The sequence below is a fragment of the Capsella rubella genome, unplaced genomic scaffold (assembly GCF_000375325.1).
Source record: "Capsella rubella cultivar Monte Gargano unplaced genomic scaffold, Caprub1_0 scaffold_14, whole genome shotgun sequence".
NCBI lineage: Eukaryota > Viridiplantae > Streptophyta > Magnoliopsida > Brassicales > Brassicaceae > Capsella > Capsella rubella.
In genome coordinates, this window is record NW_006238910.1 from 59312 (window position 1) to 131148 (window position 71837).

Below are 71837 nucleotides of genomic sequence, written 5' to 3' on the forward strand. Positions count from 1 at the left end.
AGGTTTGCAAAAATCTAAGTGTAAACTGACTTGACACTCACTATTTTGGTTGGAACCACTGCACTTGGAAAACGGCTAACTATTGTAGATTACGACTCCACGGGAGAAAGCGTACGATAAAACCATTATTAATTTTTATGATTTTGTCCGAGATTTCTGAGTTTGATGAGTTATATAATCGCTGCTTCAACACTATTGGGAAAATTCCATAAAAATTCACCATCTAATTTAATTTTGGAAGTTTAATACCCAATGTTATTTGATTAGAAATAAAATGCATGGTTTATTAAATTTTGGTCTATTAATACATTAAGTATATAAAAATTGTCGAATCGAATAAACCGCTTAATCGGATTGACGGAATCACTAAACCGAGGTTGGCGAAATCACTAATCCCTAACACACGGGTAATTTGAGGTTATCCAAAGACTACATTGTCCTTTGCTATTACCCCAAATCGAATTGGGATCGATAAACCCTAAGTTTAGTGTAATTCTATTAACTCCGGCTTAGTGATTCCGTCAATCCGATTATCGTTTGTTAAGCGGTTTTTTCGATTCGACAATTTTTATATACTTGATGTATTAATAGACAACAAATTAATAAACCATGCATTTTGTTTCCAACCAAATAACATTGGGTATTAAACTTCCAAATTAAAATTAAATGGGGAATTATTATGGAATTTTCCCCAACACTATTTGTAGGAGAAGGGATATAATTAAGGCGATGTCTAACACATTTATTGGTTGACTTGGTTAAGAATGTCAAATCTTATTATATAAAGTTGGGTTTTCAAAGTTAGTCATTAACACGATCGTGACACGTGTTAATTGAATTGATAAGATGTTGACACGTGTCAGATAATTAGTGATAAGAAATTATATGAATTAGTTTTTAAAAAGGAATATTTCAAAATAGAAAGAAAAAAAATAAAAATTCAGATAATTTAACAATTACTTAGTAGTAATCCTAAATAAAAAAAGATAATCATTATAAAATAAATTTATTAATAAACAATTAGGTCTAAGGAATAAAAAAATAAAAAATAAAGAAAAAATAAAATAAGTTAGTCAACTATAAGTTAATCTTAGAAAATATTTTCATTATCGTGAATATTATGTAATATTTAATTTTTTTTATTTAGTAAGTTAATCTAAATAAGTTAGTTGTGACATGTGTCAATCGTATCGCTAAGATATTCACATATGTAAATTTAAGATATATGAAATATTTAAAAATTAAATTTATAAACCTTTCTTAAAAAAAGTTCTACATAAGTAATACATATAGAAGTATACCTAATTATAATTGATTTTTTAATTTTTAATTCAAAAATTATTATTATTTAAAACTTGGGTTTGAGAGTTACGAACTCATGTGATTGTGATATATGTTAAGTAAAACATTAGATGCCGGAATGTGACACATCTAATTTTGTAAAAAAAGAAGATAAATATAGAAAATTACAAAATATATATATATAGATATTCAGAATTTTTTACTTATAGTTAAATTATTAACCTAATTTTTGGTTATGTTGGTTTGGGTTTATCAAAGAGATTAGGGTTTAATATTTACTATTAAACGAGATTATATGTCAATTTTATTTATATAAATCAAGAGTACATTTTAGATTACACAATTTATACAAGGTTATTTATCTGTTTCAATTTATAAAAGAGAATTAAGATTTAGATGGTACAATTAAACGAGATTATGGGTTTAACAAAATAAATGTGTTTATTAATTTTTTCTAATATATTATAATTGTAATTTTTAATTTATATTTAAATGTAATATGTTTTTTTGGTCAATGTAATATGTAATGTAAATATAATTTTATATTTATATTAATTATAAATGTAATATGTAATATGTTATAGTGCAATCTCATTGGCTAAAATAGAAGGGGTGAATAAAATGGAACTAAAAAAGAGACATTATTAAGTCTAAAATAAGGATAGCAAAAGTCACTATAATTCGTAGTATAATAATTTCTAAATTTTTTTTTTCTTCTAATATGTAATTTTTTATACTTTCATATTTAAAAACAAATCTTAATTCTTATCTCAACGAGACTATAACTTATTTTCTTTGATTGATGTTAATTTGTAAGAAATTTGCCATCAAATTTTATAATAATTAATTAAGTTTAAGAAATACAATAAATTGCAAAATAAAAACATACGCGAGAATATTTTTTTAAACACTGGAAGTTAGGAAATAACATTTTTTAGGATAATGATATAATCATGTTTAGAATATTATCTCTAAATTAAGTTTTTTGAAAAATTTGGTAATAATAATATTATGAAGATGGTGAATAGCTCACAATTTTTTTGGTGATCGATAATTCAACAGTACTAGATTTTTATAATGAATGTTTAATAACAATGGTTAAATATGTATGATATATTAAGAATTTTTTTTTTTAAAAAAAAATTTACTAACTTAAAAAATTATCTCTTTTTTTTAATACTTTGGATATAACATTTAACCGGTCTATTAAACGGGTCGTAATCTTTATTAGAAAGTATGATATTCAATTAATATTGAATTTTTTTTAATGTTATGATTTTCCAAATTTTAACACATGTAATATTTTTAATTCTTAAGTGAAAACATAAATTAAAACCCGCGTTTTTACGTGGGCCCTTATCTAGTTTTTTATAATTAACAGTTAACACAGATTTAGAAAATACTTATTAAGCAATATAAATTTTTTATACTTAATTGTCCAATACCGCATCATTTGAGAGCCATTTATCCGACCAAAAACTTATCTCTCGCCCATTCCCGAGTACCCACCTTTGACCTCGCATGACTACATCATCAATTCCTGTCTTGATACTCCGCCATGTTGATGACTCTGGCCGTTTAACGAACAACCAACCCCGGTCCTGCAACCCACCAACTTTATACTTGCTCTGGAGAATCCGTGCCCATAGACTTGTGTTATCATGCATTAACCTCCATCCTAGCTTTGAGACAACAGCCTTGTTCATCTCCATGGAAGCTCGAATACCAACTCCCCCCTCTCTTCGTGGTAAACAAACTTTATCCCAAGCAACTAAATGTTGTTTACGCTGCTCGGGTGAACTTCCCCAAAGGAACGACCGACGCTTTATCCAAACCATCCAAAACTGATTTTGGTAACACAATGGAGCTCATCGTGTGGATTGGGATAGACACCAACACTGATTTCGAGAGTTAACCTCCCGGCTAGACTCAAAAAAAGACCTCTCCATCCCGTGAGGCGAGCAGATACGCGTTCCAGAACCTCACCAAACGTATCCTTGTTAATCCTCTTCTGAAGAATAGGCATCCCAAGATACTTCCCCAAATTCACTGTTTCCGGAATTCCACTAGCCTCACTGATTACTCTGCCCATATCTCGAGACACGTTCCGCGAGAAATAAATTTTTGATTTCTCTAAACTGACTTTTTGGCCCGACGCTTCGCAAAACCTTTCCAAAACCCGTCTTATAAGATGGACTTGTGAGACAGATGCTTCAGGAAAACATATCAAGTCATCGGCAAAACATACATGGGAGAGTTTTGGTCCACCTTGTGAGAGCCGTATAGGCCTCCATTCTTTATCGAACATATGGCACAAGCATTTAAGACAGAGAACAAAAAGATACAGTGAGAGGGGGTCATCCTGACGAAGTCCTCGAGCAGCCTTGAAAGACGTAGTTCTCTCCCCATTCCAAAGTATTGACATTGAGGGCCCCTCCACACATTGTAAAATCCACTTTACCCATAGATTATCCAAACCGGCTGCAATTAGTGTATTTTCCAAGAAATCCCATCGTATTCGATCATAAGTTTCTCTAAATCCAGTTTAAGGAGCATCCATCCTTTCCGCCCTTTCTTCCTCCGCATAGAGTGGACCGCTTCTTGAACCACCACTATGTTGTCCGTACTCAACCTTCCCAGAATGAAACTAGTTTGTGCTAGGCCAATGAGCTTACCAATTACCCTCTTTAGTCTCATAACCATCATCATCGTAATAATTTTAAAGAGGACGTTAAACAAGCTTATAGGCCTGAACTGCGTAATCCTCTCAGGTTTAGCAACCTTCGCTATAAGGACAATAAGAGCAGCATTCGCATCTACCGGGAGACACCCTGACTCAAAGAAGTCCAACGTAAACCGCTTCACAGAATCCCCGAATACGTCCCAACAGTCTTGATAACAGGTTGGTATCCGTCTGGTCCAGGTGCCTTAAACCTCCCCATACTCCGTACTTCCTCCTCCACTTCTCCCGCTAGAAATGGTCTTTTCAACTTTAGTTGTTCATCCCGCGTCAGACCCTCAAAACCCCACCGTGGTAGCTTCTCCACCACCTCCAGAACATCCACCAGCGAATATAACCGTTTGTAATATTTAACCGCTAGTAATTCCAACTCATTTGAACTAGTAATCCAAACATTATTCTCATTTCGTAACATTTCAATACGGTTGTGCCGACGCCGTATAATTGTGGAGGTATGAAAGTATTTCGTATTCCGTTCTTCAAGAGCCACCCACTTCTCCCTCGATTTCTGGAACCACAACACTTCCTCTTGTTCCAAGACTACATCAAACTGCCTCAACAATAACTCCTCTCTCCTCAACATGTCGTCCGTTTGAGTAACATCTAACATATCTTGTACTACCTTTATCTCCCCCATAAGTACATCCTTTCGTTTCTGAATATCTCCAAACACATCCCTATTCCACCTTTTAAGCTTAGCTTGGAGTAATTGCAAGGCTTCTGACGTTTGCACGACGCCACAAGTAACTCTTTAAAGCTAGGATGCTTCAACCAAGCTACTTCAAATCTGAAGGGTCTGCGTCTTGGATCACACCCCACCGTTGGAATCAACATGACAAACAAGGGAGCATGGTCCAATGCCAAGAACGGCAAATGCATCACACAAGCCTCCTGCCATTTTAAACGGGCATGCGGACAACACAAAACCCGGTCTAACCGTTTAGCGACATACTTCACTTTGGTTCGACCTCTCTTCCAGGTGAACTTATTTACACGAAAGCCCATGTCAATTAGAGATAGATTGTTCATCTAGTTTCCAAACTCCAAAGAGTCCGCTGATAATCTCCCATTGCCTCCGGAGCGTTCATCAACTCGAACAATTGTATTAAAATCTCCTCCAATAATCAACGGTTCTACTAGCTGTTGAATAATGACACTCAACTTCTCCCATAGGCCACTCCTCCTACTCACTCTTGGAGCAACATATACCACAATTAGATTTACTACATCCGTTCCATTGTCCAACCTCGCAAAAATAAACTGGTCCGAAGCTTCCACAACGACCATATCCCCAATGTCTAACCTCCATAAAAGCCAAATACCTCCACTGTTGCCAACAACATCAACTCGAAACGATTTATCAAACCCGAAACCTTGACAAATCCGAACTGCTCTATCTCCAGCAGCATGAATCTCATAAATAGCAAGAACATTCGTCTTATGCTTCTTTAACATATACAGAATAGCTGATCTAAAGTCAGGTTTCTTCGCCCCCCCCCCCCCGACAGTTCCATAATAGACAATTCATTGGATGATATATATAAATATTCCAAACTACCGGGGAAGGACATCATGCCATCCCTAACTCTGACCTAATCACATCGGCATCTTCCTGGACGACAATCTCAGTCCCAGCCGTTACTCGCCTGAAATCACGAGGATTATGAGCTACTTTCACCACACTTAAGCCATCACCTAACAGACATGACTCCTTCTCATGAGTAAGTGCTCTGCCTGGTCTCCTCATCCCCACCAGGTCGAAGCCGTTTACCGTTAGCTGATAATCCATCATTCCCTTTAAGTGGGCTGAAAACCAATCCTTTTCTTTGGCGAGGCCCATTAGCCTCCAAGGCCTTTCCACCTCCTTGCTTCTTCAAATTCAGCCCATTCCAATTCCCTCCTTTCCCTCTCTCCATATTTGAATTAGGAAATAATCCCTTTACTTCCCCTACCAGCTCACCAGTATCCTCTCGGGGTTGCCGTAATTCATTTTCCTTATTCACTCTAGTCATTGGAGAAACTTCCCTATTCTCCTCCAAAGCTGTATCTTCACCTAAACCACCGAATCTGTTCCATATTTCCAAATTTGGACACCTCGGGATATCACGAAGATTTGCCCTTGATTCACTCTGGGACGAACTCGCCGTAAACACCATCTTGTTCACCGGTTGTCCGGTCCTCCTTCCCTGCCATTCCACAACCTTAAAACCATCCGCCTGCCTCACTACTGCCGCCGTCTCCTGCACGGGATTGGCCGCTACCATAACTCTCTCCATCTCCGACGTACGTCGTGGACAAGAATGAATTAGGTGACCATATAACCCACATTCCGAACAAATTTTGGCCAAGCCTTCATATGCCACGAGATATATTTTCCCATTCACGACTTTCGTACCCTTCAATGGCTTAGATAGGTTCACTTCAACACACACCCAAGCAAAACGAGCTCTCTCAAATTGCAAGGTCGTCATGTCCACCCGGAGTAGTTGCCCTAGACCACGAGCGATCTCCAACAATATGGACTCATGATAATAGAACACCGGAATATTATTCAAGCGCACCCACACATGCGCCGTAACAATATCATCCTTTAATGGATCAAATTTCGCCGACCAAGCTTGTACCACCAAAGAATGCCCAAAAACCCGCATGGACCCCCTGCTAGTGCTGCCATGTACTCCTCCTCTTTCTCAAATAGGACCAGAAAGAATTGTCGAGGGAGATCCATCACAGTCATAGCTCCCTCCGGCCTCCACAACTCTCGTAATTTCCGATTTTGCACTGCTATCAGAACATAGCTCCTTAGAACTTTTACGATCATACAATTCTTCCACAGTCCATACATAGCTTCAAGCACCTCCTCCCCAACTGTTATCACCGATTCTCCATCCTCACCATCAGGAAACCTCAACTTCACCCTTGCTTTGATAAACGCAGCATTCATCACACTCTCCAGTGTAGGGATTCCTCCAAACTCACTACCCTGGAGTTTTGCTGCATATGAGCCAGCCCCATATGGTGGATCCCTTGGCGGTCTCCCTCTCTCGCCGATCACCATCATAGTAACCTCTTGCCCTAACTCACTCGCCGCCGCACTTGTCATGATTGCGTATAATTAGAAGATTCAAATATTGTATATTTGATTTAAGGAATGTTAATAAATGTGTTCAATACAGTAACGTATGAGCTTATCTTAGTATTAATAGTTTATTTATGTTCTATATGTTGGCCTGTAAGCCGAGTAAGGCATGAGTCAATTTAGGTTGTAAGTAGGCTTGATTAGAAAGTTATAAAATTAAATGGAAAATCTTTCTTTTTGGAATTATATACAATTACGAATATTTTGTTACGGAAATTTTAAGTATATTGATTATTGTTTTTGATATGATTGAAACTTTGAGTGAAGCATTGAATAAATATTCCCATACACGGGTGCTGTTTTAAATATATGCCATTCCGCAATTTCCTAGACTATATAACGTGTCTTGTAATATCCTTGTTATGGGTTTAGTAGGTTTTACCGTGATGGGCTTTAATTAAGTAAGAGAATGAAACAAATGTCAGTTAGGCTTTGAATGGACCACATCTACCGAATATTTTGTTTTCTTCTTTATGGGTTTATAAATGATGATGTCGATTACTTATAGGGAAAATTCCATAAAAATTTCCCATCTAATTTTAATTTGGAAGTTTAATACCCAATGTTATTTGATTGGAAATAAAATGCATGGTTTATTGAATTTAGTCTATTAATAAATTAATTATATAAAAATTGTCGAATCGAATAAACCGCTTAAACAAACGATAATCGGATTGACGGAATCATTAAACCGGAGTTAATGGAATTACACAAAATTTAGGGTTTATCGATCCCAATTGGATTTGGGGTAATAGCAAAGTACAATGCAGTCTTTGGATAACCCCAAATTACCCGTGTGTTTAGGGATTAGTGATTTCGTCAACCTCGGTTTAGTGATTCCGTCAATTCGATTAAGCGGTTTAATCGATTCGACAATTTTTATATACTTAATGTATTAATAGACCAAAATTTAATAAACCATGTATTTTATTTCCAATCAAATAACATTGGGTATTAAACTTCCAAATTAAAATTAGATGGGAAATTTTTATGGAATTTTCCCATTACTTATAGCCCAATAAACAGAGATATAAAGATCCAAGTATCATGTTGGAGCGGAAGGCACGCGAACCTTGGTTTTTAGAAAACTAGTAAATTTAGTTTCCACCAACTACCCACGCTGATTTAGAAATTATGTCTCCTTTAAGCAAAATTGAAAATCAATTTTATGATTTAAAGGTTAAATGTATCCAATTTTGTCTATTTTCTAATTTGTATTTCTCTTTTAATTATAAGAAGATTCATAAAATTAATTTGTATAAGAAAATTTAAAAAGTAAGTTAACTACATAAGAGTAACAAGGAAATAAACATATGTTAGTTAACTAAGAGTAACAAAGAAATAAACATATGTTATTAGTTAACTACATAAGAGTGATTGTTGTATTGCCTAAATAGATTTTGTCTGAGTTTCTCGAAAGTCGAACGCAAGAAGAAGACGGTAACATGTAAAAGAAGTTAATAGACTGAAACATGTCTGCTTAAAACAAAGACGCATAGAAAGTGTTGTTCTGTCACAACTTATTCATCAACCAAAAGTCAAAACATCCATGCAATAAAACCCAAATCCATTACGCGTTTCTCAGCCAAGAGTATTAAAATACTGAAATCAAACTGGCCAAAGTAAAATTATTTAAGAAACACTCAAAAGAAAAAACTCCATAAATGTTGGAAGACAACCAAAGCAACGGCTTCTTCATTCTCCACCTGTTCCTTCATTCACCACCTGTTTCAATATCATTACAGAGATTAAGCTACTGGTTCCCAATACGAATACTAGGTTTTAAGAGAACTTTTACCTTTAGAAAAGATGCTTCTTCGATTATTCTCGGATTTTCTTCTGCGAGACCTCGACAGCCCGCGCAGGCTGGTTCAGGCATGGCGGTGTGCCATATTCCTCAACCAGCGATGGTGAGGATTTGATTGATTGTTATTCCGAATCATCACCATTAAATTCCCCATCCTCGGATTCAAAAGCAGTCATGTCAAGCTGGTAACGAAGTATCCCTCCGATTCCTCCAAATCCTCGGCAAAACTGAGAACCTTCCTGTGATTTGTTTGTTACAAACTCAAGCGCACAGCCAAAACGCCTGTACTCATTAGCCAGCCACTCCAGTAATGATAGCTTCTCCTCCACATCCAAAGCCAAGTCGGTGTCAGCTACTTTGAAATTCTCAGTGTTGGCTTCCTGTTCCTTGTTCAGGTGCTTGATCACAGTTTCACCAGTCGCACTGTTCTTCATCACATATCGGTTGATGTCAAGATTTTCCCATACAATCAGTGTCTCGATAGCTCCCGATTCTAATGCGTTCAACGTATCTTCCACACCAAACACATACTTCCCAGTGTCCTGGCTTATCTCCTCAAAATACTTCCCAATCAGACGCTTCTCTTGGATGAACTTCACATTCGCCAGTATCTCAGCTGACAGCTCAATTGCCTGGTTGAAACCATTTTCTCCTCCATATGATACATCAACGACATTCAGTATCTTCGCACCCAGCCGGGGATCAAACATATCTGACTGGCTCAATTCAGTCTTGAAATCTGCTGAACCGGCAAGAATTAGCCCAGAGACATTAGGCTGACTTGTTGCAGGATTGATGTAGTACTGTGTGGCTAGCTCAGCAGTTTTCCTCACATAATTGTGACGCTTCTCCATACGAAGACGGGCAAAACGAAGAGCAGATTGTCCTCCTCTTCCGTGTTTCTTCGGAAGATCAACAGAGAACTTGTGAAGCACCTCACGTGTGTTACCGCTCAAGGTTCCAAAGAGAGTCCCATTTCCATCCATCACAATGAAACCAAACTTGTCGTCAGACTCCAGCAATTCATTCAAAGCTTCTGTGTGGAACTTGTTGTCACAGAGGTAAAGAGAAGCATTGATGGGTCTGAAAGGCTCAAAGTCAATAGTAACCTTCTTTTCCTTGCCTTCCTCATTGACAATGGTTCCAGTATAGAGCACAAGACCATTGGGAGGGACCCTGTTGTAAAGTTTCAGCCTTTGCTGAGCAGAAGTTATGGCTCCCAAAACAGACTGGCGATTGACTCTGCTCTTGATGTTCGACGCAGTTCCATACTCATCCCCTAACATCTTAGTAACACGAGAAACCTGATCCCGAGGAGGCATGATAAGTGAGATCATGCTGGTTCCATTCCCTCTAGCAGCTTCAAGAGATTTGATCAACTTCTTAATCTTCCATATCTCAATGTTCTTGTCATCATCGTTTTTGTCTCCCATCTTAACAATAAAACAAAAACCTGAAACAACAGTAGAGAAGCTAGTTAATACCAAAAACATACAGTTACCAAAGAATTAAACTCGAAATTGGAATACGGAAATACAATACACAATCAACCAATACCAAACTATCCGAAATAACCAAAAGCCAGAACAAAACTATAACCAAAACGATGTACAATTGTGTCATATGACTAGTTCCAACTCATTTTATTGCAATAATCAAAAACCATAAAATAAATAACGTGAGGTTACCATGAATAAACTTCATATTTCATAGCATGTCTTCATCACTAATAAATCACAACATAGAATAATTCTCACAAAAATTACATAGTAATTACAAAGATCAAGTCAATCAACAATAAACATGACGGATCTAAGAAAAAAAAAAGCAATCTCTCCAATTTTATCTCACGAAATAACTAATCTAACCATTAAATCAAACTTAATTCAAAATAATTATCAAAGATGAACACAAACGATGTCTACCCAAAATTCAGATGATATTTGATCCAATAAAATCGAAAATTCCAGAAAACAAAGATACAATCATACAACGATGAACACAAAGCAAGATCACAGATTTGATCAATCGAACGAATAAGCAAATCAAAACAATTACGAATCGATAACAAAAAAAAAGATGAAGATCGTGAAGCACCTGAGGAAGAAGATGAAGAAGCTACGCGAAGCCTTCGAGAACTTTGTTTATTGAATAATCAAAGCAATTGTGGCAGAGAATGAAGAATATATTACGTGACCTAGTTTTTTCTTTCCTCTAAACCTAACTAAACCGACTCACTTTCAAGCCCAATAACCTTAATGGGCTTATCCTATAACACTAATGGGCCTAATGGGCCTAAGCCAAATTATATTTTACCAGAAGAACACAGTTCTCTCTCTCCTCTCTGTCGTCTGGTCTTTGTTTTGTGGCATCTGAAGAGAGTTTGAGAGGAAGAAGAAGAAGAGCGAGATGGCATGGAGAGGAAGCATATCGAAGTCAATGAAAGAGCTAAGGATCCTTCTATGTCAATCGTCTCCGGCGAGTGCTCCGGCCAGGTTTCAATTTAATCAAAGCAATTTCTGAGATCGGAGATTTTTGTTTGTCAATGTTCCATTTCCATCGGCTTTTTTGATTTTTTAGGGTTTTTGTTTCCTTTTCAGAACTTTTGTAGAGAAGAATTACAAAGATTTGAAGTCTCTAAACCCTAAATTCCCAATCTTGATCCGTGAATGTAGTGGGATCCAGCCTCAGATGTGGGCAAGATATGGTAAATTGCTTAATCTATTTGACTCAAATTGTTTATTTGGTGCTTTAAGTTTCTTTAAAGATTTGGTATAAGTGTAGCTAGGGATGTGGCTTCTTCTTTTGTTTCTGCATTCGTTTTTGTATGTATGAGTCTCTTTATAACATTTTGTGTTAACCCATTACACTAGTATATACTCATTCTTAGAGCCTTGTGCATTGATACATGTATTGTGTAACCACTATGAGTATTGGCTTTTGCTTGTGAATGCCGAAAATTTATGGTTTGTTCGAATGCCTATGCGGTTGTTCTACTTCTTTCTTGCGTTTTCTTTATTTTTCTTTGCTATATGGTAGTCATATATCAGTGTTAAAATGTGAGGTGTATGATTTTTAAATATTTGAGATGAATGTGCACATTGGTGATAACAGATAAGGCTTCTTCTTTAGTCGGTATTTAGTTTGTTATATGGAAGAGCCTTTTAACATCTTGAGTTTAAATTTGAAGTACACACTCACCCTTAAGAGTCTCTGTCTTTGATGAAAATGTATTGTGTGTAACCACTATGCATATTGGCTTGTGCTTTTAACATGAGGATTGTTTTCCCTAGTTCTTTGTTGTGTTTTATGTGAATGCTAAAATCTTATAGTTCATTCGATTGCCTACTGCGGTTATTCGTTTGTTCACGTATACTTTGGTTTTGTTTCGAAGTTTATAGTAATCACATATCAGTGTCTTGAGCAACTAAAAGTATTCAAATATCTGCATCTGAGAGAACTTTGAACATTTTTTTAAACTGTGTTCCCACTCCCATCATGTAGTAAATTATAGATATTGTAAACCATGTCTCTCCTACTGCATAAAGAGATTTGTACCCATGTAACTGGCATGTTTAGGAAGTTGTGTAGCTGTTGAGATCAGAGAATGAACAATTGTTTAATCCATGGTAGATGCGACTGCTTTAAAACTCCGCTCCACATGACTGCTAAACGTCAAGTATTGTCTAGTTTTTCTATGGATGCCTGTTAAAACTGCCATCCTCGATTCTACTTAGGAACTGGTGTTTATATTTCTGTGTTTTGTTTTATTCCGTTAATTTGTGCTTGGCTCGTAAACCCTTGTGCAGATATGGGTGTGGAGAGGTGTGTAAACTTGGATGGTCTGAGCGAGCCACAGATTGTAAAGGCCCTTGAAAACCTTGTGAAATCTGGAGCTACAGGAGCATAAGGTTGTTTCTTTGTTTATCTAAATGATTCCGAATAAGATTTAACCGGAAACTCAGCTTGACATTTCCTGTCACTTTATTACTTTGTAACTCTGTGGTTTCATATCGCCTTGCGTTTAAGTTGGTTCTCTTTGTAATCCTTAAACTTGGAATAAATCCTACCCGTTCCATATACAGTTGAAACCATAAGGAAACAAAAATTAAACAGTAACAAGTGTAGAGAAAGCTATTATGACTTATAAGTAGTATGAGGATCTGCATTGTTTTGAATGTTGGCGATATGTTATTTGGAGAAACTTTTGTAGAATTGACGTGACTTTAAGGCTGATGTAGAGGATACTAAGCTGGCCGCACGTTCATATTTTGTATGGAGGAACAACATTTGCATCTCAGAGTTTGGTGCAAACATGCATTGGAAGATTCAAGAATGGTTTAGGCCCATAACTTCACAAGGATTACCACATTGATATGACCTAGTTACTGGATCCCAACAAAACTAGCAATAAATTAGATAAACTAACTCTGTTCGTAGTCTTGACAATCAGCATTTTCTTTCTAGGTCATAGATAAGAATCATTTCTCGAAGCATCAAAGAAAGAGTAGAAAGCCATGGTCATCAGATTTTAGTAGAATAGATCATGTGGATAAATAGATGATACTTATGTTTCGAATTTTCACAAACAAAAAGTTACACAGTAAAATATTATTACTGGTATAACGACATTTACGAAAAATAACGTCGAGAAAATTGCAATCGTTGGAAATAGAGGCTGGACACTTCAGTTGCAGAAGATGGACGTCGGAGACCTATTGCAGTCGCTGTTTGATTTAGTGACAAAAAATTAAGGGAAAACCCCCGAAAAATACCAGGTTTTTTTTTTGGACGTTAAACTTGAACTATTTTTTTAGAAGAAAAATACATACAATAATTAATATTTCTGATTTTGAATTCAATAAGTATATTATTCAAGTATGTTTGACCCATTACAATTTCTTTTTTTTTCTTTATAAATTGAAAAATTTATATTCGTTTTTAAAAATTAAATAATTGCATATGCGTGCAAAATCTACATTTTTATTATTATATGAATGATATGATGAGTTACCATATAAAGATAAAAGGTGAAATATAATAATTAATAACAAATTAATATGTTTAAGTTAGATATCAAATCTTCTATGTTTATTTGACTAGTTATTCATTTAAAAAAAAAATAGTAATATATTTTCATTATATAATTAAATTAAATTAATTAAATTATTTTTTTGTTCAAAAAAAATTAATTAATATGTTTATTCTTTAACCCGCTAATAAAAATTTAAATAATTTGTAATTTTAATAGAACTAGAATGGTGATTTTATAATTATAGAGTAAGAACATGTTTTCATTGTTTGATGCCGATAAAAAAGGTTATGGTAAATGATCATTAAGGAGAAACATATAAGCGTGTAAAAATGATATATAAAAATGATTAAATCAAAACATATTCAAGTTTTATAGAAATATATGTACTCTGGATTAGCATATTGAGTGAATTAAAACTTGGTAAGACTGATTCATTTTGGAATAATAGAAATTAAAACTTGTATGTAAAATAAGAAGAAATCTAGGTGATGGAAAACTGCAAAAAAAAAAAACTACTAAAAATGTGAGATTTGATAAATTTTCTTCTATGATTGAATATAGTATAAAGTACCACTATACACACTAGGTTTTGACCCGTGCTACACCGTGAGACAGTTTTTTGATACATTTTATTTCGGTTTCAATTTCCTAACCTTAAAACACTAAATTATTCTTATTTTTGACTAATAAATTGTTTTCATATTATGATTTCTACTTTACCTAAAAACTTTATAGCTTGTTTCTTAGTTGTTGTGTTTCCAAATCAAATGTGTTTAATTTAGAATGGTGTAAGAATATTTAATAAGGTGTAGTAGTTTTATGGTGTAAATATTGGCAACCATTTATCGGTAAGACTTATTAGAAAATAATGCTTTTTCAAATATTTTATTAAAAATATTAGATTTATATGCTGTTTTTAATTTTACAATACAGAAAATAGGAAATTTCATTAATATGTACCAACAAAAACAACAGAATACAAAATCTTAATACAAATTTTTTTTTCAACAAATATTAATACAATTGTTGGTGGGTGAATAATATTCTATTAATATTAACTAAAAATCACTCTGGTAAAGGTAATTACTTAATACAAATTTAGATGGTTATTAGAATATAAAACAGAACATATTTAATTTTCCCAGTATAAATAAAATTTAAAAAGATTTTGATTATTTTATACAATATTTTTATTGTAAATATCCATTACTAACTTATAAAAGAAAGATAATTTTTGAGAAATGCCCCTTTTGGTGTACCCATTTTTAAAAATACCCCTTTTTCTATCCATTTTTAGAAATACCCATTTTCAAATATGAAAAATTATAAACTTTATATGGTTGATAAGGTACATCAAGATTATCAATACTACTGGGAGACTAAATCCAAATATTTATAAGGTTTTAAAAGGTTCTAAACGGCATTTATAAGGTTTTTATAAGGTTTTTATAAGATTTACAAAGTTTTTAAAAGGTTTTTAAATGATTTTTAAAAAGTTTTTAAAAGGTATTTATACGATATTTATGAAATATATATCTAAAATTATACATATATAATGATAATTTGTATCTATAAATATAAACTTACATATATTGTTTTGATAAATTTTAAATTTTATAGTGACTTTTTCATAAAACTAGAAAGAAGGGTATTTTTAAAAAGTGGTATTGAAAAAAAGGTATTTTTGAAATTCCATCTAAAAAGAAAGATAAAGAAAAATTGTATATATAAATCGTTAGAATTAATTTTTCAATAGATGCCGAAACGATGCCAAAAAAAAAATAAAAAAAATAGATGCCGAAACGAGAAATAGTCAAATAAGAAAATACCGATGTCATGAAAAAAACAAATAACCAAAAAAAAAAAAGAAAACTTGATCAAACATCAGATTGAGATCAACAAATATCCAAATCATCTAATCTTCGTCGTATGGTGTACAATCTAACTGTGAGTTTCTATCTTTATTATATGGGACTAAGACCTCTAAATATTTTTCATCAATCATCTTTTCTCTAATTTTTAATATCTGCAATCTGTTTTGAGATTTTATAGAAATTATCCAGAAGTTAGAAAGAAAAAAAAATCAAAGCAAAGAGATCTGAAAAAAAAATCGAAATAAAAATTGCAGTTTGTCATCTTCATGACAAATCATAATTATCTCTTGTAAGTAATCATCACTTGCAATTAAGTTGCTTGCACATCATTCTATAGATGATTTGTTAAGGATTTATGAACAATACTATACTAAGTGAAGAAGTGGTTTTTATCTAAAACTCAAAGGTGTCCAAATGATATATTAGTCCCCCGATCACGATCGTAGTAGGAGTTTAAAAGTTGTATGCCATGTTTAGATAGTGATACTGGTGTTCAGTCGAATTAGGCTAATATATTTGTCATGGAACCTCTGTTTATTAATTATGATCGCTGATGTGAAACCTTTGTTTCTTTCTTAGTATTAAAACGGATTAAGGGTGTCACGGTCCCTATATATAACAAGCTGGAAATGTGTGTTTATCTCTTGTACATATACAGTTATAATTTAGGGGATTATTTGTTTGAATTGGCAGGATATTTCGCAATGTTCTACTCTATCTTGTTTACTATTTTTGCCTCTCTCGAATTAAATTATGTTCAGCTTTAGCTATCTGCCGGACTTGCATTTTAACGATCATAGATTTAGTGACTCTCCTTCAGTGGAACCTAGAAAACTTCCATAAAGACCCTGAGACTCCCTTTAAAATAAACAAAAGAAAATAAAAGTAGTTTTTTTTGTAAATAGAAATTGAAGTGAATAAGTTTTCAAATGAGAGGCACATGAGAAAATGACACCAATAACCTTTTTATGATACCCTCTTTTAAAAATACCTTTTTAAAAAAGTTTTTTTAAGGAATTGCAGAATAATTTTGGCAGGAAAATTTTTGTCGGAAATTTTTTGGCAGAATTTTTTTTTTGCGGGAATATTAAAAGTGGTGCAAATTTTTGTAATTAACCATATTTTCATCTTTTATTATATTAAATAAATTTCTATAATTCTAAGTTGTTATTTATTTAGGTAGTCATAAATTAAAATTATCTATATAATAAGCTCCATTGGGCATAAATTTAATTTATCTATTAATATTATTCTAAATACTTATTATTCCAAATATTAAATTATTTTCGAATTTAATAAAAATGTAACTGAATTAATATTGTTTTATTTAGTACAAAATATACTATTTTGAAATATCAGATTTTTAATTTTATTTGTACTTGTTAAAAGTTAGTGTTGTTTAATAAACGTGACTGATTTATTATTACGGTTACGGTTTTTAACCGTATTATACGGTTACGGTTGAGAGATGGTTTGATTAAATACGGTAATAGTTAGATTTTGACCATGTCCTCCTAATAGAGATGATTTTAGTTCTTTATGAAGTTCAAATCATACACAGTAAAAAAAGAAAAAGTTATATGATTTTTTACATTTTAGTAATTTAGGATGATAAATTTTAGCTTTTTTTATCTACTTAGCGTGGGTTTCTCTTACTTGCAGGCCCACAAAAGGAAAAGAGAATAACCAGTAGCCGCTGTGAACGAATCAAGTTTGGATAAGGTCCAATCACGACCAAGCCACGTGCAAAATCTCAAGTTATTGGACAATAACAAACGGTTCAAGAGGCTCACTCCAAGTCTCCAACCGTTCTCGTTAAGGCAAATCACATTCATGTTCTGTGTTTCTCTTCTTACTTGACAAAGGTTTTAAAAATTCGATATAATTTTTTTTTTCTAATTATAAATATATATAGAGACGCTGCAGTAGATGAATTTGTTGTGATGCGAACGAAACTAACGATGTACGAACCAATCAAAGGCATTGATGTTGATGATGACTATCAATGTCGAGAGAAGAAAGATATTGAGTCTGCTGCTCTTCAGATTTCTCGTTCTTCTCTTCCTCTTCCCGACAAGGAACGATTAGTTTCACTTGATGTCTTCCGTGGCCTTACCGTCGCGGTAAGTATGTTCTGTCTGAAATTAATCGCTTTCTAATACCTTAATTAGCGATGTAATTGGATTGTTGTTTAACAGTTGATGATACTTGTTGATGATGTTGGAGGGATCTTACCAGCTATTAATCATTCTCCTTGGGATGGTATTACACTAGCGGATTTTGTCATGCCTTTTTTCTTGTTTATTGTTGGTGTCTCTCTTGCCTTTGCTTATAAGGTAATCTTGGGACTTTGTTGTGTTGTATGTATGTTCTTATCTTTTTTGTAAGACTGAGTAAGTTCATCACTAACTTGATTTGTTTTGGTTACAGAACTTGTCATGTAGGTTTGCTGCAACTAAAAAAGCTTTTATTCGATTTTTGAAACTTCTCTTACTTGGTCTTTTTCTCCAAGGTTTGGTTTGTCTTCTTGAACTCAATGTGTTGGTGATGGTGATACATATGTATTTATTAACGTTTTGTTTAAGTTTTCAGGAGGGTTTATTCATGGTCTCAACAACTTAACTTATGGAATAGATGTAGAAAAAATTAGATTCATGGGCATATTACAGGTATATGATCTATTCTAGAGTAACATTGAAACTTATGTGTTCCTAAACTCTCATTGTAAATTTGTAGCCTCTCTTTTTCAGAGAATAGCAATAGCCTACTTAGTTGCTGCACTGTGTGAGATTTGGTTAAAGGGGCACCATAATGTCAGCTCAGAGCTATCTATGATCAAGAAATACAGATTTCATTGGTAACTGTCTTATATTCTTGCATTTGTATACAATAATAGTTAAGCACTTGCTTGAATTTATCATGGTCTCATCGACAGGGTGGTTGCATTTGTTATTACAACAATATATTTGTCCTTGTTATACGGTTTATATGTGCCGGACTGGGAATATCAGATTTCAACCGAAGACCAAGCATCAACATTGACAACATTCTTGGTTAGATAGTGTTTTTTCCTTCTACATAACATTCCTTATTATCACTCTTCATAGCATTGATAATCTTTACAACTGCTTAGAATCTGAAAGTGAAATGCGGGGTACGAGGACACACCGGACCAGGCTGCAATGCAGTTGGAATGATTGACCGAATGTTTCTAGGAATCAAGCATTTGTACAGGAAACCCGCATATGCACGAACCAAGGTTCTTGATATAACTCATGTCTTTTTTTCCTCAGTATTTGTTTTAAGTCCATATCATTTGATTTCTTATATCTTTTCAGCAATGCAGTATAAATTTTCCGAACAATGGGCCATTACCTCCAGATGCTCCTTCTTGGTGTCAAGCGCCTTTTGACCCGGAAGGCCTCTTAAGGTCTCTGCTTTTACTATCTAAAAATATTAAGTAGCAAGTTGTGCTTTATCATTGCTCACAAAAATAACTTTGGTCGATTGTAGTTCGTTGATGGCCACGGTTACATGCCTAGTTGGTCTGCATTATGGCCATATTATCATCCACTTCAAGGTAAATATATCTTTATTTTTCTTTGAATAAGTTCAGCTCCTCAACTCTTAGCTATATGCCTCCTATAAGTAGCAGATTACAGCTGTTGTGAGTTGGTTAGAGAGACGTTAGTAAGGGTAACGAGCCTTCCATAATATAAGACATTACAATTCTCCCGTTAACATAGTCTTAGTCTCTATGGTTTTGGTGAATTGGAATAAGAATATCAGTTTTGTAGCATTTGTTTCTGATCTTATTAGAAACTTACTAATATTGCTTTGTACTTAACTTCTTACAGGACCATAAAAAGCGTTTGAATCAATGGATTTCACGTTCTTTTTGTCTTCTGATGTTAGGCCTTGCACTAGACCTCTTTGGTATTTTTCTTGACTCTTATAACTCTCATTTACATAATTTTTGGTCCTAATTCATTGGAAGATCAAAATACCTTATCAACTTGTCATATTGAAATATCGTTCATTGTCACATTCGTTTTTTCGATTCCTTGCAGGCATGCATCTAAATAAACCTCTATACACATTGAGTTACATGTGTGTTACCGTAGGCGCCTCTGGATTTCTCTTATCCGCGATATACCTAATGGTTTGGTTTGCTATTATCTTGCATCTCTTAATGACATACAAGATACTGTGAGACTAAGAAGCATCACATTGTTAAAATGTAAAATATCTTTCTCTTACAATCTTCACAGGTTGACGTTTATGGTTACAAACGAGCAAGTCTTGTCTTAGAGTGGATGGGAATACATGCCTTACTAATCTACGTTCTTATTGCTTGCAATCTTGTCTTTCTAATCATTCATGGATTCTACTGGAAGAAGCCCATTAACAATCTCGTAAGTTTTACTTTGTTTTATTGTTTACCATTGTTAGAGTTTTGTGTTGGAATTCAAAATGTTATTATTGTTTGCAGCTTCATTTAATCGGAATTGGGAAGTAAAGAAGAGAAGAGAAGGCAGGTGAACTAACATAAAGTTTCATAATGTGTTTGTCAGAAAGAAAAAAATGTTATCTTCATTCATGCACAAGTGGGATCCAATTTGATTATGCTAGTTTTGTAAATCGAATCTCATCATATTTCACATTCTTTTTTATATTTTTATAAATTTTCCAAATATCTCGTCCATTACATTATTGTAACAACTACGAGTGAACGCAGTCAGTATAAAACACGGCAAAATAATGTAACACAAAAAAAGAAAACACTATTATAACCTCGAATAAAATAAAATAAAAATCATAAAGGAATGGGAAACATTTCGAATCAAAGAAATAATAGTGAACAAAAAAGAAGTCATTTAGATAGAGAACAATTGTGTGTTTATTCCTTAAACAAACAAATCTTTTTTTTTTATTCTTTAGATGTTTAGTGGGATGGGTGTAATTACAGTAAACACTCTTGTTCATATTTCACTTAATTGTCATGTCAAATCCGAATGCTACGTCATACCCGAAATTGCCACGTCATTATCAAAATTGCCACATCATCATTGCCAGTTATTCTAGCATTAATGATCAAGAGGGAAACTGAACAATTTCTTTCGTAACTGTTCACAATCGAAAAAAAAATTCTTTCTCTCTCGAACACGACGAGTTTGCCGCCGCCGCCAAATACATTACTCGCCGCTGAACACGACGAGTTACGCTCTCTCTGTCTCGCTCTAAGTAGCAGTCGCCGTGAGTCGCCGTGAGTCGCCGTGAGTCGTCCTAAGTCGCTGTGTGTCGCCGTTCATCGTCGTTGAAGAATACATTCAAGACCTTTCGTATCCCGGTAAGTGTAGAACTGTATATTGAGTTTTTCCGACTATAATCGTGTTTGTTTTTGCTTATTACGGCTGATTGTCGCCGTCATTAGATCTATTCATTCGACGGCTTAGTTAAAGTATTCTTGATGGCTGGTTTGTTAGATCTATCGATTCGACGACTGAGTTACTTATTATGTTATCGCTGAATTGTCTCAGTTTGTGATTGTTGCGTCTGAGTTAGAGTATTTGTTATGGCTCAATTATAAGCTTGTTGTATGTGGCGGCTGAGTTATAGTTTATGTTGCGGCTGAGTTATAGTGCTTATGTTGTGGCTGAGTTAGAGTATACATTATGGCTGAGTTATAGTGTATGTTGTGGCTGAGTTTGTTGTATGTTGCGGCTGAGTTATGATATGTTTATACTTATTTCAGATGGCTTCAGAACAAGCAATGCGTTATCCACGAAGACTTTACGAAGAAGGGATGTCTAGGCTCAAGAATAAAGGCATGTGTACCTATTTTAGGATGACAGATTTCCCTGGGGTTAGGGAATAAATTGGACAAGACACGTGGGATGAAATCAAGAATTTACCTCTTGGAATAGTTGCTAAGTTAGTTGAAAGCAAATTCGTTTGGTCTGCTAAGACTGTACACTTTCTTTTGAGTAGACAGTTGAGAATAAAACACAAGAAGATTTGGTGTTTAGTTTGTGGCCAGCCTATAAGGTTTGGCTTGAATGAATTTGCTCACCTCACTGGGTTAAACATAGATTCAACTCCATCAGAGAAGTTTGAACCTTCAGTTGACTACAAACAACTCTTAACAGAAGAATTGAAAGTGCCTGGTGGGGAAGGTCCAACATATGATGAGCTACTTAGAGGACTATCAGTGTGCCAAAAATGGTCTGTAAAGAAGCGCAAATGGTTGGGGCTATTGATTATTCTAGCCATTGCACTTTATTGCGTGCATAATAACTCAAGGATACCATTTGAAGCTGCAAAAAGAGTTCTTGATGATGAATCCATGCAAACTTATCCATGGGGTCGGGTAGCATTTGAGACTCTCGTCGATAATATAAAGTGCTTCAATCCTTCAGGTAAGACGTACACCCTTGGTGGGCCGGTTTACGTGTTACAAGCTTGGGCATATGATTCAATAAAATGCTTAGGAGAGCGATATGGGAATTTAGTCGACAATGAAGAGATCCCGTTGCTTCGATGGCGTGGAACCCGTACACGTGCATCATTCGATGAGGCCATTGCTGAAGATATCAGAAAGTATGGTGAGGTAAGATTATGGCTGAGTTTTAAATGGCTGACTTACATTTAGTTATTGCTGAGTTATGATTTAGTTATGGCTGACTTATATTTACTTATGGCTGAGTTATAGTTTAGTGATGGCTGAGTTATAATTTATTTATGGCTGAGTTATAATTTAGTTATGACTGAGTTATAATTTAGTTATGGCTGGGTAATAATATTGTTATCGCTGAGTTATTATTTACTTATGGCTGAGTTATACCTACTGATGTTTGTCTTCTAATGTAGGTGCGTGTGAGTAAAATGGTGATGAAGGGTGATGTAAGTGAGTTATTTCATACGTGGCCAAATCAAGAAGAAGAAGACTCAGAACTTTCCAACTTGGTCAATGACATACATAAGGATGTGTTTATTAAAGGTCTTTGGGATGTTAAAGCAAATGAGAAGAAGAAAGCTGGAAATGTTATAGCAGCGGTTGAGTCTGAATCTCCTGCTAAGAAGCAGAAAGTTGAGAGGGTGTTGATTCTGGTGCTGAAGATGCACAGAAGAAGAAAAAGAGAAAAGAGGTAACTGAAAAGAAGAAGAAGAAGGAGAAGAGTGAAGTAAAGGTAAGTTATATGTTATATAGTCATATATATTGGCATGGATTTTCACGTTTTGATTATCAGTTTTTGTGTATGTTTTGTAGGCTAATAGTGAGGAGGACGATAGTGGTGAAAAGTCGTCAATTAAATTACTCCTGGATATGGTGTCTACCATGAACTCAAGGCCGGTTACCTTTGACGTTAAGTTGCAAAATGTTGATGATAAGTTGCAAAATGTTGATGATAAGTTCAAAAATGTTGATGAAGAATTTAGTAAGATGAAAGACATCATTTCCATCCTTGCCAAAAGTGGAGGCCTAGCTGGTCTCATGAGTGGCAAAAAGATTCCTGAGAGCGAACCATTACCAATCCAGACCATCCCCAATATCAGAATTAGGGATGCTTTTGAGAGAAAAACAGAACAACAGACACCTGAATTTCAACGGAAAACGTCAAGCCGAGACTACTCTGTTACTAGTCCCCCGGTAAGCTGAGAATACTTATAACGTTATGGCTGAGTTATAGTGTATGTTATGGCTGAGTTGTGTTATATTATGGCTGAGTTATTTTTATGTTAGGGCTAAGTTATTCAATGTTTTGGCTGAGTTGTTTGATGTTATGGCTGAGTTATTGTATGTTATGGCTGAGTTATTGTATGTTATGGCTCAGTTGTTTGATGTTATGGCTGAGTGATTGTATCTTATGGCTGAGTTATTGTATGTTATGGTTGAGTTATTGTATGTTATGGCTCAGTTGTTTTATGTTATGGCTGAGTTTTTGTATGTTATGACTGATTTATTATTATGTTATGAAGTTGCATGAGAAGAAAATTCAGGAAGAAGGAGAAGAAGTAGTTCAGAATAGTAATATTCCTTGGTGCAATAAGAATATGAATAAGGATTTCGATGAGGCCAACACGACCAAAGAAGATCTTGCTGATTTCATTGAGAAGTCTCTCTCTCCTGCTTTAAGAAAACGCGGCCTTTGACGAGGAATTTAGAGGCACAACAGAGGAAAGAAGCAGAGGCACAAAAGAGGAAAGAGGAGGGACATAAAAGGAAAGAGGAGGCACAAAAAAAGAAAGAAGATGCACAAAAGAAAAAAGAAGCAGATGCTCAGAACAGGAAAGAAGTAGAGGAAAAGAAGAGGGCAGAAGCTGAAGCAAAGAGAAAAGAGGAGACAAAGAGGAGAGGTAGAAAGCCTAAAGATGTGAAGCAGCTCAAAGTAAATGTTCCTTCTGATCTAGTGGAAGATGTTCAGGAAAGTGTTGGTAAGATTCCTACTATGAGGCTAAAAATCCCAAAGGAAGAAAAGACAGAGGTTAAGGAGGTTGAGGAAAACAAAGAGGTTAAGGAGGTTGAGGAAAAGAAAGAGGACAACAAAGCGGCTGACATTGATTTAGAGGATATCACAGATAATAATCCTTTTGATACTTTCGAAGTCTTACCTGAATCTGATGATGATGAAGAAGAAAAGATTAGGAATGAAAGGATTAAAGCTATAAGAACAGCAAATTTGAAGTTTGCTACTGATGGGAGTTCATTGTATCTACGGGCAAGTCCTCATATTTTTCCATTGATTGGAGATAACAGACTTACGTGAATGAGGTAGAGTTGTGGACCTTTAGTTGCAATATATGATCCTCTCGCCTTTGTTGATCCGACCAAATTGCAGAGAGTATTGGATTTCTTAACTCCACACAAGTATGTCATTCATACTTATGATCCAGTTGATTACTGCTTCTTTACCCTATATATATATATTAAAGTGTGTTTTTTTTAGGAATATCCCATATGGCAAGTCCTCACGTGACATTGAATTATATAAGATTCTCATCACTGAAAGAAGGTACTGGCCAGTTAAGGACACCAAGTATGGATGGCTGACGGACGAAGTAAGTTTTACATTATGTGATGGCTGAATTATTATTATGTTATGGCTGAGTTATTATAACGTTATGGCTGAGTTATTATAACGTTATGGCTGAGTTATAATTACATTATGGCTGAGTTATTATTATGTTATGATTGAGTTATTATAACGTTATGGCTGAGTTACTATTACGTTACGGCTGAGTTATTATTACATTACAACAGAGTTATTATTACATTATGGCTGAGTTATTATTACATTATGGTTGAGTTTAACTTTATCGTTTTTTACAGCATTTGGGTGCTTATATGAGACTCCTCAGGAAACGGTCCATGGAAGAGCCCTCCCCATACCACACTAAATGCATTGCGTTTATAGACCCGTGTTTTTCTGCTTTACTCATTCAGGATCATAATGAAACATTCATTACTAGACCAAAAAGGTTTAAATTCAATGGACCCTATGAGGACATTGTGAATGGGAAAATGCCGCAAGATCAGCCCACAGGTCTGATGTGGATACAAGATGTGGATGTAGTGTATTTTGTTATACAAACCGAAGGTGATCATTGGGTGGCGCTAGAAGTGAACCTGATTAAGAGCCATATTGATGTATATGATAGCATTGTGGGACACGTAACACCTGAAAGTGAAGCTAGAATCATGAAGTTTGTTAAGCCGTTTGCGCGTATGATTCCAGAAATGCTGAACGCAATAGTCCCTCCCTCACTCCGTGCACATAGTTCCAAGATGTTTTCCTTCAGAAGGAGGAGTGTCTCGAAGGTCCCTCAAAACAGAGACCCGGGTGACTGTGGCGTGTACGCTCTTAAATATTTGGAATGCCTAGCGCTTGGTGTAAGTTTCGATGGCCTATGTGATTCAAATATGCAGGCTATATGGCTAAAGATGGCCGCATACATTATGGTTGAAGCTCTGAATATGTATGACCTGTTTATGTAATATTATTTTTTGTTGACTTATTATGATAATAGAATATTTGAAGTTATGGCTGATTTGTGTTTTTGTAATGACTGATTTGTGTTTTTCTAATGACTGATTTGTGTTTTTGTTATGGCTAAGTTATAAATATAGTAATGGCTGACTTATGTATATACTTATGGCTTAGTTATGAATATAGTTATGGCTGAGTTATGAAAGACATATTAAATTTAACAATAAACAAGTATTTTTAATTCAACAATTAACTTAATATTAGGGTATTAGGATATATATTATTGTGGCTTTGTAATATAAAAGATAAATTAAACTAATATGCAAGATAAATTTATATTACGTTAGTGTATTACACTATCTGCCTAGTAATGGGACAAGCATTTAAGGGTAATATCTCTTTGTAGTAAACCTAAGTCTTAAAAGGTATAAATACGAGCTAATTTAATTATATTCATTGTCACCATTGAATAAAAATGTTAATTTCATCTCATCTAAGTGGCGTAATAACATGAATGTATGAATAATCTTATATTTCAAATTTGAGGTTTGGCTGAGTTATTGAAGTGTAACAGCTGAGTTATTTTTCATCGTTATGGCTGAGTTATGTAAATGTTACGCCTGAGTTATGGGTTTGAATTTGAGATTCGAGGTTTGGCTGAGTTATAGTTAGGCAGATTTTGAGGTTTGGCTGACTTATCGTAAATTAAATATGTAGGTTTGCTGAGACTAACCCAGACGACGTCGTTTATTGTTTCTTCTTCCTTTTACACATAATTAAGAAGTTATTTAGGGTTCTTTCGATTTCTGGGTTTGCCTGTGATTTCTGGGTTCCAGTTCCCATCTTTTAATAATGAGCGACTACTCGTCGAGTTCATATCATTCAGCACATGATGCTTACCCTCCAGATCTTCCGACGAATTGCGGATGTTGGTGTGGTAACGATATCATCACATACATATCGAAGACAAAGGAAAACTGTAACGCCCGCGATCCCGAATAGGATCGTTGGTCGAGACTTAGTTCGAGAATGAAGGGGAAAACTCGAACAAGTCTAAAACGGAGCTGACTACCAGCTCGAAATGTAGGAAAAGGGAAAAGGAAGAAGTATTGATCGAACAATCCAGCTGAAAAGATCAGTTAAACTAACTCGGCCAGCTGCCGGGTAGTGGTACCAGCTCGACCCCAGCTGCCCGGAAGTAACACCAGCTCAACCAGTTGCTTGGAAAGCTCGACCAGCTGTCCGCTAGTCAAAGAAGTTGTGATGTTTACTCACCGAACGAGCTAACTGGACGGTTACCAAAGGAAGAGCGAACATGTATCAGTGAAACGGTACGAATGGAAGGATACCAGCAAATCGGTGCGAGTGAAAGGTGCATCGACCAGGTGCCTTTTCGAACGGAAGGGTTGGCCGAGACACTAGAAATAGTGAGTCTCGTCTTCAGTTTTGGGGCACGTTCGGAGATCGGAAATACTTATTATTCTTGAATTTAACTTCGAGAGAAATACTAAGGAAAGTCGGAATCCGATAAAAAGTTAATACCGAGACCATAAGATCGGTTGTGGGGGGGGTGCATAGAAATTCGATAGTTGCATAAGCATGATCATATGCATAACTTTGTTCGGATAGATTGTTCGGAGAAAAGGGAACGCGGCTCGGTGAGTTGAATCATTGATGATACTCGACCGAACTGATGCGCGGACTACCTCTCTACCAAACATTTGAACGGGCAGAGTTGTTAGTGTAACTTAGCGAGCTTTGCATGCAAAACGATGGTGATTAAGTAAACATGTTACTGATTTCCTATGTGGTTTCAGGGAAAGAAGGTGATCGAGGGGATGAAAGGGCTTAGGCGCGAGGACTCAAGGCCGGGAAGATGAGTGGTGATGGATGTTGGGTAGTTAGATCGATTATACAACTTGTAATAGCTTATATGCAAACTCATAAGTTGTATCGAATCCTTACTTATTAATAAAGTATTTGAATGGTTGTTTTACTCTATATTTTGCATATCGACTCTAAAAAATGAATCCCAGAATTATTACAAATAAATTGTCTAAGGAATGGGCCCTAAAACTTGGTTAAGTATGGATAGTTGGTTATTAGATCGAAGGTTACCTCTCCGGACTTAGAATATCCGGGATGGGGTCTTTCAAAAACCCTTACCGTATCTTCTATAGATGCTCGATTGCTTTGAAGGTAGTAATTTTCATTTAATTATTTATTGCTAACATATGGGTACCGATGTGAATTTTTTGTTTTTTTTTGTTAAGTAGAGGCCGAATGAATCACATTTCTTCAAATAGGTTGATGAGGCATCGGTTGAAGAAATTAAGATGGTCGACGAAAAGGTAAAGAGAATAGAAGAAGATGTGACAGACTTAAGGCATAATGTTACTCAAAATTTATATCTCCAAAAAGAAATGTTTGACAAGCTTGAGGAAGATTTGGGTAAGAAGCTTGAGGAAAAATTGAGGAAGAAGATTGAGGATGATATGGGTAAGACAGCTTTTAAGACAATTTGTCTACTCTCTGTAATAGGAATCGCAATTGTATGGCTATGGAAGAGAATGTAATTGTTGTTTGCATCATGTTTCATCATTTTTAGACTGATTATGTTGTAATTTGTGTTCTTTAACCAACAATTTTAGAGCTCTTTCTCATGTTTAATGAAAATGGGTTAGTCTGAGTTCTGATTATGTTACAGTTGAGTTACGGCTAAGTTACAGCTGAGTTATACGGAAAGTTACGGCTGAGTTATACGAAAAATTACGGCTGAGTTATATGGAAAGTTACGGCTGAGTTATGAGTTAAATTTTAATTAGCAATTATATAATTATAATATGGATATAACATATAATATAAATATATAAATATATATATATATATATATTTTTGCAGCAAATATGCAAGGTAAAACTTATAATTTTGAAAAAATCAAAAAATCCACAATTACAACCAATTCATTATGTAGTGCTGGTTTTGACTAGAAACTAGTTTAGGGTATAGAAATATAACGATTATGTTAGATAGTTTTTGAAAAGTATCCAACAAAATCTACAATATTGATGAATAATATGGTACAATGATTGTATCATAATTAAATTTAGTATTTATGTGATTTCATAACTTGATTCTAACAACAAATTGACATAATGCATATTTGAGGTTTGGCTGACTTATTATATGTTCTGGCTGACTTATTCTATTTTATGGCTGAGTTATATAGATGTTACGACTGAGTTATGTTTTTTTCGAATGTAATGACTGATAAACGAGTTCAAGTTACGGTTGAGTTATGTTTTATTCGAATGTAACGACTGATTTATGAGTTCATATAACGGCTGAGTTATTCGCATTTTTAGCAGGTTATATGAGGATTGGTTAATTGCTTAATAAAAGAGGAAACAACATGATTCAAAAGAAAAGATAGTTGTTTTGGGTTACAAAGAAGTTCAAAAAGCAAAACAAAAAGAAGAAACAACATTCAAAAGCAAAGAAATTGAGAACAACATTCAAATCATTCATAAGTCTTAGAAGTGATAGACCAAATTCTTGAAACATATCCACCAAATTTGCCCAAACCATTGGATTCAACCACTCGGGCTTATCATCACCTCTCGCCCAAATCCTCCTCAACGCACGCATCTGCCAATAGAAACTTGATTTAGCATCCAAATTAAAATGCTTCCAAACGATTAACGTTTGACTTGGATCCCAGTTGTATTGGCGCTACATATAAGAAAAAAAATTAGGTTAAGAGAAAAGAACAATATGAATGAAAATGCTAAAAAATATGGTGCTTACCAGGAGGATTTTTAAACCATCGTATCTTGAAGTGGGCGGGAATCAAGCGATAAGTCGGCCACTCGTGGTGCTAGTTCTGACGAAGTATAAACTCGATCTCTTGGAAGAGGAAATGATGGAACTTGAACCACATAGGTTCTTTTTTGTTAATGAAAGCATCATATAAACCCACACCAGGGTTTAGAAAGGGAAGATCATCCCGACCAGGTCCGGCAAGAATCGCGTGAATCTCGTTAAGAACATGTCCTGGCAAAGGAGTAACGACTCCCATGTTGATGAGAGATGAAATGAAGATAAATGAATGGGAAAAAGACTTATGGTATAAGAAAACTGATTTATAAAGGGAAAGAGAGAAAAGACGAAGACGAAAGGTCGCGATGATTAACTTAGGTTTTCGCGGTATGATACGGCTGAGTTATCATATACAAAAAGAAGACGAAAGGTCACGTTACGGCTGAGTTATCAATCACGAAAGGTTTGAGTGGTATGTTTTTATGTTACGGCTGAGTTATCAATCACGGGAAGATGACGAAAGGTTGCGTCACGGCTGAGTTATCAATAACCTTATTGGGCTGTGTTATCAGAACATAAATATTTACGGCTGAGTTACCTAACATAATTGTAATTTACTAAGTTTATGTTACGGCTGAGTTGTCATGTAATAACTCACTTAAATATATAGGACGGCTGAGTTAAATCGATGTTACGACTGAGTTATGGATTACATAAAACAAACATTGTCTACACATAATCAAAACGAGAAAATCCATGCCAACAATACTACTTCCGACAAGTTTTTGCAATATGCCAAACTGCTTTACATCGAGAACATGCGTGTGGCTTCCTAGGGCGTTTATTCTTAAGTCAATTTCCACAGCTGATTTAATCCAGATTTTCTTCGGCCTTCCTGGCTGGTTTCCAATGATCGGAGGCACGCACGGTTGGTTAGTTACAATTCCAGGAACAGGGAGTGCAGCATCCGGAGACATGATTGAATCAGCATACGCGTTAATCAAATAACTGGTCTGGTAGGTAGGATAGGCAAGGGAAATACGAGACACACCCATATGCTCTGCAGCTGCGATTGCATGGAAGCAAGGTATTTTTCCGTGGTCGAGACGATGGCATGTGCATCTTTTTGGATCCAAATTTACAACATGCAAAGATGTTCCATATTGTACTTGTACACGTAAAGCATTAATCGGTTGTACTTCCATAAGTCTTGATACAGTTACACGGCCCTATTAGAGGAAAGAACAAAACATAAAGGTTACGACTGAGTTATATTCATAATGTAAACATGTTATGGCTGAGTTTTATAAATAACGACTGAGTTATAAGCATGTTATGGCTGAGTTAGATAAATAACGACTGAGTTATAATAACGTTATGGGTGAGTTATATAAATAACGACTGAGTTATAAGCATGTTATGGCTGAGTTATACAACGTTTACCTCTAACAGTTTTTCAACACCTCGTGAAAGCGTTGTTAGCTGTGATTTCGCATCTTCTCTCCGTTCAGCAAACCATCTAGTCATCATATTCCGTATGGATTCTAACAGTCGAACTATGGGAAGACTTCTACCATTTGATAGTGCTGTGTTCATAGATTCCACAATATTTAAAGTCATTAGGTTGTACCTTTCACCCGGGAAATGTACACGCGCCCAGATTTGCACCCAGCCTCTTTGGAGATATCCATGTAGTTGAGGATGAAGCGCTTCAATCTTATTGAATGCCTTTGTAAAATCAACCATCCGAAAACACCTAGCCACTTTTTTCACAAGTGGGAACAAATGTTTCCCTTTGAACTTCACCAATATGTTCTTATACAAATGATAAGTGCCAATTCCACGAGAAGCCAACGGATACACTTCACCAATTGCTTTCCCTATTGACTTATGTCTATCCGAGATGATCGCAAGATTCTTGTCGTCGGGAATAGCAACTTTGAGTTGCGTAAAAAACCAACGCCAAGAATCATCATTTTCAGTGTCAACAACACCGAAAGCTATTGGGAAAATTTGGAAATTTCCATCCTGAGCTAGGGCTGTTAGAAGCGTCCCTTTGTAACTACCGTGGAGAAACGTACCATCCACAACAATAACTTTCCGCATGTAAGCAAACCCAGCAATACTCGCACCAAATGCAAGAAAGACATACTTGAATCTATCACACTCATCAACTTGAAGACGCGTTATTGTACCCGGATTTGCCCGTCTTATCATGTAAAGGTAGGAAAGCAATTCTCCAAAACTTCCCTCTGGAGTTCCCATGTCGATCTTCCTTGCAAACCTTAGCGTCTTGTATGACTTCCAATAATCCATCTGTAGGCACCAACATATTAATAAGTCAGCCGTAACTAGATATAAGTCAGTCGTAAAGGAACGAAACTCAGCCGTAACATTATGATAACTAGGCCTGGGCAAAAAATCCGGAACCGAAAATCCGAACCGGAACCGATCCGAAAAATTAGACCCGAATCCGAACCCGAAATTTTAGATTTACCCTATTGGGTCCTAAACTCCTCTACCCGAAAATCCGAATCCGAACCCGAACCGAACCCGAACCCGAAAATACCCGAAATATAAATGTATTTAAATAATTTAGGACCCGAATACCCGAGTTCTCTATTCAAATATCCGAATTTATACCCGAAATTCTGATTTTTACCCGAAAATCCCGGTAATTATAAATAAAATTTCTGAATTTTTATCCAAAAATCTGGGTATTTACCCAAAATTTTGGGTATTTGTCCGAAAACCCGAAAATTTACCCGAAAATTTTCGGGTATTCGGGTAAATTTTCGGATATTTGTGTACCCGAAAAATTCTCGGATTTTTAACGGTTCTGAAAATTTATACCCAAACCGACCCGAACCCGAATGGACCCGAACCGAAACCGAACCGAATTTTTATGTTTACCCTATTGGGTCCTAAACTCCTCTACCCGAGAAACCCGAACCCGAACAGTTTTTACCCGAACCCGAACCGAGTATCCGAATGCCCAGGGCTAATGATAACTTAGCCGTCAAGGAATGAAAAGCCAGCCGTAAAGGAAAGAAAACTCAGCTGAAATAAATATAATTCAGCCGTAACGTAATAATAACTCAGCCGTCAAGTAAAGATAAATCAGCCGTTATGGATATAACTCCGCCGTAGTGTAAAGATATATCTGCCTTAATTACCTTTATGCTAAAATGCTTACTGATGATAATTTTAACACTTTCAGGACCAATGTCACCAAGAAAGTCCCTGTAACATCAGGTGTTGCTTGTTTGGATCGATTAGACCTCTATGTCACAGAACATGTGTGTATCGAATCATATATACGAACAACAAAACCAAGCTCATCTCCTTCTGTAGATGCACGAACTCTCCAAAGACATCCTTCAACCCAGCATGTAATATTCACTAAAGTCGTATTTGATGTTCGTCTTCTTCATCGTTCTCCTGATGCTCGCCGTATGCAGTAAAGTTATCATTATCAGATGACGCACCATCGGAGTCGTCGAAAACGTCAAATTGGGTTGAAAAGTCGTCATCTTCTTCTTCCTCCTCTGCTTTTTCGTACTCTGCTTGATCGTCATTGACTTCATCTTCTAAGGTTTCACTATAATCATAACAGAATCCATCAAATCCTCGAGCATCTTCTTCGTTTTCTACGGCTGAAGAAGCCGAACAGCGTGGCCGTTTCATCCTTCAATTCGATCTGTCCTTTGTCTTCGCAAACTCAACACAAAGTCATAGTTGATCGTTTCTCAATAGGTTTAGATAACAATGCAACTGTCGATCATTCAAGACATATACTGAGGGAGTATCATACGACATATTTTTCATAGCCGTGTACGAGAGCATGTAGCTCATCGTTACCTTATGGCTTAACTCATCCAATCCGTAGTCATCAAGAACCAATTTCACAAGCTTCTCGTGCGTTGTTTCCGCATCTACCTGCACAACTCTACAACCTCTATCGTCGGCGTTAAATACATATTTCGCTTTCTTTGTCCAATTACCAAACACAACAATTAATTGAACCGGATGATCCATGTACAAAAATGAAGAACCGAGGTGAATAACTCAGGTGAAAAAGAACAGAGTGTAAGAAAAGAAAGAAAAAAAATGAGGATTTGAAGAGGGCAACCTTTCGTATTTCCCTCGTTGATGACATGGAATGCTGACGTGGAACTATTCATTTGAAGTCGTAAATCAGCCACCAAACAAATAAGTAATTACTAAAATGTTTTTTAAGATGTCAAATTCAGCAGTAAAGTCAAGAAGTCAGCTGTAACGTAAAATAAGTCAGCCGTAACTGGAAACTGTATGAGTAATAAATCTTTCGTCAATAAGTCACCCGTAACATGGTTGAGTTTTCCGTTAAGTCAGCCAATTACGACTGAGTTATGTCTCTGAAACATAAGTCAGCCGTAACGACATCTGATAACTCAGCCAACCGGAGAAAGTTAAGTTAGCCGTGTCAAAGACATAACTCAGCCAAACTTCTGATAACTCAACCATCAGACTATAACTCAACTGTAACGGCGGCTGAGTTATTAGCCACTTTCTCATAACTCAGCCATATTTTTATAAGTTAGCCATAACTGTTGGCTGAGTTATGACGTAAGTCAGCCGTTGGCCCGAAACTCAGCCGTTGGCCCAGAACTCAGCCGTAACGTGACCTAACTCAGCTGTAACGTATGTTATGGCTGAGTTACTGGAGACACGCGCCATTTTGTCTGACGTGGCGATGGCATTTTTCGTAATTAGTTTTTTCTGATAACGTGTAAAAAGGGCACGCTAGTAATTAAAAAACATCTAAGGTTAAAAAAAGTTTCGGTGCATTCGGGTCAATACACCTAAAATATACTCTATCTAAGTAATTCTCCCATAAAAAAAACAAATAGAAAAAAATTGTTTTATCAAAAATTTGAAGCAAAAAAGTAAATCAATAATAATCAGAAATATGAATTTAAGATAATTTATGCAAGTACTAATATGAAGGAGAAAGAGATGTTATCAAAGGCTTTTACGACGGAGGAGGTTATTGTAGCTTTGAAAGGCATGGGGAGATACAAGGCACCGGGCCCGGATGTTTTCAAACCGGTGTTCTATCAACAATGGTGGGAGATTGTTGGTAGTTCTGTGACACGGTTTGTGCTGGATTTTTTCGAATCAGGAGTTTTGTCGGCGGCTGCGAATGACGTGCTAATTGTGTTATTAGCTAAAGTGGCGAGCCTGGAATCTATAACATAGTTTAGAGCGATGAGCTTGTGTAATGTTTTATTCAAAGTGATCACTAAGATGATGGCCATTAGGCTGAAGCATGTGATATCAAAGTTGATAGGACCGGCTCAAGCAAGTTTTATACCCGGACGGCTAAATATTGAGAATATAGTAGTGGTACAAGAGGCGGTACACTCTATGAGGAGGAAAAAAGGGCGGAAAGGATGGATGCTCTTGAAACTTGATCTTGAGAAGGCCTATGATCGGGTTTGTTGGGATTTCTTGGAAGAGACTTTGGAAGCTGCGGGGCTAGACGCGGGTTGGAGGAAAAGGATAATGGCGTGTGTGTCGAACCCCTCTATGTGTGTTTTGTGGAATGGTGAGAAGACTGAATCTTTTGTGCCGGAGAGAGGTCTTAGACAAGGAGATCCTCTTTCTCCATACTTGTTTGTGTTGTGTCTCGAACGTCTTTGTCATATGATTGAGGGCGCGGTGGGTAGAAAGGAATGGAGACCTATCACGATTTCACGGGGAGTCCCGAAACTCTCGCATATATGTTTTGCGGATGACATTATTTTATTTGCTGAAGCCACAGTTGCTCAAGTTAGGCTGATAAGAGGGGTCTTAGATAAGTTTTGTATGGCTTTGGGACATTAGGTTAGCCTTGAGAAGTCGAAGATTTTTTTCTCGGAGAATGTAAGCCGAGACATGGAGAGATCAATCACCGAGGAGAGTGGCATTGGGGCAACTATAGAGCTTGGGAAATACTTGGGTATGCCGATATTACAAAAGAGAATAAAACAGGAGACTTTTGGAGACATTCTTGAGAAGGTGTCGTCAAGGCTTGCGGGGTGGCGAAGTAGAATCCTGAGCTTGGCTGGTCGGGTTACATTGACAAAAGCGGTGTTATCTTCAATACTGGTACATACGATGAGTGCAATCTTACTCCCGGCTTCAACTTTAAATAGGTTGGATAAGTTGTCTCGATCTTTTGTGTGGGGAAGTACTCCAGAGAAGAGGCGAATGCACTTGATGGCGTGGGATAAAGTGTCCAAACCAAAGAGTGTGGGAGGTCTAGGCATTCGCAAATCTAGAGTGATGAATCAAGCGTTAGTAGCAAAAGTGGGATGGAGACTCTTAAATGACGGTGTTAGCTTGTGGTCTCGGGTTTTATGGTGCATGTATAAGGTGGGAGATATACTTGGTGGTCTACTTGGCGGAGTATCGGTGTTGGCTTGAGGGATGTTATTTTAAGAGGTGTAGGTTGGGTACCAAGGGACGGGTCGCGGATTCGTTTTTGGACTGATAAATGGCTTATGGATCAGCCGTTGGTGGATTGGGTCTCGGGCCAGATATCAGATGCAGAGAGAAGGAAATTTGCGGTGGATTATTGGGTTGAAGGAGTAGGATGGGATATGGCAAGGATAAAGGGGAGCTTGCCGAGGAGTTTATGCCAGAGGTTGTACGCTGTCGTAGTTAAGGGCGTCCCGGGGTTGCAAGATCAGTTGGCATGGAAGAGCACGGAGAATGGATGTCTTACGGTGAAGTCCGCTTATGCGCTAATTACGGAGGATGGGGTGGCTACTCAATGCATGGCCCACTTTTATGAACCGGTTTGGCGTGTGCTAGCTCCCGAGAGGGTTCGCTTGTTCCTTTGGTTGGTATCTCACCAAGTTATCCTCACAAATGAAGAGCGGTTTAGAAGGTATATGGGACAGACAGAGGTGTGTTCGATTTGTAATGGGGGAGTGGAATCGATCCTTCACGTGTTGAGAGAATGCCCGCCTATGCATGGGATTTGGAGGCGTTTGGTTCCAGCGGATAAACAAAATGCTTTCTTCACGCAATCCCTCCTGGAATGGTTCTTTGGTAATTTGACGGAGACGACGGCCCTCGAAAGAGTGGGGTGGCCGATGATTTTTGCGATGGCAAGTTGGTGGAGCTGGAAATGGCGGTGTAAAGATGTGTTTGGGGACAGAGGTGTGTGTCGTGACATATTGGGATTTATAAGACGGGTGGCTAAGGAAGTGTTCAAGGCTTGTGCGGGTGCTAAGGAAGGGTCAAATACCGGGGAAAGAGGTGTGAGGCGGATCGCGTGGAAGAGACCAAACGAGGGGTGGGTAACGGTTAATACGGACAGAGCATCAAGAGGCAATCCGGGTGAAGCCACGACTGGAGGAGTTGCTCGCGATGAGAACGGGGTGTGGTTAATTGGGTTTGCGCTTAACATTGGGATTTACACGGCTCCAATGGCGGAACTTTGGGGCGTTTATTACGGATTTTGAGAGTGTGGTATAATTCAATCAACAAATGGTGGAAACAAAGAGGAAATGAACATTTTTTATAACAATATAAAGTAACCGAAGTATTTTTCTTCCAACCAAAAAAGACGAGGTATTAAACGTCCAAATAAAAAATAAATCGGGTATTTTTTTAGCTTTTTCCCCCTTTTAAGAAAATTTTGAAGAAAGTATAACTTGGTAATACTAGGTAAAATTGTTTGTTGTAGAATGTCAATGCTGAGTTTTGAAAAAGTATTATTTGATTGCAATTTGCAGGCGCTTGTAGACCCATCGGGAAAAGATATTTCTGATTTGCATCCCCACTAGAAGAGAATGTTGGTTATTTTTCCCTTCAAATCCACCAGGCAAGCGAGTGAAAAGTTCAAGGAAATTTAAGGGTGAAGACTATTTGTTTGTATTGTACGGTTGTTGTTGTTTGACAATTATGTATTTGTAATCGTAGTACTGGTATTATTAGCTATAACCATGTTGGGTGTTTTGAATCCGAAATATTGGTATTCTTTGGTAATACTATGTTTGTGTTTTGAATCTGAAAAAATGGTATTACTGGTAAAACTAACTCTAAAGAAAAGAGTGATACTTTTAAAGTGATTAGAAATTTAAAGGAAAACATTTCTACATCCATAATAATTAATAATTCTAATGTGTTAAATTCACCAGAATTCTAGTGTTCAGAGACCGCGAACCTTTGTGAGATTAGCCAGAGTTTCATCAGAAATGATATTTTGGCTGATTAGGAGGAACCAAAAGTTTTCTTTTAAATTTTATTTGGGGTATTAACATACATTCCTACTTCTATATAAAGTTTCCATAAGTTTTATGTTTGCAATATTTTTAGAATTTTAACATACATTCCTACTTCTATATAAAATAGTCAAATTGAATTATATATCGAAAAATAATCCTTCATGTTGTTAAAATTTTTATTGTTTTTATTTTTATTTTATTGTATCAAATCGAATTATATTATCATTTATTCATTTTTTATCATTCTACTATTTCTCCAAACTCATTACATAAATATATGATTCATTGCAATGAAATAAAAATATAACATATCTAATATGTTATTAGTTGTATGTATACGTAAATATTTCCCGCGCTGTAGCGCGGATATGTAGTGCAGTTACCTTAATTTTAGAAACCACAATTTTTAATATAAAACAAATAGTAGTGTAAATATAACAATGTAAAGTTAATTTATGCATGTATAAACTCTATTTTTTTTGTAAACACACGTATAAATTCTATATAATACAATATATTTGTTAATTTTCTTCAAACTCGAACCATTTTTAACACGTACTATCTTTCAAAAACTACTTAAACTTCTACATGCAACACCATTAATCGATCTTTACATAATGTGATTTATATTCAAAACAAAAACCAAGAATTTTCCCTCGCGCTGAAGCGTAAGACCGTACCTAGTTTTACTTTTTAAAATAGAAATTTACTCGAACACAATATTCACAATAAATTTTAAAGTATTTTTTATTTCAAAACTTAAAAAAAAATATTCTTTTTTAGAATTTAACAAAAATTAAAATTTAATATTTTAATTAGTTTTATATCGTTTATTTATTGTGAAAATGATATATTAAATTCAGAAATATTTTCATATTTAAAATATATATTTTATGTCGATATATCATACTATTAGATCATTGATTTTGATGGATTTGGAAACCCAAAACAAAAATCATATGTTATTCAATCATTGATTTTAAAATAACTATCAAAATCATGTGTTATTGGTTGTATCATTTATAAATACTAGTTAAGATCCTATGTTATTCGTTTAGTGATTTGTTTTTAGATTTTAAAATTCGCAATATGTTTTCAATGGATTTGAAAGGATTTGATAGTGTAAAATAGAAGGATTCAAATCCAATGATAAAACTTGTTTTTTTTTTTCAAAATCTATGTATTTTGATTACATAAATAATAAGGATTCACAAATTCTATGTAGATTTACAAATCAATAAACCAATAACACCCCCTTTAATATAGAAAATTATCAAAATTGCAAAAATGTTAAATATTTTAGGTGGTGTAAGTCACAAGTTCACATATATTTTCAATATTTAAGATCAGATTATGAACTTTCAGCTCTTGGTCGATCTCCAACTTTTCACTGATGTTGATGATGTCATTGAAGTGCCCTTTCAAGAGCCATGGGCTAAATCTTTTCATTGTAGCAAGATAGTTTTATTACTATTTCCTTTCAATTTTGATGTGGCCATCAAAATTGAGATTCTTTACATCCTCAAGAAGCTTCCAAGAGTGCATAACTTGTAACACCCCGACCGCCATCTCTCAAGTGGCCCCATGTCCACCACCAGCCCATGGGCCCATCTCTCTTAATGGGCCTCACGTACTCTCACTAGGTCTATGAGCCTATCAATATTCGACGGTCAGTTTGCTACGTTTGGGTAATGTCTTGTTTACCGATCCTACAAATCACCACATAATCTTTCCTTGTGTTTTGGTTTCACTCATACAGTTCTGACAACCACTTTCCGAAAGGTCACTCATCATTTGACTACTCTAGCATAAGCACGCTTAACTGTGGAGTTCTCTCAGGACCCTTAACCAAAAACATAAGTGCATTTTGGTGAGATAAGTGGCCAACTCAATTCATTTAAACCTCTCCGAAGCGGGGTCTCATAATTCTCCACCACTAACTGACCGCAACGTCCTCGTTGCGTGCAACGATCGTCACCCCTTGACAGTGTGAGCCCACCACTCCACACTTCTCTGCGTTCAGCTCTGATACCACTTGTAACACCCCGACCGCCATATCTCCAGTGGCCCCATGTCCCCCACCAGCCCATAGGCCCACCTCTCTTAGTGGGCCTCTCGTCCTCTCACTAGGCAGTGAGCCCATCAATATTCGACGGTCAATTTGCTACGTCTGGGAGGCTTAAAGTCTTGTTTACCGACCCTACAAATCACCACATGATCTTTCTCTGTGTTTTGGCCTCACGCACACAGTTCCGACAACCACTTCCCGGAAGGTCACCCATACTTAACTGTGGAGTTCTTTGAGGACCCTTGACCGAAAAGATAAGTGCATTTTGGTGACATAGGTGGCCAAATAAATTCATTTAAACCTCTCCGCAAGGCGGGGTCTCATATAATTTATGATCAAAATGTCTAGATATAAGGAACCTCATAGTTTCCTTATCTTTCCCAAATCAAGCATTAAGGACAATATCAATCAAGCATTTGATTGATTTATCATTAAGCTTGATTTTTATGAATTTATGTTGATTTATTTTCTTATTTATTTTCATAAATTTAGCTATGCACGAGCCTATATAAGCTCACCTTATTCCATTGTAAAAAGTTATCATTGAATTTGAAAGAAATAAGAAAAACGAGAAGTTTTCTCACTTTTGAAGCTTAGGCTTCTTTTGCTTGTCTTTTCTATTGGGTGTGAATCCCTTAAAAAGAAAGTTAGATCTTTATCTTTGTATGTGATTCACATAGATATTGATTCTTGTTCTTATCACAAAGTCATTTCGCAACTTTGTGTTACGAACTTTGATGCACCCTTGAAACCGGTGATCAATAAGATTGATGTGATTCCGAGCCTATATCATTTGGTATCAGAGCTTAAAGCTCATATCTAATCATTTATCCATCCACTGGTTTGTTCAAAGAGAGTTGTATGACCAGTTGAACAAGCTCTATCTCGCTCTACCTCGCATCCATTCGTCAACTAATTAAAGAGAGTCGTACGACCAATTGTTTACTTCCATCCCTATCAGGTTCCATCGCTAATCCGAGTTGGGAACTCATGCCAAACCGCTTGCTTGATCGTGTACTCGACCGGCTGCTCGATCATGTGCTCGAGCTCGCTCGCCTGCTAGTACTTATGCTTAATCGTTCATCCACTTGCTTGAATAGTCATATCAAGTTCATCATATCAAAGAGTATTCATGACGACTATCAAGATTTGAGGAAAAATCTTTTTCAAGAGGGAGAGTATGATGTGGCCATCAAAATTAAGATTCTCTGCACTTCAAGAAGCTTTCAAGAGTGCATAAATTTATGGCCCAGCTGTCTAGATACAAGGAACCTTATAGCTTCCTTATCTTGCCCAAATCAATCATTAAGGACAATATCAATCAAGTATTTCATTGATTTATCGTTAACATTGATTATTATGCATTTATGTTGATTTATTTTCTTATTTATTATCATAAATTTAGCTATGTACGACCCTATATAAGCCTACCTTATTCCTTTGTAAAAGATATCCTTGAATTTGAAAGAAATAAGAAAAACTAGAAGTTTTCTCACTTTCGAACTTTAGGCTTTTATTGCTTGTCTTTTCTATTGGGTGTGAATCCCTTAGAAAGCAAGTTGGATATTTATCTTTGTATGTGATTCACATAGATATTGATTCATGTTCTTATCACAAAATCATTCTGCAACTTTCTGTGGCGAACTTCGATCAATTCAAGCTCGAGGCCTTAAAACCGTGTGATCAATAAGTTTGGCGTAATTCCGAGCCTATATCAAAATTCAAAATTTTCATATATTTTACTACAATCATGGTTTATATGGTATATTGTTATTAAATATTTTCTTAACCAGATTTAATTTCAAAAGTAAACACATCAAGTCTTAAAAATAAAAATCTCCAAATCTATTAGTGAATATGGTTCCGCAGTTTGGGCATCAAATTATGTCTCCGAGAAACACGTTACAATATATGGAAACTGTATATGTTAAGATCATTTTGTGATTGTAAATTTAGAGTGATTAGATTGTAGAATATCTTCTTTGTAGTCTATAAGAGACATGACACATTTCTTAAAAATATACATAAAACTCTTTCTATTGTGGCTTCTATTTTAATGGTATCAGAGCCCGACAATCTGATTTTCTAATTTTTATGAGAAAGCAAGCTCAAAGGACTAGACTGTTTTTTTAGTCAATTAGACTAAATCAAATTAAACCAATCCAAACCATCTAACCCAAACTAAGTCAATTTGAAACAAGTAAACCGGACATAATCAATTTAAAACAATTAAACCGGCTTAAATTATTCTAACCAGCCTTAACCAGATTATATCAATTTAAGCCAATTAAACCAAGATAAACCAAACAATCATATTAAACCAACCAATTACCAGCGGAAGCAACAATTAAAACAACAATCCAATAACAAACACTAAGAGCTAGCTATCATCCAGAAATAGCATAATCATCCTAACAAAAGTCATAAAAAAAGTCCAAACCAGTAATTCTAACAAAAGTCATAACGACATTCATGAGCCCCTAGATCATTTTTCTCTCCTCGCCCTGATTCCATAGTCACACCTTGCCTTTACCTACATAATAGAAAGGAATGCATAGTTATTTCCAGAATTACGTAGTGAGTCACTCATCCCAACTACTAGGTTATACACATAAGCAGTATCAATCACATTAAGGCAATAACATAACATAAACCAAATAACTAACAAGACTCAGCCGCTGCTATCCTCGCCAAACAATTCATTGGTGTCGATCGAGATCAACCATTGGTGTCGATCAACACCGACGCTCTGAAGTCGCACCAGTCGCTTTTCCTCGCTGGATCTCCACTCCTATGCACTCCAGGGTCAACGACGAATCTTTAAAGTGTTGCACAGAGACATCAAGACATACAAAAATCCAAACAAGCAAATGAATCAACCAAATAATCATGAATCACTCAAAAAAATGATCAAACTACTTGGGTAAGCCTTAGTCATGTGCTCACCTTTTGAATTAGAAAAAAAAGGGACGAAAACACTACCAAAGAGGAAGAACAAGCCTCTTCAAACTCCAACAACCACATATCTCTCTTCCTTTAGGCTAGAACTCTCAAAACACACACTCAAACCTCACTAGAACTCACAAAAACAGCTAAACACTCCAAAGTCAACTTCTTCTTCTTTTAAAAGTAAAGCCCTAGGGTTAAACCAACCCTCTCAATCAATTTTTCGATTTAAAACAAGCCGGTCAAAGCAAAATTTGTTGGTGTCGATTGACGCCCTCCCTTGGTGTCGATCAACGCCACCCATTTATGAACCAGGTGTTACACAAGCGAACATGAAACAATGGTAAACAACAATGGAGCTATACCACTAGTGAACACAAACCCGATAATGAACCTGAATCCGAAAACGACCACAACAGAGGCGAACCATCTCCCCTTACGACTTAAGGATAGTCCAAAATCTGGGAGCTATAATCTCACACCCTTTGCTCACAGGTGTAAACTATGATAAGTGCGCTTGTGGGATGAAGACGGCTTTGTATTCTTGGAAGAAATTTGGTTTCCTCAGTGGAACTATTGCGCAAAAAGAGGAGGGGTCGCATGACTTGGAGGATTGGTGTATGACTTGCCAATAAGGATTGGTGTTGTTGAAGTCCCTACAGATATCGTTGTTTTGGAAAGGGATGAAGAGCCTAAGGATCCTCTGATTCTTGGAAGACCATTCCTAGCCACTGATGGAGCTATCATTGATGTTAAGAAGGGAAAGATAGACCTTTGCTTGGGAGAAGACTTCAAGATGACATTTGGCATCAAAGAGTCTATGAAGAAACCAACAATCAATGGCAAGGTGTTCTGGATAGAGGAGATGGATCAGCTAGCTGATGAACTTTTAGAAGAACTTGCTGAGGAGGATCTTCTCAAGACAGCCTTGACAAAGAATGGATCAGATGGATTTCTTCATGCTGAGACGAAGGTCTACGAAACATTACTGGATACCTACAAGGCAATTGATGATTCAGAACGTTTTGAAGAATTGGACGAGTCGGTCAAGGAGGTATGCTCAGTAGAGGAAGAAGTCAGTGGCAGCCCGATCACTCACCCAACTGTTGACCCTATTAATGCGGCTGATGATGACTGGTCAGAGTTAAAAGCTCCTAAGGTTGAGCTCAAACCGCTACCCTCAGGTCTGAGGTACGTATTCCTTGGATCCAACTCTACTTATCCTGTCATTGTGAATGCTAGTTTGAATAATGAGGAATTAGAGTTGCTAGTCACTGAGCTTAGAAAATATAGAAGGGCCATAGGTTATTCCCTAGATGATATCAAGGGGATCTCACCTAGTCTCTGCATGCATAGGATCAATCTGGAAAATGAATCATACTCTAGTATTGAACCTCAAAGGCGATTGAATCCTAATCTTAAGGAAGTTGTGAAAAAAAGAAATTCTTAAACTGTTGAATGTTGGGGTTATCTATCCTATCTCTGATAGTACTTGGGTATCCCTAGTACATTATGTACCTAAGAAGGGAGGAATTATAGTGATAAAAAATGACAAAGATGAATTGATCCCCACTAGGACTATCACTGGCCATAGGATGTGCATTGATTACAGAAAACTGAATGCTGCATCTAGAAAAGATCATTTCCCTCTTCCTTTCATTGATCAAATGTTAGAAAAATTAGCCAATCATCCCTACTACTGTTTCCTTGATGGGTATAGCGGATTTTTCCAAATCCCTATCCACCTACAAGATCAGGAAAAGACTACTTTCACTTGTCCCTATGGCACGTTTGCCTACAAACGCATGCCTTTTGGTTTATGTAATGCACCTGCAACATTTCAGAGGTGAATGACCTTTATATTCTCGAATTTGATAGAGGATGGTGGAGGTATTCATGGATGATTTTTCTGTGTATGGCTCTTCCTTCTCCTCATGTTTGTTGAATCTCTGCAGGGTATTGGCAAGATGTGAGGAGACAAGTCTAGTGCTCAACTAGGATAAATGCCACTTCATGGTGAACGAAGGGATAGTGTACACAAGGTATCAGAGAAAGGGATTGAGGTTGATAAGGCAATGATTGAGGTTATGGTTCAGTTGCAGCCTCCCAAGACAGTCAAAGATATAAGGAGTTTTCTTGGGCATGTTGGGTTCTACAGAAGATTCATCAAGGACTTCTCAAAAATTGCAAGACCCCTTACAAGACTGCTGTGCAAGGAGGTCGAGTTTGTGGTTGATGAGAGTTGTCTGCAAGCTTTCAACAAGATCAAGGAAGCGTTAGTCTCTGCACCAATAGTCCAAGCTCCAGATTGGAATCATCCTTTTGAGATAATGTGTGATGCCTCAGATTATACAGTAGGGGCTGTGTTGGGGCAGCGAATAGAGAAGAAGCTGCATGTCATCTACTATGCGAGCAGAACTCTTGATGAGACACAAGGGAGGTATGCAACAACAGAGAAAAAGCTATTGGCTGTAGTCTTTGCATTCGAGAAATTCAGAGGTTACTTGGTTGGATCAAAAGTGGTAGTCTACACAGACCATGCTGCGCTTAGGCATATATACTCCAAGAAGGATACCAAACCGAGACTGCTGAGATGGATACTTCTACTCTAGGAGTTTGATATGGAGATTGTTGACAAGAAGGGGATAGAGAACGGCATTGCTGATCACCTGTCCAGGATGAGAATAGAAAATCCAGTCCCTATCGATGATTTCATGCCTGAAGAACATCTTATGGTTGTTGAGATATGTAAGAAGATGCATCAAACAAGAATTGCTATGAAGGAGCTTCAATGTCTAGCAGTAAATTCGGAGAGTATGCCCTGGTACGCGGATGTTCTGAACTACAAGGTATGTGAAGAGATTCCTGCAGACATGGATCCTTATAGGAAAAAGAAGTTTTTCAGAGATGTCAACCACTACTTCTGGGATGAACCTTACTTGTGCAAGAGGGGTTCAGATGGGCTGTTTAGGAGATGCATAGCAGAAGGGGAAGTGCAGGGAGTGTTTGAGCACTGTCATGGATCCGCATATGGAGGACACTTCGCTACATTCAAAACAGTTCAGATGGTTCTGCAAGCAGGCCTTTGGTGGCCAACTTTGTTCAAGGATACAAACAGTTTCATCACCAAGTGTGACGCCTGCCAGAGGATGGGTAACATCAACAGAATGAATGAGATGCCTCAGAACCCGATTTTGGAAGTGGAAATTTTTGATGTTTGGAGAATTGATTTCATGGGACCGTTCAACCCTCCATCAAATGGCAACGTCTACATTCTGGTCGCAGTTGTTTATGTTTCAAAATGGGTTGAAGCTATTGCAAGTCCCACCAATGATCACAAGGTTGTTTTGAAACTGTTCAAGAGCATAATCTTTCCCAGATATGGAGTACCGAGAGCAATGATCAGTGATGGTGGTACACATTTCATCAACAAGGTTTTTGAAAGCTTGTTGAAGAAATATGGTGTGAAACAAAAGGTGTCTACAGCCTACCATCCCCAGACCTGTGGACAAGTAGAGGTTTGTAACAAGCAGATAAAAGGAATCTTATCAATGGGTGTTGGGGCTTCGAAGAAAGATTGGTCTACCAAGTTGGATGATACTCTATGGGCATACATGACAGCTTTCAAGATACCAATAGGAAGGACACCTTTTCAGTTGGTGTATGGTAAAGCATGTCATCTCCCTATGGATATTGAGTATAAGGCGCTTTGGGCTATCAAGCTTCTGAACTTGGATATTGATGCAGCCCAGGCAAAGAGAGTTCTTAACATCCATGAATTTTAGGAAATCTGACTTGATGCTTTCGAGAGTTCCAAAATCTACAAGGAGAGAACCAAAGCTTTTCATGACAAGAAGATTGTCGTTAAGGAATTGAAGGCTGGTGATCATGTCTTGCTGTTCAATTCCAGACTTATTTGTTTCCTGGAAAGCTCAAGTCTAGATGGTCTGGACCGTTTCAAATCAAAGATGTTTTGCCATTTAGTGCAATCACTCTCCTGAACAAGGATGGCAGTGAGTTCATTGTGAACGGTCAACGTGTCAAGCGGTACCTAGCTGATCAAGAAACACCAGAGGTGTCCTCCATGCCTCTCTATGAGCCTCCCAAAGCCTAAAAGACATAAAAGTCAAGCTTAGTGACTTTAAACAAGCTCACTTGGGAGGAAGTCCCAAAGGTATCCTGTAAATATTGCTTAGGATTTTTCTTGTGTTATTTATTTTTGTTTTTGGTTTTCAGTTGATCAGGATTCCACTTTGATGGAGTTTGAACGTGATTATGAGAGAAGTTAAAACCAGAGTGATGTGTAGATGAAGAGTTGAGTATGAGACAGTAAAATGGTGTTGTCAACTGAGAGACAAAAAAAAAAAAAAGTGTCTCACTCGACCTAACCCCTCGCCTTATCCTCACCCATCCACTCATATCTTATCTCTATCATCTCCCCTCACCACTTACTCGACCTCGCCTCAACATTCACTATCTCTCGCTAAGCTTTCGACTCACCACCACTCGACCATCATCCTCTCCACTCGATTTTCTATCTCTCGTCTCCTTCATTCGATACGCACTCACAACAAAGCTTACTCGAGCTCGCCGACTCACCACCACTCGACCATCATTCTCTCCACTCGATTCTCTATCTCTCGTCTCCTTCACTCGATATGCACCCACAACAAAGCTTACTCGAGCTCGCCGTCACCACCGCCTTACTCGTCCCATCCTCGACGACCAATGCTCACGCGACTTCATCTCCCTCGGCCGGATTCACACGAGCTTGCTGTCATTCAAATCGAGCAGCCTACCGAAGCCCACTCGACGGAGAAGATACTCGACCAACAGAAGCTTTACTCGACCAGCGCGTCCAACACGCGACGGTAAAGCTCTTCACTCGACCACCGATATCTTTACTCGACCAGCGAAGCTCTCAACTCTCACTCGAGCTGCTCTCAAAGTAAGCTCCTCCGTCAAAGGCCACCGATATCTTCACTTGACCGGCAAAACAAGCTCCACCTCACTCATCAGCCACTTAGAGACACACTCCACCGACGAATACTCGACCGGAGAAGCTCACTCGACCGGAATAGCTCAACCGACGAGCCTTGCCTTCAAGGGATTCCGTTCCAGTGCTCACTCGACCGATTGTTGCTTCCCTCACTGAAGCCGCTCAAGCAAGCTCACTCGACGCACATCACCGTCAAGCCACTCGACCAGCGCGTCACCAACACTCGACCGACGGCTGTCTCACTCGACGGAACTGCTCGGATTTTGCTTCACTCTTTCATACTATCTCCACCGCTCACTCGACGCGCGTATACCTTGCATAGCTCACTCGACCGAGAAGTGAAAAAGTGGTAAATTTGATAAGTGTTACCTTTCATTGCTTTTCACTTTCAAATTTGCTCATCTCTCTTGATACTTGGCACACTAACAAGCTAACATTTAGCTTTGAGTTACAACTGTTTCAGTATCACAATGTCAAGAGATTTGTTGCATGAAATGCATGAGAAGTATGGTTGTAAACCAACAGTGCGTGCATCTCCTCACTCTATGTCCAAAGTCTATATGGAGAAGAAGAAAGCTGCATATCAGAAAGCGTCTGGTGTTGGTCCATCTCAGGCAAGAGGTAGAGCCAGTAAGTCCTCGGGTAAGAAACCAATGGACTTGTAGGATGACGACAGTGATTATGAACTTGAAGAGCATCCACCTGTCCCAGCTCGCAAGTCAGTGCAGAAGAAGAAGGCAGAGAAGTGGTTAGCCCCGGGAAAGTATTACAAGCTGTTTCAGCAGCATGAGTATCAGGGCACGAGGTATCCTTGCCAGCACACGATGGATGAGCTGGCTATCTCGGGTGATGTCGAGTATATGTTTGAGCATTTTCATCTTAGCACCCTCATGACTAGTCCGCGAAATGCATACAGAGAGGAGACCATACAATTCCTCTGTACGCTTGGTATACACCTTTATGAGGATGATCCGGACATAGAGTTAGATGGAGGATTGGGATACATCACTTTCACTATCCATGATCATGAGTATCTCCTGACCATCAGAGAGCTGGAAGGTTTGTTTGGATTCCCTAATGGAACAAGGACTGGGCAAAGGATTGATAGGGATGAATTGTTGGCTCTTTGGGGAAACGATTGGGAATGAGAAGAAGTTTGCTTCATCTAGGACCAAGAGCAACCACATCAGAAGTCCGGTTATCCGCTACTTCCATCGATTAATTGCAAACGTGTTCTTCACGAGGGAGACAATAGGAACACTAATCAATGGGGAGCTGGAGATGATTGATCTTACGCTCAATGATCTTTTGTCAACCGCAGCAGATGGAACACTACTGCAAGGTGATACAACTGATACATCACCCTCGTTCACTCTGTTGCACCAGCTACTCAGTTACAGAACTTGGGTAGTGAAGCGGAGTAGCTGCAGAACTCAAGGAGTTATGTGCATGGGAGGGTTGGTGACTGTTATTTTAGAAGCTAGTAGCGTCCCGCTGAGTTCAGAGCCTATTGCACCGAGATTCATAGACATTCAGAACTTGAGGCAAGCTCAATGGTTGCATTGGGAGAAACGCAACAGGTTGTATATGTATTACTTTACTCTCCCGCTACTTGGTGATGCGCGATTTTTGTTTCCCTGTATTGCTTTCACTAGGATACTCGAAGGAAACAACATTGAGTTTGCACCTCCCGTAGAGGCTCTCTACACAACAGATGGTGAGGAAGCGATGGATGTATCTGAGAAAGAGGATGATCAGATGGAAGAGGATTCAGATGAGTACAAACCAGAGAGGTACCACTTCAAGGCAAGAGTTTGGTAGAGGCTCACAAGCGTATCAGTACACTACAGAAGTGGAACATGCTGCAAGATAAGGCCATAAGATCTATGAAGTCGAAGATGAAGAGCTTCTTGAGTAAGTTCAGCTGCGCCTCTACAACCACAGCATTTGCAGATACTACCCCGCAGGATGCTAGACCAGTTCAACGCAGTTTGTCCACGAGTGATGTCCCAGCACGCTACAGAACTCCTTCTCCATCACGTCATACAGCCTATGAGTATAGAGAGCAGAATGTTTCTTCTTCTCCTCCGAGACAGTCCTCCCCTGAGCTTAGGGCTAGCAAGAAGAAGGAGAAAAGGAAAAAGAAGAAGGCAGCGAGACGAAAGGCAAAAGCTAGTTCATCAAACTTGCCAGACGAGCATCATGTTGAGGATTTGACCATGGATCCAGGTGCATATCATTTCCAAGACCTCAGTGAGGATCCGATCGAGTAGAACGTTGAGCAACCAGCAGAGGATCCTCCTGTGCAGCCTGCACCAGGTGCTTATACAAGCGAGTTCATGACTCAATACCTGGACTGCTATTTTCAGTAAGGTACCACTCCAAACCTTCATCTGTATATACCATTGCATTTTCATACTTTTGTTTGTTTGATTCTCAAACGAACTCTCAAATTTTTATTACACAAGGGACTGGGTAATTTAAGTTTGGGGGAGAGTTTGGGATGACATTTGATAATGTGTTCTCTTTTCTTATTTCGAATTTTTAGCATATATTCTGCATTCATATATGTGCATTGAAAACCCCAAAAAATATGAAATTTTTTTTCAGAAAAGTCTTTAAAAACAGAGTGATCATGTAGCTTGCATTTGCATATTAGGATTGAGTCTAGATTGTTTCATGTAGGACTGTTGCATTAGCATAGGGGCGATGATGATTTACACCTTGTTGATTTGCTATGATTCACTAGTTGAGATCAATGCCCTGGTTGTTAGCTCTTTGATGCATGATGATTGAACTTGAAGTCCGAAACAAATTTTGAATTCATGAAGAGCATTCTTGAACTTGGTTGAAGCATGTTGTGATCTGATCTCATTCCTTACCTTATAAGAACTTAATCTTGACTTGCAATTATCTGATTGTGTTTTGCTTGCATACTCATGATCACCATATACATATTTGGATCATCTTCCTCCTTTCACCACTCTTGTTGATCCAAGTAGCTGATCTTTCTTTTGATCATTTTGCCATACCCACAGCCTATACTTTTCTTTCAAGCCAATTGATAATTGTTGAGTGGTAGGTCTTTTACCGGATTATACTTGGGAAGAACGTGTTAGGTATGAGCCGACAGGATTAAAATCTTGAGTAGTTCTGATTTTCACTTTCAAATCAGATAGGACTAGGTCTAGATTCTTACTTGGGTTTGGGATTGGAATGATTGTGGAAAGAAAGAAGAGAAACATAAAAAGTTGTGTCTTTAAGAGGAGAATGTTTTTCAAGAAGTTTATACGCTAGTGATTGATATTTGTGGGGATAGCGTGATATACAGAGAATGGTTCTAGGATGTAAAGAAAGAGAAAAAGTTTTGATGTCTTATAACGTAAGAAGAAAGCAGAACCATAGTAAGGAAGAAACCCCCTATCCACTAGTATTGATAAGAAACTTCTCCTCACGCAAAAAGAAAAAATGGGATTGATGTTGAAGGGTAGACATAGGGATCATTCGGGTTTAGATGATTATGAGTAAGCACTTGGGAACCAATGGGTAATCAAGGTTTTATTCCTGTATGCATTTGTTGGTCCTCACCTTTAGCATTCTCCCTAAAGCTTAATCCATTTCATTGAGAGATCCTTGTCCTGAAACTGTTTAAACCCTCTTGATTCTCAAAACCTTTTTCTGCCTAGCCGAGTAAGTTTGTTAAGCATTGCACAACAAGATTCATATTCTTGAGTAATGAATGTTAAAAGGAATGAATGATTTGAATGCATGTGTAGATCAAGGGATAGAATCAGTTTCGGATTTGATGAGTTTGTCTAAAGTCTTTAAGTAAAGTTCTCTCAGCATGCATCAAAGACTTAGCAACCAGGACATTGATTTTAATTGCTTTATCTTGCAACTTACAGGTTCTGAGACCCCATTTTCAAACCTCTCTTCCACTTTGTTTCTTTTTGGTTTGCTTGAGGGCAAGCAAAGACTAAGTTTGGGAGAGTTGATAAGTCTGTATTTCATCACTTTTTGAGCATGTATTCATCATCTTTTCAGCATCATTCACTTGTTGATTCGCATTATATTGATCACTTTTTGCATGTTTTACATACTTAGGTAGGTTTATGCATATCATGTATGTCTTGCATATATTCTGCATATTTGGAGTGTTTCGGGTACTTAGGAGACATGCAGAGCGAAGCAGAGAAACAAGCGTTACTCGACATGCTTACGATCGAGTGCGATGATCGAGTGAGAAGTAGAGATGCGTTGCAGAAACATACTTTACTCGACGGACGTGATCGAATAGGGTTATCGAGTAGCCGCTCGAGTGGTGGATCGAGTGAACCGAAGGAATGTGAAACAGGATCAACCGTTACTCGACATGTACACACGAGTGACACGATCGAGCAAAGCAGAAAAGATGCTCACTCGAGATGCTCACTCGACCAACTTAGTCACAACAACTCTTAAACCGCGTCTTACTTTGTCGTTTTATGTTTTTAAGTTTTGCCCAAACATTGGTATAAATAGGTCTCTTTTGGCATTGCCGAGGGGATCGAGTTTTTACCCTTAGGTTTTTCTTTATTATTATGCATGTTTTGAACGATTCTGGTTTCATGATGTTTAACATGATTTCTGTGTCTGAGTAGTGCTAGGGTTCTTGAGGATAGGATAGATTAGGTGGAGGATGTTAGTTTGCTAGGGTGTTTATGTTAGATTCGTTTTGTTTCCCTTCTGGATTAGAGTTTTATTAGCTAGTTCTTCTTTGATCAATTGGAACTAGGTCATAGACATTTCATGATGGAAAGGTGTATGATGAAATGTCTGAACCAACTAGTGCCAAAGATTTACATGCTTAGCCCAAGAGATTGGTTGTCTAAGATGTTTATTGACATTAATGAGTTGTTTCTTAATGCATGTTTACTACACGTTTCATCAATGAGAATTGAGATTAGGAAGTGTTGTAAACTTGATAGTTTCTGCCAAGAGATTGGATTGACTAGTATTAGAAGTTCATTGTCTAGGGATTAGTATGTTTGCAGTTTGATAAACACCTAGAGTAGATTAGCATACTCCACCTACATCAATAACCTCATCCTCAGGATCTTCTTTCCATTTGTGCTTTCTGTTTAATTCTCTCGTATTTACTTGTTCTGCTTTGTTTTCTTGCCAGTATCAATAATCATTACGTTTTAGTTTATGCATGGTAGTCTATGTTATACAGCCTTACATTTATCGCATGTTTAACATGTTCGCTTAGGATCACTTAAAACCAAAAATCATTTATGCTTTGCTTGACCTAATCATTTCTGATATGTCTTGATTGCTAGCATCACACCTGATTGGATTGATACCTATTGTACTGCAATGACATAATAGTACTCTAGGGTAATTGATAGAAAAATCCTAGTATCATGAAGCGAGTTGACGTCTCTCTTAGGTCTAATCCGGTGTATATAGGTATGAGACATATAATTGTTGATATAACCCAAACATTTTTTTAGGGAGAATTACTTAGATAGAGTACATTTTAGGTGCATTGACCAGAACGTACCAAAACTTTTTTTTATCCTTAGATGTTTTTTAATGGGAAAAAGCTAAAAAATACGCTATTTATTTTTTATTTGGACGTTTAATACCCCGTCATTTTTGATTAAAATAAAAATATCTCATTTATTTAACATTGTCTTAAAAAATATTTGTTTATATATTCGTTAGTAGATTCATACCTTACAATTAACCGTCGTTTACTCGGGTGACAGAATCATTTGACGGGGTTAGATTATAATTCTACGTGTTTAAATAATATATATAATGTGTTTATAGAAAAGTACGAAAGAATTGCTGTGGTCTGGTGGTGACATGCTTCCTTTTGTATAGGTTCAGAGTTCGATTCCCTGCCAAAACCTGTTTTTTTTTTTTTTCTTCTTCTTCTCATCCATTGTTGCTCTGAAACAGATCATAGACCGATTTTTTTTTTAAAGTTAACAGTGAAGTGAAGTTTTCTATGGAGCCAAGGCGTTCTCATAATCGCTAGAGTGAGATATGTCGATCTGGATCTACGACAAAAAAATTCAAAATCAATCTTTTCGACATATAGGAACCGAGATCTGTCGCTTAGGTTTCAAACTGGACAAATTAAATGAATCCGCATGAAGCTTGGTGCCACAAAAGGTACTATAAATGTTTTTTTCTGGTATGCGACAAGAAAAAGCCATTAGAGAGAAGCTTTATCTGTTTTTAGTGGTGATAACGGAGAAGAAGAAGAAAAAAAAAAGAGTAGAAAAGAAAAGAAAAAATATTTGGAGATTTCTCGAACCCAAAACCAGCAAGGCCATTAATTAACATCTTACCACCAGGCCACAACAATTCTTTCATGGATATTTGTAAGCAAGTCATATATATCATTTAAACACGTGAAATTAAAATCTACCCTGTTAAATGATTCCGTCACTCGAGTAAACGGCTGTTAACTATAAGGTAGGAATCTACTAACGAATATATAAACGAATATTTTTTAAGACAACGTTAAATAAACGAGGTATTTCTATTCCAATCAAAAAAGACGGAGTATTAAACGTCCAAATAAACAATAGATGGCGTATTTTTCGGCTTTTTCCTCGTTTTTTAATTACTAGCGTGCCCTTTTTACACGTTATCGGAAAAAACTAATTACGAAAAATGCCATCGCCACGTTAGACAAAATGGCGCGTGTCTCCAATAACTCAGCCATAACGTACGTTACGGCTGAGTTATGTCACGTTACGGCTGAGTTCTGAACAACGGTTGAGTTTCGGGCCAACGGCTAACTTACGATCATAACTCAGCCAACAGTTACTATTGACCTATAAAAATCTGGTTGAGTCATGAGAAAACGGCTAATAATTCAATAACCAAGTTCAACAATAATCATCAACCAAAGCAATATCTAGCAAATCCCACGTTTACACTTTCTCCTTGTATGCACCACAAGAAAAGAGATGAGTGAGCATTACTACAAATACTCAGTGAGACGGTCCTTCCATTTACTAGGCTTATATATACTAGCATGGAAACCAACCAACATGCATAAATACAAGTAAATCAATAAAACCAGGCACAAACTGGAATGAATAGCTCTTTATCCAAAAATGGTGTCAATCGACACACACGCTAGGTGTCGATCGACATTGGCTCCGCCCTATAATCGACCCTTAACACTCTAGAGGACAAAGTTAAACTTTCAAAAGCAGTAAAACACAGACACTATTCATGAAACATGCAATACACAGCACAAAGACTCACATAATAAAATTCCAGTGCATCTACACAATCAAACACACAAGAAAGTTCAACCAGGATTAATCAGCTATGGCCACGCACTCACCCACTTAGGGTCTAATCCCTGGTCCCCAACTTTAGTATCATTGTGGCATAGAGACATCCTATGATTGTGGATTGTACAAGGCTGTAAATGGAGACCAAAAATCAATGTTGAGCCCTTATTTGATCATTGTAGCAGTGGTGTTGGAAGCATAACCCTCATCACTCCAACTGAGGTATGGCTGAACCAGTACATATATATGTCATTCGATCACGCACTGTCAAGGTAGTGAGTCCATGTTAGGATGTTGATATCAATCTACGTGGCCTTATGATCCTTTCTCTAAAAATCCACATCTTAAGCAATGATGAGGACCTCCTTACCATACCACCTGATCCCGGGAAGGAAGTCATAACAATTCCACAACCAAGAAGATCTCCAAGGACTAGGTCTGGTTACAAAAGTGCAAGGGAAGAGTTCAACAAAATAGTGCAGAGTTTAATCACCTTATTGGATCATGAAGAGCTTAAAGCAGACCTGCTTACAACTGAGATCGGCCAAGAAACTCCTATAGAGCCAGATAATGATCAAGTCTTAAGCAATAAGCATCTGCGGACTGCATTTGGAGCATATTATCAACAAGATGATTTTCTATTGAAGGAGAAGCGGCTTTGTATTTCACAAGGGTCCATGAGAGTTACTAATCCGGGAAGCTCATGGAGGAGGCCTCATGGGACATTTTGGGCGAGATGAGACCATAAGTGTGCTAACCGAGCATTTCTTTTAAAGAAGGACGTAGAACGTTTCTATTCTAAATGCGTCACTTGCTTAAGGTCTAAATCCAGGTTACATCCACATGGTTTATACATACCTCTACCTATTCCTAACATGCCTTGAGTGGATATATCTATGGATTTTGTTTTAGGGCTGCCGAAGATCAACCACAAGGATTCGATCTTTGTAGTTGTTGACAAGTTTTCAAAGATGACCCATTTCATTCCATGCAACAAGACTAATGATGCAACTCAAATAGCAGATCTATTCTTTAAAGAGGTAGTTCGTCTTCATGGAGTACCAAGGATCATAGTGTCTTGACATGAAATTTCTAAGCCATTTTTGGAGGACCTTATGGATGAAGGTAGGAACAAAGCTCCTTTTCTCTACAACGTGTCACCCTCAAACTGACGGCCAAACCGAGGTGGTAAATCAGAAACTCTATACTTTACTAAGGGCCACGGTAGGTAAGAACTTAAGGAACTGGCTCAAATGGCTACCTTACATCGAGTTTTCTTACAATCATGCTAAGCACTCAGCTACTAAGTTCTCTCCTTTTAAAATTGTTTATGATTTAATCCCCTCACTCCGCTTGATCTTTCACCATTGTCACAAGCTGTTTTTAGCGCAGATGGAGAGACACATGTTGAGTTTGTAAAGAAGCTACACCAACAAGTTAAGGAGAACATAGAGAAGAAGACAGAAAAATACCGGGAACAAGCCAATAAAGGCCGTTAAGAAGTCACCTTTGAACCAGGAGATTGGGTTTAGCTACATATGCGCCATGAACATTTTCCTAACCAAAGGAAGTCCAAGCTATCACCAAGAGGCGACGGTCCTTTCCGAGTTTTAGAGAAGATCAATGATAATGCTTACAAGCTTGAGCTGCCAAGTGAGTTAAACATTTCTCTTACTTTCAATATTATTGATTTAGCATCTTTTGATGCGGGAGAACCAGTTCTGAGGTCATAACCTTTTCAAGAGGGAGGGAATGATGAGGATCTCCTTACGATACCACTTGATCCCGAGAAGGAAGCCATAAAAATTCCACAACTAAGAAGATCTCCAAGGACTAGGTCTGGTTACAAAAGTGAAAGGGAATACTTCAAAAATCAGTGGAGAGTTTAATCACCTTATTGGATCATGAAGAGCATAAAGGAGAACTGCTTACAACTGAGATCAGCCAAGAAACTCCTATAGAGCCAGATAATGATCAACTCTTAAGCAACAAGCATCAGGAGGAGGACAAAGATAAAGGAACTTGAAGAATATTACTCAAGACTCCACGCATTGCTTTCTTGCCGGTTCTGCAAGGCACTCAAGAGGCTGGTCTCTTCACCATCTCCAAGACCTTGAGTGGAGACGCTACAGGCTAAAACACCAAGGTTCGAACCTGATATATCATAGTTTTTACGGGTTTTTGGCCATGATATAAGTCTTATTTTTAGAGTTTTAATAGTGTTTTCGAGTCTTTTTGAGTCCTTTCAGGATTAGGAGCTATTTGGCATGGAATGGAGCTTTTTGGAGCATTTTGGAGCTTTTGGAGAAGAGGTGCCGAAGGAACGTACCGGGAGAGCATATTTGATGTGAGTGTCGAACGTCACAACTTCTGGTGTCGATCGACACCAATATCTGGTGGCAATTGAATTTCACGCTTAATTGAAGTTCAGAAGATTTTCAGATTCAGCCCAGAAGTTTCCTTTATTTGTAATTAAGCCCAATTCGTGGTTAAGACATACATATTGAGTTTTAAGGATTTTGTTAAGACTTAAGCTTTATTTTGGAGAGAGAGATTTGTAGAGAGCTGGGAGAGAAGAATCAAAACCTCCTCCAGAGAAGATTCAGAACTCCTTTACTTCTTCTATTACTTTTTTTTATGATATCTATTTTATTCATGTTGTTTGTTTTATTCACCATGTCTGAGTAGATTTCATGTTAGGTTTAGGGTTTTCAAAGGAATTCATGAATCGGTAGGTTATTAGATTGTTAGGATTGAATCAATAGAGTTCTTCATCTAGATTGTGGTTAATTTGTTCTAGAGTAGTGAAAACAACCTAGAATATGATCTTAGGTTAATTGGTAGACACGAAAGTGTTATTGATTTCCTGAAAATAATCTAGATGAGCAAAATACCTATTCGCAAAGAGATTTGGTTTAGGGATTTTGTGAACTTATCAAACCTGAATTAAATGCCTGTCTTAATATTATAAATTTGCAAAGAGATTTGGAATTTAGGGTTCTAGACACAGATAGTCTTTGCAACGAAAGTTGATTGATTATATTTTTGTGATTTGAGTTCAAGAACAGTGCTTTATAATCCTGACAATTCTTTATTTGCAATTCTGAATTTCCTGAGAATATTCCTAGGCCTAGCGTTTCCTCATTACTGTTTAAAAACCAATCTTTATTTTAATTTGCTGTTTTATTTAATTTAAAACCTACTTGCTTAGCTTAATTTAATACCAATTATTTATTGTGTAATGGTTGAGTCTCTGTGTATTCGATCCCTAAGTACTACGGTGATCTCTTAATTGAGAGAGTAGCTCAAGGCAAATTTGAGCCGATCAAATTTTGGCGTCGCTGCCGGGGACTCAATTTTGATTACCATTAGATTAAGGTTAAAAGTTTTGTCTAAGTTTTTTATTTTATTTTGTTACTTACGCTTTTGTTTTCTATTTTCTTTTTGTTGTTTAAGGTTTATGCCTAATACCAGAAGCCACCAGAACAAAGAGTTAGTTGATCTCAACATTTCCGAACCAGCGGGTTTAGAAAGAGGAATTCGAAAAGCTAAGAAAAAGGCAGCAATGGTACCACCAGTGATTCTGATTCAAGATGCTGAGGGTACACTCAAAGATGGAGATGGCCATGTGAGAAATGCACAAGGGCAGAAGCTGAATGCTGACGGGACTGTAATTCTTGAACCAGTCGCCGTTGGTGTTGAGCGACACCAGGCTGGTGTCGATCGACACCAAGCCGCAGCGGACAATGCACAGTTGGCGTTGAATGCTGAAGTAGATGATGAGAACCGTACACTTGGAGAATACAACAAGCATGCACTGTTCTATTCAAACCGCTCTGCTATACGTCCTCCTGCATTTCAGAGGAACAACTTTGAGTTGAAGCCTTGATACTACACTCTTGTAGGGCAAAACCCATTCCATGGTCATACTCATGAGTATCCAATCGACCATAATGAGAAGTTTGAAGACTTGGTATCTAGCATCAAGGTTGATAGTGTATCTTCAGATTTTCTGCTCTGAAAGCTTTTCCAGCAGTCCTTAGCTGGAGAAGCACTATTCTGGCTCAAGGAGTTGAAGCTTGCATCTCTTACGTGCTGGAAGGATGTAAAGGTTGAGTTCTTGAACAACTTTTATGATGATGCGAGGTCAGAAGAGCTGCGGAAAAAGATTTCCACCTTTTCTCAAGGGATCTCAGAGGCTTTCAAGGCTGCTTGGGTGCATTTCAAGGGGTATCAGAGAGATTGTCCACACCATGGTTATGACAAATTTCAGCTGTTGGGAATCTTATTTAGAGGATTGGATTGGAGATATCAGATGGCTTTAGATGCTGCAAGTAATGGCAACTACAATACAAGGTCTCCAGCTGAAGCCACCAAACTGATTGAGAATTTAGCTTCCAGCAACAGCACTAAAGTTGCTGATTTTGAGAGGAAGAAGCTAGCTCAAAGCATGGATGGGGTTCAACTTGCTGAAGTTAAGGCAAAGCTCGATTCTGTGCATAACCTTCTTGTTTCAAAGAAGACTGTTAAGTTTGCTGTTGAGGTTGAGGCAGTTGAACCTGGTGCGGATGAAGAAGAAGGCGTGAACTACGTTAGTGGAGCTGGATATTTGGGTAAGAAGTTTGGTAACACACATGGTAACCAGTACGACAATGGGTATGGTCAGAAAGGCAACAGCAGTTTCGTCACAACCTATGGAAATTCTTCTTACCATTCGCCTCCTCCTCCATCTACAGATACTGAGATGAAGTCTATGCTAGAACAGATTCTAGCGGGTCAGCAGAACATGACAGTGGATTTCAACGTGAAGATGGATGCATTGTATACTGATCTAAATGGCAAGATAGAAGCTTTGAGCACCTTTACCAAAAAGTTGGACGTTAAGGTTGCACAGACTACTGGGACTGTAAAGAAGCGAGAAGGATGCAATGCCATTTTGATTAGGGATGGAGATGATGTTTGGGAGGAGGAAACAAGTGACGATTATGAAACCAGACTTGCACAGCAGGTGTCGCTCGACACCATCTCACGGTGTCGATCGACACCTACACCAGTTCTCATGAATTTGGTTCCCGACGGACCGATATCGACCGCGATCGACACTAAGGTATCGACAGCAGAACCCAGTATCGATCTAAACCTACCCTGTGTTGATCGACACCCCTCACAGACATATGCACATTCTCTTGAAACTCTGAGACTATCTACAAAAAATATCTACAAGCCTAAGGTTCCTTTTCCAAAGCCTAGGAAGTCTAAACAGGAGATAGAGGAAGCTCGATGCAAGGCAATGATGGAAAAGGTGATAAATGAGATACATTTAGATCATGCAGATGAGGATTCACCTATGCTTAAGCGGTGTGTTAAGAAGATGGTCCAAAATGACGTGAGCCCTGAGGAAGGAGCTTTACTGGCTACAGACATGGGTGCTATCTTCTTGAAACAGACCCCGTAGAGTAAGAAAGAAAAGAAGAAGAAAGTGTTTGTTTATGAAAAAGTTAGTGCCATGATTCAGAGCAAGATTCTAGAGAAGTTACCTGATCCAGGAAGTTTCGTGCTAGACTGCTCAGGTATCAACTTGATACCATACTCTGTTGCTGTGAGACTTGGGTTGACAGATTTCAAGCCGACTAGGATCTCTTTTATCCTAGCTGATAGGTCCGAAATAATTCACGAAGGTCTTTTAGAGGATGTTTTAATAAGGATTGGTGAATGCATAATTCCTACAGACTTTGTGGTTTTGAATTATAGCGAAGAACCTCAGGATCCTCTTATCCTTGGGAGATCTTTCTTGGCTACCACTGGTGCTCTTATAGATGTTCAGAAAGGGACGATTGGACTGCATGTGGGTGATTTGGTTATGAACTTTGACATGGATAAGTTGAGAAGAGCACCTACTATTGATGGCCAGACTTTTTCTATAGAGGAAGCCATGGATGACAAGGTAGTCGTAGAGTATTCAGAAGACATTATTGCTAGTAATCATCTGTTTAGGACTAGGGAACAGAGTGGGGGTTTAGCTACTGATAAGTTATTGGAGGATGACGTTTTTGTGCTAGAGATGAGGATCGCTGAGACGAATTGCATAAAAAGTGCAGAAACACGAGCACTAGGCTCAGTGTCGAGCGACACCACCATGGTGTGTATCAACACTCCTCGTCACGACAGTCCAAACTTGCCAAAATTGGATGATTTTCGGGTTGATTTTATTGCTGCAAGCTTGATTCCTGTTCTGAATCTGAAAGCTTCACCTCCGATACACCAGAGACCTCGAGAAAAGCAAAGGTACGCGAGTTCTTTACCCAAACCTTCTCATATCATCGATAAGACTTTTAAAAGTACAAAGACTGTTTTGCAGTTGACCAAACCACGAGATTATTGTTGAGCGCTTGTTGGTTCTTTTGATGACGCTCCAGGAGGTATTTCCATTAACATTGTTATACTGAACAATATACAAAAGAATACTGCAGTGCGAGAATTTATGGAGGATGATAATGCATTTGAGATATTCTGCTGAACATTAGGTAAAATTGAGTGGATGGTTAGAAACACCTAGATCTTGCCCTGCTGCTGCTCGTCGTGTGCTTGGTCGATCTCCTACACCTAATGCTTATGAACCACCTTAGATAATGAGACACTATTCTCGGAGGCATTTACTGCCGCTTCCCGACCCACTGGATGCATGAACCCCGACAAAGTCAAGCTAATGACTGAAAACAAGCGCTTAGTGGGAGGCAACCCACTTGTGAGTCTTTCTATTTCTTTTGCATTTATCTTAGTTTTGTTTTCTTTTATTTGCTAATCTTAGGCTTGGCAACACTAGGGACAGTGTTGTTTAAGTCTGGGGGAGGTAGTTACTAACATTGTTTATTTTTTTGGATTTTTGGATTAACACTCTTATGACTCTTGATTATGCTTGATCTCAGAACCAAAGTGTGGAATGACTATGAGCTGTATCAACAATCCTGAAAGCCCTTACTCATTGGATATCCAGTTGATCTAACGTTGTCTGTAATTTTATCAGGACTTTAATGGACTTAATCTCTTACTTTGGGAGTTGGTATACATTGGACTAGACTTCTTCTTCGAACCACACAAGACACTGCACTTCTTCAAAGTATGATTCCTTCTTTCTCTCTTCCCTTCAGCCTTTAAAAGAAGCTGTGGAAAGGCTATAGGTAGAAGTGATATGAGGGATGTCGCGTAAACCCGTGCATACTTCGGATCTCATGGATACTCGAATGAAAAAAAAAAGAGAAAAAAGAGAGTTCATACAAAAAAAGGAATCGTTGAAAAAATAAAATGATATCTTAGAAAAGTAGGGAGATGTCGATTACCTTAGAAGTAAGAAAAGGGAGAAGAAGTGAAATCATACGAAGAATGTCTTGGTTTGAGAAGAGTCCATATGCCATTGATCGATATTCCCTCGGTAAGAATTCATCTTTACTTGTTTAAAATTATGTAAAGAGATGACAATGGAGAGACTGGAGATTCCTGAGGATTGTGGGATTAGAGTAAGGAATGTTGATGCGTCTCATAGGCAAAGTACATAAAGTAAGTTCTAGAGTCAAGGCGATGAAGAGTGCAAAGAAGAGTTTCCTCCAGTTGATATATCATGGTTTTTACGGGTTTTTGGTCATGATATGAGTCTTATTTTTAGATTTTTTATAGTGTTTTCGAGTCTTTTTGAGTCATTTCAGGATTAGGAGCTATTTGGCATGGATTGGAGCTTTTTGGAGCATTTTGGAGCATTTGGAGAAGATGTGCTGAAGGAATGTACCGGGAGAGCATATTTGGTGTGAGTGTCGAGCGTCACAACTTTTGGTGTCGATCGACACCAATATCTGACGGCAATTGAATTTCACGCTTAATTGAAGTTGAGAAGATTTGCAGATTCAGAGATTTGGAGACTAACATGAAGGCTATAATGAAGATTTGGATAGAGAGATTTGTAGAGAGCTGGGAGAGAAGAATCAAAACCTCCTCCAGAGAAGATTCAGAACTCTTGTACTTCTTCTATTACTTTCTTTTATGATATCTATTTTATTCATGATGTTTGTTTTATTCACTATGTCTGAGTAGATTTCATGTTAGGTTTAGGGTTTTCACAGGAATTCATGAATCGTTAGGTTATTAGATTAGGATTGAATCAATAGAGTTCTTCATCTAGATTGTGGTTAATTTGTTCTAGATTAGTGAAAACAACCTAGAATCTGATCTCAGGTTAATTGGTAGACACGAAAGTTTTTCAGTTTTGCAGGATTTCCATTTTTTATGAACGCTTTGTAGTTTTTCATTAAGTCCCAGCGTTCTAGTTTTAGAGTCTTGAAGTGTCTGTAGTTTTTATGCTTTATAATTTCGGCCGATAAAAGCCCTAAGCTGCAGAGGTAATAATAAACCTCCTTCTCAGCTTGTAACACTTTACGTTTGATGAAATAAAGACCGGACTTTCTTAGCAAAGAAAACCTAGCCGCTCTTGTCTTCTCTGTGTGTGAATCCTCTGAAGCTTGAGTTCCTGACTTATCAAAGCTCTCTCATAAGCTTTGTTGCGTCCATCGATCCATCTGGTTACTTATTCATCCATCCATCCACTTGTTTGTTCAAGGAGAGTTCTACAACCAATTGAACAAGCCCCATCATGTTTCCACTTCGAATCCATTCACTAGCTAAAAAAAGAGAGTCGTACGACCAGTTGTTTAGTCCATCGTTATCCAGTTTTGTTCAAAGTAGAGTTTTCAGCTTAGCTTGACCTAGAGCTTGATCCACAGCTCGACCGTGTTGTCGTCCGAGCTCGACTCAGAGTACGTGTATTCGTTGCTCGACCATCTGCTCGATTGTCCGCCTGTTTCACTCGACCGTTTGATCCATTAAACTCCGAGAATTAAGGCTTATTGACTCTGAGCCTTTATCAAGCAACCAACATAGGCTTAACAATACCACCTATATTAAACTTTTCTTTTGCACCTTTCTTAATTTTTTTCTTTACCCAATCCTTTTAGTTCAACAAGAAAAATATGTGGCTAGCATCAGCTCTATTCCTAACTAGCATTTTTCCATCTTTTAGCATTGCTCAAAATTCCACAAAGAGACACATCTATCTTCTAAATCTCTATATTATTCACATTACCAGTCTCTTTCCTAACATAGAGTGTGCTAGTTAAGGATTTATGAAGATACCTTACAACAGGACTTCTGTTTCGCGCACTTTTGGTTATGGAGGATGAGTACTTTTCATTGCCTATCGTACTTCATAGCGACTGAATATATTGCTTGAGAGCCTTTTGGCTCATTCCACCCGCCTCCTTAAAACCATATAGTGTTTCGATCTCCTTAAAGGTCACCGAGTATGTAGAATCTCTCACAGTAAATGTGATGAACTCCAAACAAATCCGAATAAATCTTTGGTTCATTTTCATAGAAGTGGAGTTGTAGTGTTGATAAGAAGTAGCATGTATCCTCGTCATAAGCTTTAAAAGATGTGATCATGAACATGTCCAGCCCGAACATCTCAAACAAGAACTCCATATCCCTTGTTATGCCTAGCTCTTTCATAGTTTTTGCGGTGTGGAAAGCGGTTGCCAATGAACCTCTAAGGGTTTAACATTCCAAAGAGCACCTAAAGATCATGGAGTTGCTTAGCCTTTCTTAAGGGAATATCTCTCTCAACCCTTTCTGGTTTAGCATCTTCCATCATTTACTTAGCTGATTTCTTTCCTCCTGATAAATCATCTCTCTATTTATTGATTACTTTGCCTCTAAACCATGCTCAACATCCTCCTAATATTCCTTTATTGGCTGTGGTCTCAAAACAACAGCTTCCTTCTACTTCCAGCGCGCTTTATACCACAAGTACTTTGATCTGATTGAGCTTGAGATCCAATCTGTTCATTTGCTTCCTCAACCTCGATAAGCCTTGAAATCTGGGGTCTAGAGGGCTTGGAAATCCGTGAATTGTCTCGCGACATCATTAGCAGAATAGCGGCGAGCCTCCTTCTTAGCCTTGGTGAGCTTTTTCCTCTAAGACATGACATAATTGCTATCCATTTCGATTTCATGGAAGGATGAACTTAACTATCGAGTTTAGAAGGTTAGTAACAAAGAAAACAAAACCAAAAAGCTTTAGAAATGAAGAACTAGAGTGAAGGTGGAGAAAAACTAGAGAGAGAATTGAAAAATCGCAATTGAGAAGGTATGATAGAGATGAATGTGATTTTATTCTTTTATAGAAGGATGGAGGGGACATAAAGGTAGAAAGAAACATGTTTGGTAAGGCTTGAGTATAAATTTAGAATTCCAAATTTGTTGACTCGAGTATTGACCATTGACTCAACCGTGTGGATGTGATAACCCGTGTGGTTGTGCTGACCCAACTGTTTGAACGTTGACTCGATTGTATGGCTCATTGACTCGATCGAGTGGGCATTTTACTTGGACTTTTAGGCCCTTTGTTCAATTTTCTAACTTCACTCCATTAAACCTAGCACATATAACACAAATCCAATCAAGTCCATAATTTATAAGGTCGAGTCGTCCCTCTCATCTTGTTTTATTTTCTTTTTAACATCTTAACACTCCTCGTGGAACTTGATCAACCTTAGCAGAAATTTTAAACATGTCAAAATAATAACACCTAAACAAATATGTACAAAGATACCTTTGAGACTTCCTCCAAAGTGAGATTGTTTAAAGTCACTAAAATTGATTTTTACTGTCGTTAGGCTTTTGGTGATTCATAAAGTGGCATGTAGGACCCTCAAGTACCATCATATCTGCCAAATACTTTTTAACCCTCTGTTAGTTCACAGTAAATTCTGAATCCTTAGTAATCAGAGTGATTGCACCAAACAAAGGGTAGAACATTTTTTTTACTTCATGGAAAACCTTGGTTCTTACCTTATAGATATTGGAGCTCTTATAAGTTTCAAGTCTGATCTCCTCTATTTCATGTAAATTAACGCTCATTTTTTCCTACGCTGTTGTGATGTAAAGGTTTAGGTGTTTGATTGCCTAGATTGTTTTGACTTCATTCTCCACATGAATATGACATGCTTTCTCATAGAGCATCAGAAATGAGATCTCCCAGTTGCAGTTTAGAAGGTTGAACAACACATATGATCCTTACTTGTACAAGTAGGGCTCATCCCAATAGAAATGATTTTAATTTTTTTTTAAACATCTTTTTCCTTGTTAGGATACATACTCTCTGTAACTTTTCCTCAAACCTAGTAGTCGACAAAATCAGTATACAAGGGAAGATTCATTGATCCCATCACACTACACTAAAACTCCACAAATGATGCAACTATGTCAAATGTTTCTATCTAATGTTCGACTCCTAAAAGCTTTTCTTTAGGCATTGAATCATCAATGGGGATGAAGAATCCATCTTAAAAACCTAGGCTTGGTCTCTTTCTTTGAATATTTATGTCTCAAGGTTGCATGATCGGCGAAGAATGTAACCTTTGAACCAACAAGATAGCTCCTGAATTTTTTGAAAACAAACACAACTAGTAGAATACGAAACTAATGGAAACAGATACTAATGTAGAGGTCGAGACTCTATATTTAATGTTGAATTGTTAGGGGTAACTGCATAATTATCCAACTTAGTTTTATTTTTAAAAAATAGAAAACTTTTCTCAAACACAATATTCACAATAAATTTTAAAATATTTTAACATAAAATTTAACAAAAAATTAAGTATTTTCGTTTTTAAAATTAATAAAAGTTCAATTATATATTCCATTAGTTTTATATCATTTATTTTTTATGATTGACGATTAATGAATTAACTACTCAAAACAACGTCGTTCATTTAAACTCCTAAACTCAAAGTTAGATGCCTTTCTAACATAACTTAGTTTTATGTTTTAATAATACTCATACCAAATTTCATAAACAAAAGATAAACTAACTAACCAAGATATCAATAAATAATAAACAAACAAACAAACAAATAAATATATCTTCCTAGCATCATCTCCAATTTCTTCATTAAAAAAACTTTCCCGATCGAATATCCCAATATAGACAATACTCTTTACATAAACCATTAAAAAAAGTTAGAATTGCAATAAACAATCAAAACACGGCAAAACTAATACAACATTAAAACACAATTATAACCTCGAATAGAACTACAAACTCATAAATGGGTGATAAGCAACTCGAATAATAGAAACTATTCGAAAAAACGCAAATACAAAGAAAATCATATTATCAAAATATGAACTACACCAAAAAAAAAAGAACTTTTTAAAAAAAAGTCAGAACTACGAAACTAATGGAACCAAGTACTAATTTAGAAGTCGAGACTCTATATTTATAGTTGAACTGTTAGGGCTGACCAGTATAATTATCCAACTCGAGTTTACTTTTTAAAATAGAAATTTACTCAAACACAATATTCACAATAAATTATTAGGTAATTTAATAAACAAAAATCAGTATTTTCGTTACCCAAAGTTCGTGTTATGTATTTTATTTGAAATAGTTTGGATACTGTTTTTTTTTTTTAATGAACTTTTTCCAGCGCTCTTTATGTAATTTCATGTCCTTGTATTTAGAACAAATAGGACTATCAAAATTTTTGAATAAGTTGTTGACTCATATATTTTATTGTATTTAGAATAAATTAATTTATTTTTAGTTTTCCACATTCGAAATGGATAGGAGTATGAAAATGACTATCTAATACATTTTTAAAAAACTTTATTCTACTTCAACAACTTTTTGTATTTCACATTTAAAAATTATAATAATATGAATCTTCTTTTCATATAAAATAATTTAAAATACAATCATGAATTAAAATATGTAATTTGAAATAAGATTGCTCTATAATTTAGAATAAGAATTAAAAATGGTTGAATTCAATTTGAGAAGATTGCTCCATAATTTAGAACTTACATTAGTTATTTTTAGAATTTGAAATAAGATAATAAGTATGTATTAAACTTGAAAATTTTATGAGCTATATTTCGTAATAATTTATGGGGATTTTCATACCTATATTTTGTAGTAATATATATTTTCTTAATTTGAAGATTTTCTTAGCTATTTTTTAGAATACTTGATTTTAGGGATCACTGTCTTTAATATTATGTTTCCTAAAATTATGGATTTTTTATAATTACCTTAACTATCCTTATTCTTGTTTATTGTTATAACTAAATGCATATGCTCTACACCTTTTCAATTGTGAAATACAGGAAATCTTTGATAGATGATTTGATCTACATTTTAGGAAATACTAGATTCGGACTCGCACGTACGTGCAAGATTGATTTCAAAAACTAAGTTTGCTATTATGTTTGCAACATATTACGTACATGTGGTGTTATGTTTATAAATGTAATTATATTAGGAATATTATTCAAATTCATAATCTGAATTCGTACCAGTTCAATATATATTTTTTATTAATTCAGTTTAGACAAAAAAAAAAGATATAGGATTTGGTTTTGTTATCAACTACATTAATTAAAAAAGTAAAAAAATGTGGTTTGTTTATTTTGGGACAGGAACCCGTCTCGTTCTTTCCTATATATGTCATGTTTTTCCATCTTATAACCATAGTTTTAATAATAATTTATCCATTTGAGATGGTGAATTTTAGTCTAACAAATGAAAATAGGTCAATGATTGAGATTTATTTGTAGATATATGTATTTCCTATAACATTTGTAACATAAACATAAATTGGTCTGTTTTTATTAAGTTTATGAATGTTTAAAATAATAATCGCTTCACAATAAACTTTGGATCGACATGATAGCGAATCCAGATTGAATGTGAACCAGATTAGTAATCAGCTTAATTTCCGTTAAACCCGTGAACTATCAAACCGGATGAAAACAAAGAAAAAAACTTCTCTTCCTGGATAACCTAAATATATTTGTCAAGCGGGTCAAGACTGTCTGTTATGCATGCTTCGCAACAGATTGAAATAATTTTAACCTGTAAAAGATCCATTATGCATAATCCATATTGTTTCTTTTTTTAAGGGATTCTTTAATATATTTATTTTCTGTTAAAATTATTTATTTTGCTGTCATTAATTCTGTTTGGTTATAGGTTTAGGATTACATAAAATGTAATTTTTCTTTTTAATTTGCGTTTGACTTTGAACATAAATAATGCTCCCCTATTAATAGTATAGATATAAAAGATCAAATTCGTTTTCTAAAATATATGATAAATTTTTTATTAGATTTTATAAACATAAATTATTGTTTTTGAAAATATCACAAAATATATAATTTTGATTAAATTTAATTTCGAATTTAATTGTCTATTTTTATGGTAACCAAATCAATATTATTTCCATAAATATAGGTAGTTATTATTATTTTTTAATTATCCTTTAAATAGTATAGATAATAATTGTTTTGCTTTACTCTTTTTAATTGTATACACTATGCTCACTTTATACAAAATGCTTCCCTTTTAATAGTATAGATATAATTTAACAAATATACGCAAAATTAGGATTTGCGAATATTTAAATATATATTGTTTATTGAAAATATTTTTCTGTATCTACTATCCGGATTTAATGTAAATTGTTTCTTATAGAAATATTTTAAACAATAAAAAATACTTTTGAAATATTTATGGATATCACATCAATAATTTATTTTAAACATAGTAGTTGTATTCGTATGATAACAGATCACATATATGATAGTTAGCCGCATAAAATAATTATAGTTATTATTTCATTTCCATCCATAAGATTTGATGATTTTAATTTGGTAATATGTAAGAGTAGTTATGCACGCAACTACAATTTAGGAAAAAACATTTTATTGATTAAATTATCTAATTTTCTAAATAATATACTAATTAAATATTTGTAATTTAATTTTGCTATTAGCAGAAGTTATTATCTAATATAAAAATTAGGATTTTTGGAATTTATTAGCATCTATATTTAAGAATTAAAATTTTTAATGGTTTAAATAATTTAATTATCCAATCACCTAAAATTACGTTCTGATATATTTTAAATTTTTATCATAATTTATTAGTATTTAGCCATCTATATTTTAGGAACAAACATTTAATGGGTTTAGATATTTTGTTATAACTAAATTGATATGTTTTACTTTTTTTAATTGTATACACTATGCTCAACTTATACAAAATGCTTCCTTTTTAATAGTATAGATAGATCACATATATGATAGTTAGCCGCATAAAATAATTATAGTTATTATTTCATTTCCATCCATAAGATTTGATGATTTTAATTTTGTAATATGTAAGAGTAGTTATGCACGCAACTACAATTTAGGAAAAAACATTTTATTGATAAAATTATCTAATTTCCTAAATAATATACTAATTAAATATTTGTAATTTAATTTTGCTATTAGCAGAAGTTATAATCTAATATAAAAATTAGGATTTTCGGAATTTATTAGCATCTATATTTTAGAATTAAAATTTTTAATGGTTTAAATAATTTAATTATCCAATCACCTAAAATTACGTTCTGATATATTTTAAATTTTTATCATAATTTATTAGTATTTAGCCATTTATATTTTAGGAACAAACATTTAATGGGTTTAGATATTTTGTTATAACTAAATTGATATGTTTTACTTTTTTTAATTGTATACACTATGCTCAACTTATACAAAATGCTTCCTTTTTAATAGTATAGATAGATAGATTGTTTTCGTTAAAAGAAATAATTTTGTAGCTAATTTGTTTATTTAGTTTCTTTTGAAAGAAAAACACGACAAAACATAAAGGTTCTAGAAGTTAAAGGCATCATGTTTGAAAGATGAGAGACGACCAAAGTCATTAATAACAATAATATCAAAATCCATTGACCCACACCAACTTCTTATAGCATTTTTTCTTTTCTTTTATGAAATATCGTTTAAAATATTTACTCTGTTCATATTTATTTTTTAGATGCACATAACAGAATCATTTAATCAACCGTTGATAATAACAGAGTTAACAATTAAATTAGTGTATCTATTTAAAAATTGAACTAATGAAACCAGTTTAGATTTTGGTTAGATTGGTTTAATGATTAAACATGAAATATATATTATGTGACCGAGATAAGTTAACGATTTAATTATCCGTTAATAAATTTTGTAAAATTCTTTGTACCGTTGTTAAAACGACATAGTGATTATTTGATAAAATTAGAAAGAGGGTATTTTTAAAAAATGGTATTGGAAAAGGGGTATTTTTGAAATTCCCCCTACTTTTTTTGGTGTACCTCTTTTCAAAAATATTTCTTTTGTCTATCCATTTTCAAAAATACTTCTGTTTATATATGAAAAGTTATAAAATTTTATATGGTTTATAAGGTATTTCTAGATAATATTTACTACTGGGAGGTTCGATTCAAATAATTTATAACGTTTTAAAAGGTTTTAAATCGTTTTTACAAGATTTACAAGGTTTTTTAAAAAAAATTATAAGGTTTTAAAAAGGTTTTTATAAGATATTTATGAAACATATATAAATTTTATTCAAAAATAATAATAATTTATGTGTATATTTATAAGGTTACACAC

At 36.4% G+C, this 71837-nt stretch overlaps 6 protein-coding genes and 1 pseudogene across 7 annotated transcripts; 4 read left to right on the plus strand and 3 right to left on the minus strand.

The window, feature by feature from the left end:
* Positions 1-4163: 4163 nt before the first annotated feature.
* Positions 4164-7103, minus strand: LOC17874523 (annotated as a pseudogene).
* Positions 7104-8625: 1522 nt separating this feature from the next.
* On the minus strand, positions 8626-11159 carry LOC17874524 (eukaryotic peptide chain release factor subunit 1-1). The gene is made up of 3 exons (XM_006279336.2): positions 11086-11159; positions 8980-10441; positions 8626-8906 (listed from the first exon to the last, which is right to left on the minus strand). Exon 2 carries the CDS (start codon positions 10419-10421, stop codon positions 9111-9113), a length of 1311 nt encoding a protein of 436 aa, XP_006279398.2. The 5' UTR covers positions 10422-10441; positions 11086-11159; the 3' UTR covers positions 8626-8906; positions 8980-9110.
* Positions 11160-11323: 164 nt separating this feature from the next.
* LOC17874525 (NADH dehydrogenase [ubiquinone] 1 alpha subcomplex subunit 2) lies at positions 11324-13103 on the plus strand. The gene is made up of 3 exons (XM_006279334.2): positions 11324-11483; positions 11589-11695; positions 12798-13103. The coding sequence occupies exons 1-3, from the start codon at positions 11398-11400 to the stop codon at positions 12896-12898; spliced, it is 294 nt and encodes a 97-aa protein (XP_006279396.1). The 5' UTR covers positions 11324-11397; the 3' UTR covers positions 12899-13103.
* A 4595-nt stretch (positions 13104-17698) lies between these two features.
* On the plus strand, positions 17699-20602 carry LOC17874522 (heparan-alpha-glucosaminide N-acetyltransferase). 2 transcript variants are annotated; one of them, XM_023778219.1, is made up of 13 exons: positions 17702-18020; positions 18096-18233; positions 18328-18409; positions 18490-18566; positions 18648-18754; positions 18833-18950; positions 19031-19156; positions 19236-19327; positions 19411-19477; positions 19755-19833; positions 19968-20059; positions 20169-20312; positions 20390-20602. In XM_023778219.1, exons 1-13 carry the CDS (start codon positions 17841-17843, stop codon positions 20414-20416), a joined length of 1329 nt encoding a protein of 442 aa, XP_023633987.1. In that variant the 5' UTR covers positions 17702-17840; the 3' UTR covers positions 20417-20602. The 2 variants fall into 2 exon arrangements, with proteins under 2 accessions (XP_023633990.1, XP_023633987.1); XM_023778222.1 differs by lacking the exons at positions 19755-19833; positions 19968-20059; positions 20169-20312; positions 20390-20602 and having other exon boundaries at positions 17699-18020; positions 19244-19327; positions 19411-19478.
* Positions 20603-21652: 1050 nt separating this feature from the next.
* LOC111829350 (neurofilament medium polypeptide-like) lies at positions 21653-25894 on the plus strand. Its single transcript, XM_023778252.1, has 6 exons — positions 21653-21725; positions 21990-22507; positions 22768-23007; positions 23168-23548; positions 24036-24617; positions 25229-25894. The coding sequence occupies exons 1-6, from the start codon at positions 21653-21655 to the stop codon at positions 25892-25894; spliced, it is 2460 nt and encodes an 819-aa protein (XP_023634020.1).
* A 2134-nt stretch (positions 25895-28028) lies between these two features.
* Positions 28029-28462, plus strand: LOC111829353 (uncharacterized protein At4g04775-like). The gene is made up of 2 exons (XM_023778259.1): positions 28029-28085; positions 28193-28462. Exons 1-2 carry the CDS (start codon positions 28029-28031, stop codon positions 28460-28462), a joined length of 327 nt encoding a protein of 108 aa, XP_023634027.1.
* A 1923-nt stretch (positions 28463-30385) lies between these two features.
* LOC111829354 lies at positions 30386-32021 on the minus strand. Its single transcript, XM_023778266.1, has 2 exons — positions 31149-32021; positions 30386-30934 (listed from the first exon to the last, which is right to left on the minus strand). The coding sequence occupies exons 1-2, from the start codon at positions 32019-32021 to the stop codon at positions 30386-30388; spliced, it is 1422 nt and encodes a 473-aa protein (XP_023634034.1).
* Positions 32022-71837: the final 39816 nt, after the last annotated feature.

Bases quoted from the DNA above. Each gene is read 5' to 3' on its own strand.
- LOC111829353 (XM_023778259.1), top strand. From the start codon at position 28,029: ATGGGGTCTTTCAAAAACCCTTACCGTATCTTCTATAGATGCTCGATT. The intron at 28,086-28,192 runs GTAGTAATTTTC...TTCTTCAAATAG, and splicing joins GATGCTCGATTGCTTTGAAG to GTTGATGAGGCATCGGTTGA.
- LOC17874524 (XM_006279336.2), bottom strand. From the start codon at position 10,421: ATGGGAGACAAAAACGATGATGACAAGAACATTGAGATATGGAAGATT.
- LOC111829354 (XM_023778266.1), bottom strand. From the start codon at position 32,021: ATGGATTATTGGAAGTCATACAAGACGCTAAGGTTTGCAAGGAAGATC. The intron at 30,935-31,148 runs GTAAACGTTGTA...TTCCTCTAATAG, and splicing joins GTGTTGAAAAACTGTTAGAG to GGCCGTGTAACTGTATCAAG.
- LOC17874522 (XM_023778219.1), top strand. From the start codon at position 17,841: ATGCGAACGAAACTAACGATGTACGAACCAATCAAAGGCATTGATGTT. The intron at 18,755-18,832 runs GTAACTGTCTTA...TCTCATCGACAG, and splicing joins AAGAAATACAGATTTCATTG to GGTGGTTGCATTTGTTATTA. The intron at 20,060-20,168 runs GTTTGGTTTGCT...CAATCTTCACAG, and splicing joins TATCCGCGATATACCTAATG to GTTGACGTTTATGGTTACAA.
- LOC111829350 (XM_023778252.1), top strand. From the start codon at position 21,653: ATGGCTTCAGAACAAGCAATGCGTTATCCACGAAGACTTTACGAAGAA. The intron at 21,726-21,989 runs GCATGTGTACCT...GGTTAAACATAG, and splicing joins GTCTAGGCTCAAGAATAAAG to ATTCAACTCCATCAGAGAAG. The intron at 23,549-24,035 runs GTAAGCTGAGAA...TCCTGCTTTAAG, and splicing joins ACTCTGTTACTAGTCCCCCG to AAAACGCGGCCTTTGACGAG.
- LOC17874525 (XM_006279334.2), top strand. From the start codon at position 11,398: ATGGCATGGAGAGGAAGCATATCGAAGTCAATGAAAGAGCTAAGGATC. The intron at 11,484-11,588 runs GTTTCAATTTAA...TTTCCTTTTCAG, and splicing joins CCGGCGAGTGCTCCGGCCAG to AACTTTTGTAGAGAAGAATT. The intron at 11,696-12,797 runs GTAAATTGCTTA...ACCCTTGTGCAG, and splicing joins TCAGATGTGGGCAAGATATG to ATATGGGTGTGGAGAGGTGT.